A 60,948-nucleotide genomic window follows, 5' to 3' on the forward strand; every position below is an offset into this window, starting at 1 on the left:
CACCAAACGAACTCAGCTCTGATACCACTTGTTGGAGAAATCGAATAATAGCACCTGTTTAGCAATTCAGAAATAAACAAGCTACAACAAGGCCTAACAATTCTTTTTCCCTTTTGTGTAATCAAATAGGCAGCCAAAACAATTGAGCATCAAACAATCAAACAATCAAAGAAACAGAGAACAGGACACCAAGATTTTACGTGGAAAACTCAAATTAGGTAAAAACCACGGGACACTTCGGTCACTTAAATCATCCACTATATCAAATGGGTATACAATGTAGTTCAATACAAGCCTAAAGGTAATCTAACAGAATTTATCAATTGACCTCATCCTAACTTGTCATTCACATACATTATCATCATCACTAAAGATGGCTAACCAAATGGAGAAGAGATAAAGGAAATCAGAAGAAGAATTTGCTGCTGTAATGGAGGAATTGCTGATTCAATGGAGGAAGAACTGCTGGAAGAGAGAGAGAGAAAAAACCACCCAAAAACTGCTGTGTTTTTTTTTCTTAATTAAATATGCCCTAATGGGCTTTATTAATTTGTTAGACCCAGCTGCCAAATGAGCTGACCCAACATTAAGTGTGGGAGAATGTTGGAAAAAATGGAATGATCGAAGCACTCCAAACAATATTAAACAATATTAGTTCAAGCTGAAAGTCAAGCATGGCATTGCTAAAATCAAATGTTTTATTATCCTTATTCTTGCAACTATCAAGAAGAAATGAATATGCAACCGATGACACTTCTTTGAGTTTATTAGAATTTAATTTTATGTAGTTGTGTTCTATTTTCTTTTTGTTTCTTTTAAATACTTTTTACCTTCACAACAATTTTCTCATTAATGAAAAGTTTACCTTTTATTAAAAAATTATTTGAAGTGGGGCGAAAAGATTCGCTCACAAAGGATGTGACGCACTCGTCAGCCTTAGATGGACTAGACAAAGAGCGCAACTCATGGATGCGAGAGCTCAGAGGACTGTTTTTCAAGGAGAATCTTGAAGTACGGTTCTCTAACATCAGCAAATGCAAGTGGAGGTGTGTAGCCATCAATTACTCGTATCGCGTTAGCAGAGTTAGCTTGATCTGATGGTTTAGTTTTTGAAACCACTGCTTTATCTTCCTCGGAACTTCACTAGCTTCCCTATTCTCTTAGCTACTTGCCTCGGGTATTTCCACAACAACGGATAAAACTACAACGGATAGTAGCATCGGGTGTTAGGCCTGCTTCCCATTCATTTATTTTAATGGATATTTTTCGGCCGTAGGGCACATTGCTTTTATTTCTGTAATAGAGGCGTTGTAATAGGCGCGCTTGGCTAACGAATAAAAACCTTGGTCCGCTTTTTGTCTAGTTTTAGGAATCACTTACTTCAAGCGTCGAAAGGATAAACAAAGGAAAAATCAATTGAAAATAGAAATAAAGGAAAGTAATATGCGAATAACTTTCTCCTATTAAAAGGGTGTGAAAGGAAATTAAACCTTTCAATAGAATAGTAGTGAATTATTGACAACAAAATCTACCTTCAATTGTACTAATTTTAATTTCTAAGAGGATATCAAAATATGTTTTAAATGAAAGTTAACATTTTTTGTATGGCGTTGTATCACTCCCTAACTTAAGTCCTGTTCTCTTTAACAATATTGTTTATATTAGAATTGGTACTAAATACAATAAAGAAAATTAACACGGTTTTGAATTTTGATCATATATATATATATATATATGTATACATATGTTATTTATTTGAACTATTTTATCTTAAGATCTCTTTAATCTAGTACACAAAACTCCACTATAGTCTCTTCAGTTAATTTGTGTTTGTGTTGTTTCTTCCTTGGACTTAGTTTTCTCATCAACAGCTTCTTCAACCTTTGCCCGTTTGGGAGCTGCATCTTCTTCCGAACCAACTTCATCTTCAGGTTCTTCTTCCTCCTCTGCAGCTTCCTCGTTAACATTTTCTGCATCAGCAATGACCATCTGCATATCCCTATTCACCTGCAACAATGGACAACAATTATAATTTATAAGTCTAGTCCCCCAGCGATTCATCACTAATGGTTAAACAAATAAATACCTGCGGGTTTTGAAGGAATTCAGCAATGTCATTTGTACATGAGGGGCACTTCATTACGATCTTCTGAGTGCGAAGGCTACGCCCACTAGCAGTTGAACGTTCTCTGATGAACTTCTTCCCAGAAAACTTATCTTCCAAACACCCTTTGCAGAAGGTGCAAGAACAAGGAGTCATCACGGGAGAAACCATCAACTCTTTACATAAACGGCAACACAGCTCTGCAAATTACAAGTCAGCCAAACTTAGATGAATGTTAACCAAAATATTATTGCAAACACTGAGATGAATATCAAATTTCAAACCTTTCTTATCCTTATTCTTTGCCTGACCACCAGCAGTTCCTTTACCTTTACCTTTAACTTTACTTCCTTCATTAGAAGCAGATTTCTTTTGGGTAACAGGTGGAGGTTTTGTCCACTTCCATTTACCATCTTCATTCTAAGGGATATCCATAAAAGTCAATATCAAATGAAACTTAAGTAAATTAAATAAATGAATGGATGAATTTACCCACATCATAATCCCACATAGGGCTTTCTTTCCTCTCGAAAACATCTGTAGCATCTTCCAGCTCGGGTATATCAGGGAGAGCCCTCACCACATCTCCTCGTCCATCACTGAAGTGTCACAAGGCATGTGTCATTACAATTGATTCTATTTAAGGAACAAGAACAGATATGTGACTATAGATAACTAACCTTGACCATGGTGCAGGTTCGTTATCGCATCTAACAAACAAGTACCGGCAGACCTTGAAACCCTGTAATTGGAATGTAAACTTCAATTAATATAGACACACTTTCATTGAAGAAAAAAAGTCAAATCTTGTGTCTTTTAGATTCATACCTGTTTTCTCTTCTTTCGCCAGCATTTTTCAACCCTGTAGATTCCATCATATCTTAACCCCTTAATACCCTTTTCTGGATTGTTTACTGGAGCATATGAAGATCGTTTTTCTTTATGAGACCTAACCAGAAACATATCAGTGAAATTTAACATTCTGATTTCATCTTAATAAATAATACATGATATTATTAGGAAGGAATTAAGTTCTTACCTAATGACTCGAACAGGATTGTGTTTCTTGAATTCTTGATCACTTGACTGGTCCTTATTTGTCCGTTTGTTTCCAGTTAGATCTCTTCCACCGCTGTGTATAATACAGAAAGAATGTTAAAAATAAATAACAGAAAGGCATCAGCTTTGAAAGACATTAGATGTATGAGAAAGCATTAACCTTCTAGTATAAAGGAACCATTCTCCATCATCCTCATATCCACCAGAAAGCACAACAGATTGTGCTCCGTATTTGGATTGACCACTAATGCCACTGTCAGCAATATGAGGGAGATGAACACCCCATTGTCTGCATTCTAAGCGAAACTCCCAACCACGACCGACCAAAACCCATGTATTATCTATAGGATCATTCTCGGCAAGAATTGATCCAAAATGGTCTGGTGGTACTGTCACAAATATCCTCCCACTTGAAGCATTTCCTTTGTCAGCCCGTTTTGCTCTATAAGAATCCGAAGGTTCCTTTCCCATCTTTGCAAGTTTCTCCTCTTCCGACGAGGAGGTTTTGCAAACCATATATAGTGATAGAAGTTGAGTGATGGAAGTCATTGACAGTCAGTGCATGTATATATAGTGATAGAAGTAAGAAGAAGGGAAGGGTAAATATGGAAATAAATTTGAATTTGTTTTTCAATTAAACTTCAGATTGCATTTTTAATTTGTCACATTAATGATATAACTTTTTATAAAAAAAAAAAAAAAAAGATTTCTTTCTAAATAAATCACTTTGCATTTATAATGAGTTTATCTAAAAAAAGAAAAAAAATCTTAATAGAAATTAAATTTGAAATTTTTTATGTTACCATTTTTTAATTTGATATTTTTTATAAGAATCACCAAAAAAAAAAAAGTCAAGGATTACTTAAATTTGATATATTGATTTTTTTAATATTATCAAAATATATTGGCAATTTGTGATAAGATTTCTTAAATAATAATAAAAAATCTATTTGTTGACCTTATAACTGTAATATTCAAGCAATCTGATCTTCAGATTTCTGAAATAAGAAAAAAAAAATATTTGTTTCTTAATTTATTACTCATTCATATTTTATTCAAGAATTTGTTTAATTTATTTTTTAATTAAAAATAATTAGCATGAGACATCCTAATAATCAAAACTATACTAAATTAAGATATAATAAAATATATATATATATATATATATTGTTTGAAAACACTTGAAATTTAAGTAAAATAAGTTATTAAAAATGGACACAATTAGCGTGAGCCTAGAGATGGCAATGGGTACCCATATGTCCGATATCTGTGGGTACCCGATAATCGGGTTCGGGTATTTTAAATCGGATTCGGGGTCGGGGTCGGGCATGGGGAGAGGGAGAAGGTACCCGGTCGGGTAAGGGGTCGGGGATGGGGAGTGTGCGAAACCCTAACCCGATACCCGGTTATATTAATATTATTGATTTTTTTTTATTAAAGTTTAATGTGTGACTTTTCAAAAATGCTTCATCATTGTAAATGTATAATAAATATGCATCATTTAATTTGATCTTATCCACACTTCACTCCAACCATAGTCATAAATACACTACACTCAATTTTAATTATTTTATATTCCCAAAACAATATTTCTCTACATAACTTCAATTTTTATTTTAATAACAAAATATTACTCTCTCTCATAATTTTTCATATTCAATCTCTAGTTTTTTTTTCAAGGTTCATTCTACTTTTATTCCACTCTAGTTTATCTTCTTCAAGATTTACAAAAAATATGAGGTAGGTAAGTAATGGTTTTATTTTTATTTTTAATATTTTGATATTACTAATGTTAAAATTATTTATTAAAGTTGTGTTTCTTTTTTTTAACTTTATAATCTTATAAATAATTTAATCGGGTAATAGGGTACCCGTTGGGGATCGGGTACCCGACGAATCGGGGATGGGTATAGAAGTAGAGATACCCGTCGGGTTCGGATTCGGGGTCAGGTAGTGAAATAAAAATCGGGTTCGGGGATGGGTACTTTACTACCCGTCGGGTAGGGTACCCGTTGCCATCCGTGAGCCTAATTTCAGTTTATCAAAAGTGAAATCGGTTTGTTTGATTTTGGATTTGTTTAAATATTTTTAAAAATTTTGTTTTATTTGAAATTTGTTTAAGATAAATTATTAAAAATATATATTTATATTTAATAAAAATAATATAAAAATATTTTAATTGATAAATTAAGTGATTTTATCTATTAAAATTATAATAATATAAAAGAGAAATATTTTTTAAAAAAATCCAAAATCAAAATAGCTCTTAAATCAACCTCGAAATATAGCATAAAATATGTTTTCTTTAAATTGACGGACTTGTCAAAGTTAGCAACGGTCCAAGCATTCAAGTGCCCTAACCCATTTTTTTTTTATTATATTATTCTATTTTTTTCAATAAAATTATAAATATAATAGCTTAAACAAATAATTATATCTTTATAGCTATCAGAACTAGGGTTAGATATACGTTAAATTTTTATTCTCGCGGCATATTGTAATGAAAGTTTCAATAAGTCACAATTAGATCCAGTAATTTGAGTTTGGTGAACTTACAAAAAAAAAAAAAAAAAAAAAATAGAATGGGCTTACAAATATAATTACAAAATTATATATAAAATGATAAAAGTAAATTTTGTATATTTTTTAAATTAGATAAAAAAAAATTGTGAATAATTTTTTTTTAAAAATTGAAAGATAATGTCACATTTATACCGTAACAAAAGTTTTTTTCATAGGGCCCCTTATACAAGTAACATACGATAATACTTTCACATAAGTAAGTAAATAAATTTTGATTATGCTGAAATGTTAATGATAGTTGTGTGAAACTAATTATTGAAATAAAAAATAAAAAATAAAAAATAATTAATATATTTATAATTTTTAAATGTTATTTTGGTATTTTATATATATACTAGCATTTAGCCCGTACATTTGCACGAGTAATAATATAAAAAATCGTGAAAAAAATTACGGATAACATTTTAATTTTATTTTTAACCGTTTTAAGTTTATGGGTGGGTCAACCCACAATCCGACCCAAAAATCTATTTACTCAACATCATTATATATTAACTAGTTAAAAAGTTGAACTTATATTAATATTAAAACGTCTCGCGTTTATCAAATTTGATATTGAATTTAAAATATAAAGTCTTTGTAGCCTAGTTGGTTAAAGAGTTGTACTTGTTTAGTTATGTTGCAAATTTGAAACATACCTCTAGCATTTTTATTTTATTTTTAACCGTTTTAAATTTAAAACGGGTCAACCCACAATCCGACCCAAGTATCCAAATTAATCACAGCTCTCGACCCGGCAATCCGGACACTTTAAAAATTAAGCATCATTATATATATAGATTAGTTAGTTAAAAAGTTGAACTTATATTAATATTAAAACGTCCCGCGTTTATCAAATTTGGTGTTGAATTTAAAATATAAAGTCTCTGTAGCCTAGTTGGTTAAAGAGTTGTACTTGTTTTGTTAGGTTGCAAGTTCGAAACATACCTCTAGCATTTTTAATTTTATTTTTAACCGTTTTAAATTTAAAAACGGGTCAACCCACAATCTGACCCAAGTATCCAAATTAACCACAACTCTCGACCCGGCAATCCGGACACTTTAAAAATTAAGCATCATTATATATATATATATATTAGTTAGTTAAAAAGTTGAACTTATATTTTAATATTAAAACGTCCCTCGTTTATCAATTTTCGTGTTGAATTTAAAATATAAAGTCTTTGTAGCCTAGTTGGTTAAAGAGTTGTACTTGTTTTGTTAGGTTGCAAGTTCGAAACATACCTCTAGCATTTTTAATTTTAATTTTAACCATTTTAAATTTAAAAACGGGTCAACCCACAATCCGACCCAACTATCCAAATTAACCACAGCTCTTGACCCGGCAATTCGGACACTTTAAAAATTAAGCATCATTATATATATATATATTAGTTAGTTAAAAAGTTAAACTTATATTAATATTAAAACGTCTCGCGTTTATCAAATTTGGTATTGAATTTAAAATATAAAGTTTTTGTATCCAAGTTGGTTAAAGAGTTGTACTTGTTTTGTTAGGTTGCAAGTTCGAAACATACCTCTAGCATTTTTAATTTTATTTTTAACTGTTTTAAATTTAAAAACGGGTCAACCCACAATTCGACCCAAGTATCCAAATTAACCACAGCTCTCGACCCGGCAATCCGGACACTTTAAAAACTAAGCATCATTATATATATAGATTAGTTAGTTAAAAAGTTGAACTTATATTAATATTAAAACGTCCCGCGTTTATCAAATTTGGTGTTGAATTTAAAATATAAAGTATTTGTAGCCTAGTTGGTTAAAGAGTTGTACTTGTTTTGTTAGGTTGCAAGTTCGAAACATACCTCTAGCATTTTTAATTTTATTTTTAACCATTTTAAATTTAAAAACGGGTCAACCCACAATCCGACCCAACTATCCAAATTAACCACAGCTTTCGACCCGGCAATTCGGACACTTTAAAAATTAAGCATCATTATATATATATATATATATATATATTAGTTAGTTACAAAGTTAAACTTATATTAATATTAAAACGTCTCGTGTTTATCAAATATGGTATTGAATTTAAAATATAAAGTCTTTGTAGCCTAGTTGGTTAAAGAGTTGTACTTGTTTTGTTAGGTTGCAAGTTCGAAAAATATCTCTAGCATTTTTAATTTTATTTTTAACTGTTTTAAATTTAAAAACGGGTCAACTCACAATTCGACCCAAGTATCCAAATTAACCACAACTCTCGACCCGGCAATCCAGACACTTTAAAAATTAAGCATCATTATATATATAGATTAGTTAGTTAAAAAGTTGAACTTATATTAATATTAAAACGTCCCGCGTTTATCAAATTTGGTGTTGAATTTAAAATATAAAGTATTTATAGCCTAGTTGGTTAAAGAGTTGTACTTGTTTTGTTAGGTTGCAAGTTCGAAACATACCTCTAGCTTTTTTAATTTTATTTTTAACCGTTTTAAATTTAAAAACCGGTCAACCCACAATCCGACCCAAGTATCCAAATTAACCACAGCTCTCAACCCGGCAATTCGGACATTTTAAAAATTAAGCATTATTATATATATATATATATATATATATTAGTTAGTTAAAAAGTTAAACTTATATTAATATTAAAACGTCTCGCGTTTATCAAATTTGGTATTGAATTTAAAATATAATGTCTTTGTAGCCTAGTTGGTTAAAGAGTTGTACTTGTTTTGTTAGGTTGCAAGTTCGAAACATATCTCTAGCATTTTTAATTTTATTTTTAACCGTTTTAAATTTAAAAACGGGTCAACCCACAATCCGACCCAAGTATCCAAATTAACCACAGCTTTCGACCCGGCAATTCGGACACTTTAAAAATTAAGCATTATTATTATATTGATATATAGATTAGTTAGTTAAAAAGTTGAACTTATATTAATATTAAAATGTCCCGCGTTTATCATATTTGGTGTTGAATTTAAAATATAAAGTCTTTGTAGCCTAGTTGGTTAAAGAGTTGTACTTGTTTTGTTAGGTTGCAAGTTCGAAACATACCTCTAGCATTTTTAATTTTATTTTTAACCGTTTTAAATTTAAAAACGGGTCAACCCACAATCCGACCCAAGTATCCAAATTAACCACAGCTCTCGACCCGGCAATCCGGACACTTTAAAAATTAAGCATCATTATATATATATATATATTAGTTAGTTAAAAAGTTGAACTTATATTTTAATATTAAAACGTCCCGCGTTTATCAAATTTCGTGTTGAATTAATAATATAAAGTATTTGTAGCGTAGTTGTTTAAAGAGTTGTATTTGTTTTGTTAGGTTGCAAGTTCGAAACATACCTCTAGCATTTTTAATTTTATTTTTAACCGTTTTAAATTTAAAAACGGGTCAACCCACAATCCGACCCAACTATCCAAATTAACCACAGCTCTCGACCCGGCAATTCGGACACTTTAAAAATTAAGCATCATTATATATATATATATATATTAGTTAGTTAAAAAGTTGAACTTATATTAATATTAAAACGTCTCGCGTTTATCAAATTTGGTATTAAATTTAAAATATAAAGTCTTTGTAGCCTAGTTGGTTAAAGAGTTGTACTTGTTTTGTTAGGTTGCAAGTTCGAAACATATTTCTAGCATTTTTAATTTTATTTTTAACCGTTTTAAATTTAAAAACGGGTTAACCCACAATCCGACCCAAGTATCCAAATTAACCACAGCTCTCGACCCGGCAATCCGGACACTTTAAAAATTAAGCATCATTATATAGATATATAGATATCCAAATTTTGAAAATCTCATGCCTATACCGTATTTATAATTTCGATAAAAATGTCATATTTTACCATTTTTATTGATATACCGAATAAAACGATATTTTTAATATTTTGCGGTACGATATTCTCGATATACTAAAAATATTAATAATTTAAAAAAAAAAATTACAAACTTGATGCAACTCAATTATGTTTTGGATAGATTAAATTGGAATATGATAATAAAAAACAATGTTGGGCCAAAGCGTAGCCCAATGGATTCGAGACTTTAATGGGTCGTACCATTAAAGTTTTAGGACCTCAATGGGCTTTCTTTTATAGTACATGAGAAGTTATATGCTTATAGCACAACCCAAGAAGGTTTACAAACATAACCAAAACAATTAATTATAACTTTGTTTGAAAAAAAAATGAACTTATAAGTAGATGATAGCATTCTTATAGTCATGCTTTGGATTCAAAGCCATATACAAGATGTAAAGAAAAGAAAGGGTTTTTTGTCTATAAGAAAGGAAACATCTTGAATGAATCATAATTGTGCTCAAGATAGTAATTACTAACCTTTTTTCAGTCGTTTGCATGACAAATTAACCAATGATGGTGATGACCCAAGTGGCAGTCTAAGGTCCAAGTTAGTGGTATGTGGAGTCGTCACTCTAGAAGGGTTTCTTATATTCAACCATTTACCAGCTATGGCTGTACTCTTCCTTCTAGGATCATTCAAATGGTTATGGAACCCTATGCATTGAAGCTGTCCAGGTCCAAGTGGACTAACAGATACAGAGTTTTTCCTTTTCTTTTTCAGCACTTCATACATTATCTTCTCATCTTTCCCCTGATATTGATCTCCACCAACCAACTTCAAACAATCAACAAGAAAAATCAGTTTCAGATGAATGGAAAGGAAAGGAAAGGAAAGAGATACCTCCTGTTTGCCAAGAACATGATCCATGGACCCTTTTCTGGATTCTAGAAGAAACCCTAAGAACTCTTTCATTTTGACTATTTTCTCTTCTGATTTCTTTAATCTAGTAAAAGCCTCAACACTTCTCTCTTCAGCTAATCTCCTAGTCTTTCTTGATTCATTCAACTCCAGTTTTCCATCTATCATAGCTAATTCCATCTGATCCACTATAGCCAAAAGTTGAAGAATTGGTTCAGCTGCTAATTCAGCCTTCAGGCATTTGACATACTCAATCATTGGTGTACACAGATGTTTAGCTAGTTCATGAATCATGTCTTCTACACCTTCCTCTACTGAACTAAGTACTTCACCTATTCGCTTACATGCATCTTGAAGGATCTTTACAGTGACAGGAAGTGTGGAATGAGTTTGATCTGATTGACAAACTGCAGCTATAAATGTAAAGGCTTTTTGGAAGAACCTCAGGATGGAATCCCTATTATCTGCAAGAGTCTGAAGGATGTCATTCTGGCTAGAGTTAACTTGAGTTTCAATTCCTTTAAGGATATAAATTAGTCGTGTTAGCTGCAGTTTCTGTCTATTTCTAAGATCTTCTGCAATAATGGATGCTTGAGTTCCATAGCATATTTCCTGATAATATATGAACTAGGTATTTAGCTAATCTCTTCTTGAACAGATCAGGTATCAACTATCAAGCATTTGCAAATCAAGGAAGAAAGTAGAAACTAAACAAAAACGGATTCATCTAAGCATACTTGATAACTTTTCTCTTTTCCACTTGAAGCCGAATGTGATTTTACCTCCATCTCCATTTCTAGATCGTTCATCCTGCTATCCTGCCAGAAAATCAGATGATACTAAATATAATACATGTAAGGAGGTCTACGAAATACGTTCATTTTTGCACAAGTGTTATTACTTGAGAATTTGAATCATGTTTCGTCAAAATTGTGTTGAATCTTCCTTCATCCGCCATTTCCTCAGTTTTCAGACCAACTAGCTTCACCAATGGAATAGCTAGAGACGCGAATACATCCTCAGCCTGCAAAATTAAGAGAACCGCAGAGAAACTAGGTTAAAACGCTTGAAGATTGAAGAAACAAAACAAAAAACCTAATCAGAAGTAAAGAGATCTGAAACTTCGTCTCCTTGCCATGAGAACAAAACGATTGGAAGAGATATAGTTCCATTACTTCAGTCAAGCCGGTCTTGATCTGCGACTTCAGCTGATTGAATGCGTTCTGCACTTGACGGTGACGATAGATAATATGTGCCAGTTTTCGCCGGAGCTCCATTGACGACGAAGATTGCGGTTGAGAATGAGAACTTCGGTAGTTCAGGCGATTGACGATCATTGTTTTGGCGGGAAGGAAAAAGATGATCAGATTTGCAATAACCATGAAAACACTATAAATACTGTTTAGTTGTAAAGTTGTAAGGGGGTTATTACAAATTTAATTTAAGTTTAGGGGTATGCTTATCTTTTTTTGTTAGGCCTTCATGAATTAAATTATTTATTAAAATATTTTAAAATTAAATATCTTACTCATGTTATCCAAATAACATTATATAAACAAAGTTCAAATTAATTTTTAGGCAAAATTTACATGCCTCTTAATTACTTCAATCACTTGTTTTTTTTTTTACTTTTAAATTATATTTTAAAACAAATTATTACTCAAAACTTTTAAAAATTATCATCTTTTTATCAATATTTTTCATTAAACATAATAGTTTTAATTAAAAATCCCCTATTTAATAGTTAATTTTTATATCCTCAAACTGATTTATAACTTAAATTAAAAGTTTGATGGAGAATTTATTCTAAAAAAAATAATAATTTAAGAATTAAAAATAAGTCACTAGAGTAAAGTCAATGTCAATCAAATAATTTGTCCAAATTTGTATATTATTTTATCTTGTAAGTATTTAAAAGAGCTTCCAATTTTTCATTACAATATCACATCATAGCTGGCCAAGAAATTGAAAGGATAGATTTTATTTATTTATTTAATTTGTGATTGGGCTCATGTAATCCTGACCATGGGTGGACCCTGCATAGTGTTAACTTTTTTAACAAGTTGTATTTTCATTTAATTATAATTATATAATATTATAATTTAAAATAACTTTATTTGGTTTACCATCAAAATTTATTATTTAAAACAGGTAACACAACTCTCAATATCTTTAGAAGAAATTAAACTTAAAATATTGTTAATTTTATATATTTAAAAAATAATATGAGTAGACAAATATATAATTTACTCTATGTGAACTAGTAAGATACCGTTGTTAGGTTAATTTTTAATATTAAATTTATTTTGAATAATTTTTAATATTAAATTTATTTTGAATAACGATGTTATGTAAAAATTATCACGATTAAACTCTAACCGGGTTGTCAAGAATTGCTTAAAATAAAAGTACATGAACGTGTTTGTTTTATAAAATATTAAATTATAAAGTTAATATTATAAGTTATTATAATTATATATGTGTTACAAAAGTTAAAATACTTAAACAGAAATTATAAAAGTAAAATAAAAAATATGACTGTAAAAAACTAACATCACAAAAATGTCATAACTATCTAATGATTAATTATTTAAAGTCATTTACAATATTAAAAAAAAAAAAAATGACTCTTCCTTGCATTTAGGTTTATCTTATTCAGAATCTTCTGTTTCATCAATTTCCTTTCCTTTCTTACTTTCCTCTTCTTGAGTTTGATTTCCTTTTGTACCTTCACCCGAATTCTGAACATCTTTCGATTTGACATTGCTTTCTTTCTCTGCTTGTTTTTCCACAACTGTTTCATTTGTACTAGGAACATTTTGATGCTTGACTTCTCCATTCTGCATTTGTTGTTCCTGATTTGCTTTCTGGTTGGTCATTAATTTAGGGCATCTCATTATAAAATGTTTAAAGGTATTGCAGTTCACGCATCTGTACGGTCGTCATTCATAGTGTATGCCCATCTTGGTAGCATTTCCCTTTCGATCCACCACTGTAATTTCGTCGGGGAGAACGCTTCAGGGTTGAACTTCAACACTCATCCTAGAATATGTGAGATTTTTGCTTTCCTCAGTGATTTTGTCCATGTATAGAGGGTTTCCTAGAAGGCTAGCGAAATGGCTTAAGGTTTCCGCGTTGTACATGTGGAGAGAGATATTTTGCAACTTGAACCAGATTTGCACTGTTTCTTTTGGAATACTGTCATAGCTCGTATCCTCCTTCCATTTTTCGAGCTTCATGTATTCTTTCCCCACATGTGTATGTATGTCCCAACTCTAAAATTTTCTCAAGATTAGCCTCTTGATTGAATTTCAGAAAATAGATATCGTGACTGTTAGAGGTGACCTTCATTAGACCTTCTTTTCCCCATTGCTTCATGAGTTCTTTCTTGGTGGCATCAAAAGTGGCAGGTTTTTTTCCAATATAATTACCCACTATCACATGTTCCCATGATTGAACGCATTTTTCTTCCACGTCTGATGGTAGCTTGAACTTAAAGGGATTTTCGAGTTTTTCCACCTTTGCTTTGAACGCACCCAGGAAAATCTGTCCATTTTCTGGGATTTTGTTTTCACTTTCTTTTGTTAAGTTTTGATCCTGCTTTGTGTCTGGATTCTTCTTCCAGACTTGATTAACCTAACAATTTGGGTTCTTCTTCAGAGTATAAACTTTTGTCTTGGTACATTTTTTCAACTCTTTCATTATGTTGACGGACCAACTAACAATAATGTCATACTCCTCTTTTTTTAGAAGGTTCCAATATTGGAGGTAGTGCAGGTTTACCTGAATAGTGATTTCATGAGCCCTTTCTTTGTTGAGAATCATTTCTCCATTCTTAGCTTACATCAGCATCCTTAAAATTTGGTTTCTCAGCCCTTTGAGGTTTTCCCTCTCATTAAAATCAACCCTCCATTTGCTTGTTGTCTTCTCTTCAGTTTCCCCTGTTTCCCATGCTTTCTTGTTTACTGCATTATTCTGATATTTGTTTCTAACCCTGATTTCTTCCAGACCAGCACTATTTTCCTTTTGTTCCCCTATACTGTCCTTTTTTTTGGTCGCCTCTGTTTTATTTTGCTTTCCTTTTTTTCTCTATGACTTACTAGTTTTATCGGATTGATTCTGATTCCCAAATGAATCAACAACAAATTCATTTGAAAAAGTTTGTTTATTTGGGCAATCAGTATGTATTTTATTTTTGCTCTTATCTCCGTTGACATTCATCTTAACAGAATTATCGAAAGCTATAGTGAAAGAAGGCATACCTAGAGCTTTTCCAGAGTTGACATTTATGCTCTTGCTCACGAATTCAGGGGTGTCATCTTTTCCTTCTTTATCTAGAGTGTCTTTGTTTTTATGAGACGTAATGGGGTATGTACCCCTATTGCATTCCTGTTGGTTATCTGCATCCTGAACTTAATTATTTGGCTGAGTGGAGCAGGAATATGATACCCCAGGTGCCTGTTTAAGAGAATTGGTCAGGCTTAAGCCAAAGGTTGACAAAGAAGAAAGATTCCCTATTGCAGAAGCTTTCATGTTTCCTGATTCGAAGTGGCAAAAGTAGACGGATTCAAACAACAACGTTTATCGCGATGCGCGATTAGAACAGCTGAAACCCTAACGGCACTTGTGAATGATCCAACCGGGGTTTTCACGACATTATCGATCGTGCCGTTCGTGGCGATCGTGTCGTTTGTGCTGATCTTGACTTTGATTGTGCGATATTGACTGTGTCGCTCGTGCCGCAACGAATACAACGAAGCGCGATCCGTACGATTGAAACCCTAGTAGCGCTTGCGAAATAGGGGATTCTACGGCTATGTCGATCGTGCCGTTTTTGCGAACTGTGTCATTCGTGTCGATTGTGTCGTCGTTTATGTTGTGCCAACCGTGCTGATCATGTCGTCGATTGTGATGTGTCAACTGTGCCGATCGTACCGATCGTATCTCCAGAGCTTTTCTCTCACTTGAGTTTCACTTGTTGGTTATTGCTACAACTCATAGAAAATAGTAATCAAATGATTACTAAAGTAGTTAACAATTTTTAAAATAAAAAATTGATAACTATTGGTGTCATTTTCTTAATAAATCTCTCCGACACCTGAATTTTTATAAGTATAAAATAAAAACTTATTATTTAATTGTATAACATAACTTGTATGTTTATATAAATTAATATATTTATTTCGACTATTTAGTTTAGACTTATTAATTTTATTTGTAAATAAAATATCAAAATTTTGAAAAGAAATTTGATATAATTCATGAATAAAATTTCTCTTGAAACAATTTAATTATTATGTCATTTATAATTTTAAAATTATATATATATATATATAAATTCTTGTCGCAAATTGATAACCAACCTATTATCCATGCTCACAAAATCAACCTTCACATTTGGGCTGCCCTATCCTGAAGGGAAAATACTAATATATAATTCTCACATTAGTAAGTTATCCTAGTTTAATTGTAAAATAATACAAATTATCTCTTAATAATTAAAAAAAAACACTATGTTTTAGCTCAAAATGTTTTTAGTGTTAAAACTTATAATGGCCATTTATATTCATATCAATATTTAAATTATTGTGAGCGTATGACCTATGACCTTCCATTAACATTGTAACATAATTTATTGTGAGCATATGATCTAATGACATTCTATTAACATTCTAACATAATTTATATGTTCGTGTAAACAAGTGTATTTATTTTATTTTTTTAATTTAAATTTACGAGCTTTTTTTAAATAAATAAAATTTTAATTTTTTATATACTTCACTGTAACACTTTTTACTATATGAATATGTTTAAACTCCTTTTTAATTAAAATAATTGTTTATCTGTTATTGTATCAAATTTCCATTGAAGAAAATGATATAATAATTTAAAAAGTTGTTGATGTGTTGGATACATTAAGATATGCGTTTATTTTTGGGCTTATATTTAATTAGAGTTTTATATATTGTAATGAGTTTTTTAAGTCTTTATTGGGGCTTAGGAGTAGTAATTTAGTCTTTTTGGCTTTTAATATACTCTTATAAATAGAAACATTGTAACCTAAAGTTACTTGGACCATTATTTCATAGAAAATCAATAGAATGGACGACTCCCCGAGGATGTAGGCATTGTTGGCCGAACTCGTTATATCTTGTGTTCTTTATTATTTTTTACCATTTTATCTTTATATCTTCTTTTATCGTGTGTTTAGATTAGATCTTTTCTCAACAAGTGGTATCATAGAATGTTTAACCTAATTTATTTGTGAAGATATGATGGAAACCCCAACCACCCTTGAAAAAATTATTGAATATTTGTGCTTTTGTTGAAGATTGTTGGTTATTTGAGAAAACGACATTGGTTGCAGAAGATTTAGCCGCTGTGAAGATTTGAGTCGAAATATTCAATTGCTAAGGAGATGTCAACGGTCGTTAAAATATTTCTTAGTTTTGGGTGACGATGTCTTGAGAAGAAGAGAGTAGAAGACAATAAGTCTTTTGTTCTTCTTGAAGGCGCCAATGGGTGCAGGTGACGAAAGTCGTCGTGTAGGTAGCGACACCAGAATGAAGAAGATGATGTATATTATTTTGACTTATTTTAATTTGGGACATATGGTCTATTAAAATATAAAAAGGAAAAAATATATATCTCTATATGTATTCCATATAAATAGATGTTGTCAACAACTAAGACTTTTTCAACTAAGACTTTTTATTTAAGTCTCGTTTGATTTCATAAAATAGGTTTAAGACATATTTGATTCCAATTTTCACAAGTAAAACCTTGTTTGATTTTAATCAAACTCTCAAAGCTTTGTATGCTTTGATCTTGAAGTTGTATTGAGACTTGTTTGACTTGAATTTCTCAAAGATTGAGATTTGTGATTTATCTACTAAGAGATTTGATATTCGTCAATATGGAGATTAAAAATTGGAGTTGAAAAAGAAGGTGGAGTGCTTATTCGATGTTGCAGATTATGGAAGATAATTGATGCAACATGTAAATGATTTTCTGATTAAAGAGGGTGGTTTTAATATTTGTTTGCAAGAGTGTGGTTTTGATATGCGTGTTTAACGACCGGATTTGGATTTACATCAAACATTGTCAGTAGGTTTTGATTGGCAATCCTAGTAAATGTCGGTGCAAAGTTGTCAAGTGGGTTGATGTCTCAAGAGAATCAAGAATTATAATTTCTAGGGTATGAGTTGAGGGTGCACTAATCATATATATGGTTTGTTAGATTCTTTTTATGCAGGATTTGGTTAGAAGAATGTGGAGAACAAACGATACATCTTCATGCTTGTTGAAAATTAGTTGAAGGTTTTATTATAATTGATTATTGTCTTGGCATACATGAGTGATATTATTTCACTATGTTGAGGACTTTGACTTAAATAAATTCTCGGCTAAAATGAGTTTGGAGAGATTTTTCTTTGGAAAACGGTTATTGAAGAAATCAAAATTAAAAGAGAGGTAGAGAGAAAATCTAGCAACAGATTTTCGCAAACAGTCGTGTAGGGTTCATCAAACTGACGACCAGAGATTCAAACAGAGTCCGATTGCGCTGAGATTTTGTCGAGAGGGTTGGTAACTCAAAGTTTCAACGGTCGGATCAAGATTTGGACGTCTCAAAGTTTTTTTTCTGGGGCTTAAAGTGTCTGCCTAATTTTAGTTTTATTTGACTTAGTTGGGACCAAAAAAGTTTGTATCTTTTTGGTTATGGTCATATCTTATTGGAAGAGTTAATCAAGATGAAGACAGTGGTGAGATTATGTGTTTTACACTTGACAAAAACATGATCGAGTATAAAAGTTGTTATCAAAATGGTGTTTACCGATGATAACATTATCGGCATATTGACAGGGCAATCATTTAGGCCAAATTGTAAGATTGCATTGAGTTGGCGAGTGATTAAGGATTGACATAATTCCAGTTAACACACAATATGAATGAAAGACTATTAAGAGGAAAACTAGTGAAAGACACTTATAAGTTGAGGTGGAGACATCTTGAGAGCAACTTTCAAACGAACCGAGAAGAAATCATTGATTATGTTCTAATGCGAGAAGATAAATCAAACCTTGAGTGAGATTTCTAGTCATAAAAAAAAGAGCTAGATGGGAGACTCAGAAATTTGAAGGTGATGATTTTGTTACTTTTTTGTTCTATCTTAATTGTCTATACATTATGGATCATAGATTAGATGATTGAGACCTTGAATATGATTCCTAGTCATGAAAAAAGGCTAGATGAGAGGTTCAATCAATTCAAATGAAAGGATATTCGATTTTTTCAGAGAAACTATAGATGGTCATATGAAGCAATGGTGAAGATAATTGAAGAGAGATAGTGAATCTTGAAATAATATTCTTGGATTGCTAGACGTTTTTGGATTCAAGAAACTAGCAGATTGTAAGCTAACTTGTTCAAGAGAAAGTATGAAGTTCAAGTTAGTTGAGTATTCAACGTTCAAGGCAGGATGGGTGACAATTACTTTGTCAGATCTTGAGCTAGAGAAAAGAGATGTCGTGATAGCCTAATTTATTTGTTATGAAGTAGACGATAAAAGTTCGTCTTGGGTCTTCTCGCTTTCAATCGATATCTTGTTTTGAGGAAGTAGACGGTGAAAGTTTGTTTTGGGTGTCCTCAGTTTTCAATAAATATCTGATTCTGAAAAAGTAGACGATAAAAGTTCGTCTTGGGTCTATTCGGTATTTTATTTTGGTTTCAGTCGATTGTTGGACTTGAAAAATTAAGACACTCGGTTTGTGGCAAACAAAGATAAAAATTATTTTGACATAATAAAGAATTTTTAATTCTAGTTTCCGCATATGTCAACGAGTATGAACAAAGATTGTGAAGAGTTGTTGAATGTCTTTAGTCGCTGAAGTAGCGTAGTTGCCAAAATTACTTGGTATTATAAACTCTATGATTTTATCTTCTAAAGGGGCTTTTGAGTGGAAGTGGAGGTATAATGATTTATCTCGTGAATGGCTCAAGTAGTGAAGATTGATGAGTACGGGTCGTGTATTTCCTAAAAGACGTGAAATTCGTCAAGGTGGAGATTGTTGAATTTGTAATTTATTCATCACATCTCAATAAACGCGGTATTCGCCCAATGTGGAGATTGTTGGGTTTGGGGCTCATATTTAATTAGAGTTTATATATTGTAATGAGTTTTAAGCCTTTATTGGGCTTAGGAGTAGTAGTTTAGTCTTTTTGACTTTTAATGTACTCCTATAAATAGAGACATTGTAACCTATGGTTACTTGAACTATTATTCTATGGAAAATTAATAGAATGAATGACTCCCCGAGAATGTAGGCATTGTTGGTCGAACCTCGTTATATCTTGTGTTCTTTATTATTCTTTACCACTTTATCTTTAAATCTTCTTTTATCGTATATTTAGATTAGATATTTTCTCAACAACGTCAAGTATTTCAATGATGTTAGATTAAAAGATTGTGAAGAAATAATGAAGAATTACTTAATTTTGTTATTCTTTATTTTGCAGTTAAAATTTATTACTTATAAATTTGTGACAACTTAAAATCTCTCAATTTTCATTTTTTCTAAGTTTTTTAGTTTTAACAAGGATTTTATATTATTTTCTATAAACAAAAAACTCCCTTTAAATGAAAAAAAATATTATTTATTTAATATTGTGTCAAATACTCATCGTATGTAGAATTCAATTTATAATTTTATGTATGTATATATAATTTGTATGTAAATATATATATTGACCAACATAATAGCATTATTTATACTCATATAAAAATCTAAACAAAGGTAACTACTACTTTCATATAAAATATAATTAAAGTCTTAAAATCTTCTACAGAAAAACAAAATTTATATAAACTAATAACATTATATAAACACAATGTTAGAAACATCAAAGGTTCTATGGTGTAGTGGTTAGCACTCTGGACTTTGAATCCAGCGACCTGGGTTCGACTCCCGGTAGGACCTCCTTTTTATCTCTCTTCTAGCCTAGCGGCATCTCAGCCTCCCTTTGTTACTCTTTTTTTTATCCCTCTTCTAGCCTAGCGGCATCTCAGCATCCCTTTGTTATGTTGGAAACTAATGAGCATCGTGGATTGAGGCAACTAGTTTTGTGGGTCTGAAATAATGTGGTTATATCCCTATTATTTTCTAGTGGATAATTTGGCTGAAGAGAAATCATAGAACTTTCAATAATCTCAAATAATTGTTGTAGATCCTTCACAATACCATCATAATATTATATGAGGTTCGATGTGAGAAACCGACATATTTAGTTAGAGAGTTCATTGCCCTTTTGGAAGATCTCCGCACACATTAATTTTTCCTCCAAATGTGAAATATAAACACTTTTAAATAGAAAAGTCAACTTATTAACAATGTCGCCTCCCTTTGTTACTCTTTTTTTTTATCCCTCTTCTAGCCTAGCGGCATCTCAGCATCCCTTTGTTATGTTGGAAACTAATGAGCATCGTGGATTGAGGCAACTAGTTTTGTGGGTCTGAAATAATGTGGTTATATCCCTATTATTTTCTAGTGGATAATTTGGCTGAAGAGAAATCATAAAACTTTCAATAATCTCAAATAATTGTTGTAGATCCTTCACAATACCATCATAATATTATATGAGGTCCGATGAGAGAAACTGACAGATTTAGTTAGAGAGTTCAATTCCCTTTTGGAAGATCTCCGCACACATTAATTTTTCCTCCAAATGTGAAATATAAACACTTTTAAATAGAAAAGTCAACTTATTAACAATGTCTGAGATGTGTTATATTTTTCCTCCCGATGTAAACTTTTTTGTAATGGAAGGTTTTCAATTATTTAGATTTCTATTTTACCATGTTGATAAAACATAAAAATGAGAATGTCCTCAAATAGAGAAAAATAACTCCAAAAAGGTAGCCAAAAAATGAGATGTCATATGGTTATGGTAGCCGAAAAATGAGAATGTTCTAAAATATTAGAGATGTTATTTATTATGTCAGCGATTATTAAGTCTTCAGATGATATATGAAATAATTTCATTTCATCTTGAAGTGAAATGGAAAAACAATCTTCATAAGCATTGTACTCTACAAATGAACATCACATTAAAAACAAAGATAATACTTAGATAAAAAAACATACATATGTTAATGTAGATAAAAAAAATTTCCGGATGTTGTTAGGATGTCTCATACTCATGAAATTGATAATTTCGGCACATGCATCAATTATTCCACAGTCCACATGGTTTTCACTTTTCATTGAAAACATATGGCCTTTGGTCAGCGTGACTTGGTCGCTCTCGAAGTTGTTGCTATGCACGGAGAGAAAAGAGTCAACGCAAGTTTTTTAATCCTATTAGGATGTCTTCTGATTGAGGCTTTTTTTGCTACTCCAACCTCTACGGGTTGAGGTTCTATGGCAACAGTCACCACCACATCGGGTGGTGTTTTAACTCCAACATTTACGGGTTGAGAATCTATGTCAACCATCACCACTTTGGGTGGTGTTTCAACTCGAACCGTTGCCCGATTCTTAATCTTAAACTTCCTCTTAGGCTATGTTCTAAACGAGAGTGAGGCTTCTTTTACTACTCCAACCTCTACGGGTTGAGGTTTTATGGCAACAATCATCACCATTTAGGGTGGTGTTTCAAATCCAACCTCTATGAGTTGAGGATTTATGCCAACCACCACCACTTCGGGTGGTGTTGTAACTCGAATCGTCATCTCAAGTTTCTTAATCTTCTTCTTCGTTTTCTATGTTCTCTTCGGGTCATATTTTCCTACCCAAAACACCACTTTACGTGGTGATTCAACTATAAACTTACTCTTAAACTTTGTTCTGATTGAGACATCTTTTTCAACCCCAACCACCGCTTCGGGTGGTGTTTTAACTCGAACTTTTGTGAGTTGAGGATGTATGACAACCACCACCACTTTGGGTTGAGGTTCTTTTGCAGGGGATGTCTTTGTGAAATATTTGTACATGACATCTCAAATAAATTCATTTGAGTTCATAGCCTCGTACAAGACATGGATCGAGAAATTAAATAGGACAAATGAGTTCATTTTCTATTGTTGTGTTGATATTGTTAGATCTGCCAACACTTGTGTGTTGATTTTGTCATGTTTTGTGCAGATCTAACCATGTTCTTTGTAGATATATCAATAGTGTTTAATGCATTCTTAACAATGTAGGAGGTTAATATCGGTGCGACCTATGGCTCGTCATCTACAATCTGAGGCTCCTCCACCTCATCTACCACCTGATCTGACATCTCATCTACCACCATCTTAAGCTCATCCTTGTGGGTGTTTGGAAGTGAAAAGCGTCCAAAATCTCTTCCAAATCCAAATCCTCCTCGTTTGAATTCCAATTGCATCATACTTTTCAACTTATTGTCATCCTAACATGACAATATCAGAATTTGTCATTCGTAAGGTAGTTGGAGTTCAGAGTTCGTAACTCTATCCATATAGCACAATTGAAACAATAACTAATATGTTAGAACATTTACATTTGAATAAACCACTGAATTAAAGTACTAACAAAAATTATTTACAATGAGAAATTTATGCGGTCCGTGGAAATGACTATTTTCATTGATCTTCCACTTCTTGTAGGCATCAACTAAGCCATTAATTGTGAATTGTGACCAATTCAACTTTCAAATATTATTGACATTAAATATAAATTTTAGGATTTCATACACGTAGGTACAAAAATTGGGTAAGAGAAGTGCATATAATTTAATGATGATTTGGAATGTAAGTTTTGGGAATAACTTTATACATGCATTGTTGATTCTGTGAGGTCTAGAGAAAGTTGTTGACAACATAAACTACAAAATCTATCTTAAAATTATTTTTATTTGCTATGTTGTTTAGAATATTCTACGGTATTTCGGTTTTTTTAGAACCATCGCTATTTTGTTTCATTCTCCATCATCTTTTCCACTGCCTCAATTGTTCCTCATATTCGGGGTACATTGTCTCGTTTCCAAGTGACTCGACAATTTCAATCTCCCCACTATGGATGTCCAATACGCATTGAACATCCTCTTCATCTATTTTGACTTCCTCGCCATTCTATAGGATGATTGCACACCTAATGTAGTCGAATAACTTGTCGAGGTGTTGAGAGAGTTTGCCCATACATTTTGAAAGGCAAAGTGAAAGAAGCTCTCTGAAGCCTATGGCCTTCACAACCTCTTTTTGTTCATATGTCAATTGTTGAAATAAATTGAAAAGGTCCATTGACGAGTTCCTAGTCAAGAAAATGTTGTGATTAAATTTTGTTGTTTGGGGGAAGGGAGCGGAGGGTGCGGAGGGAGTTGATGGAGTTGCACACCCTTGATCATCAACTATATCACTTATGACCAGTAGTGACAAATCTGTTGTCGAGGGCCGACAGTTCTTTTTATATACTTACAAAAAATACAGATAAATGAATCACCATTAACAGATATAAAAGTGTTGAAAATTCAAGTTTTGAATATTTGGCCTCAAAAGTGATAAAAAAAAAGTGTCAAACATGACCATGTTCGGAACTAAAATATCCCGAACATTGGCAAAATGTAACACCACACTAATTCAATATATAAAAACACTGTTTGAGAATTTTCAAAAGGTATGATTTGGTGAAGAATGGAGTAAAACATATATCTAAACAATTTATTTAAGAAAAAAACACACTCTCTTCAAATTTATGTTGGTACCATTCATTTCTAGATCTATATAACTACAAATATAGATTTGGTCAGATCCAAAAATAAATTTGTAAAAAATATTCCAGATTTGAAATATCTGGAAATGGAACATTTTGTAAATGGATATATCATTATAAATAAACTTTTTGTAAGATCATGATACATATATAGATCTAGAAATAGAAATAAACAAATTATTCTTTGCCAAATCTAGAAACAGATTTATAAAAAACGCTCCAAATTTGTCCAGAATCAGAAATATAAACAAAAAATTCTCCATTCCCTCCCTCAAATTCCCTCTCCCATTCCACTCCCTCAAATGGCCATGTTTAGAATAAACCTAACTAACAAAAAGTTTTCAAACTTACCTTCTATTAGTGTTTTTGACAGACTTAGATGCAGTTGCCTCATTTTCTTGAAAAGAAACGAAGAAACATAGTATTAGTGTCATGTTAGAGTTAATGATTCAAATCATGAACATGACCATTGAAGGCTTACCATTTTCGAAGAATGAAATCGCCGAAGTGGCTGAAGTCGTCTAAGTCACCGAAGTTGAGGAGGAGGATGAAGTCAAAGAAATAGCCAAAAAAAAAGAAATATCCCAAGAAGAAATGCCAAAGTCGAAGAAATGAAGAAGATGAAAATACTGAAATATCCGAAGAAAAAACTGAGTAGGGGATTTTTAAATCATTTTAAATTATTTTTTAAAATGTCTCTCTCCTATACATAAAAATCTAAAACAAAGGTAAAAATCTTCACCCACTACTTTCATATAAATATAACTGAAATTTTACAATCTTCTAAGGAAAAACATAATTTATAAAATTGTATAAACACAGTGTTAAAAAAAACATCAAGGGTTCTATGGTGTAGTGGTTAGCACTCTGGACTTTGAATCCAGCGACCTGGGTTCGACTCCCGGTAGGACCTCTTTTTTTATCCCCTTTTCTGGCATAGCGACATCCGAGCCTCCTTGAGGTTTTAGGTTTAAACCCATCATGTGACAAGTTCTACGCCTAGTTAAGTGTGTTTGCGGGGTGTGTGTTTAACTTGTAGGGATTAGTCGCACTCCAGATGATAAACGGAACTCAATGTTCTAAAATAAGAACAACTTCAAAGACATTTTGAATGAAAATTAAATTAGTAAATTTTAATTTTTTAACAATATTTTTTGTATATCCCTCATTTTCTTTTACATTGTAAAGATGTCTAGGTATTTGAAGTCTTATTTAGAGTATTATTGGTATTCATTAGTTATACTAAGAACTATTGATGCATGTTAGGAATCTTTGATTGAGGCAGCTAGATTTGTGGGTCTGAAATAATGAGGTTATATCCTCATTATTTTATGGTGGATAATTTGGTTTGAGAGAAATTGTAAAACCTTCAACAATCTTAAACGACTGTTACGATTCACAATGCTATCATCGTAACATTATATGAAGTTCGATGTGGGAAGCCGACAGATTTAGTCAAATAGTTCATTGCCCTTTTAAAAGATCTCCGCACACATTAATTTTATAATATTTGTGTGATTTTTCTTTACAAATGTAATATTTGTGTAGTTGTCACCTGACTTTCAATTTCATAATATCAAAACATGGATATTTTTAAAAAATAATTATATATATTTTTTCTCTCTTTGAGATATTTTAGTAGGTTTCCAAATACAATATTTATTTTGATAGTATTTTAAGTTCATCCTTTTTATATATCCCATTGGTATTATGGTAATATATATATTATATATATATATATATATGATCACATATTAACATCAATTTAAAATTACAAGATAGATAAATTAATAACAAATAATATAAACATAAACATTACAATTTAAATACAGATATACAATAGAATATAAAAGTATTTTCAAATAGGATAAAAATAATTTTTTATTTTTATATAGTTCAACATATATTTTCCTAGTCCTTTTCAAAAATAAATAAATAATAATTTCCTAGTACTTTCCTACAAGGTGGACAATTATCATTTTCATAAGCATCATCGTGGCGCACGTTAGCTAAAACCCTAGCAAAATTGCGAAGCCCTCTGTTCTTCAGTCCCCCACAGTTCCCACAAGTCCAGACAGTGGCAAAATATCTTCAGATCTTTCAGATAGGGAAGAAGATATCTACAGTCGCGGCCAAAATTCAATCCAGACATCTTCATTCTGATCCTAGGATAGAGAAAATGAGCGCCGCACAAGAAGCTCACAACAGGGAGGCCTTCCGTCAATCCGTCACCAATACTCTCGAACGCCGTCTTTTCTACATTCCTTCCTTCAAGATTTACCGTGGTGTTGCTGGCTTATACGATTATGGACCACCCGGCTGCGCCGTTAAGTCCAATGTCCTTGCTTTCTGGCGTCAGGTTACCTCTCTCTCCCCTCCTTGATTGTACTCTTCTATTGAGATTGGTATATTTACTGCTACCCACTTCATTGTTAGGATGTTTTCTATTTTGCTTGTAATTTCATGTAATTGGTAGAAGTTGAATATGTTATTCCAAGTGTTTCATATGCTAATATGATATAGCTATATAAAAATCCCGTCTTGATGAGAGCTTGATTAGTGAGAGAAACTTGTCTGATGAATCATCAATTTTAGTTATTCTTCTTATTAGATAGATCTTGACATCTAATCTCATGTAATTGATTCCCTATTGCTTTGATTTTTCATTTTTAGCACTTTGTTCTGGAAGAGAGCATGTTGGAAGTGGATTGCCCATGTGTAACACCAGAGGTTGTATTGAAAGCATCTGGACATGTTGATAAGTTCACTGATCTCATGGTTAAGGATGAAAAGACTGGTACTTGCTACCGTGCAGATCACTTGCTCAAAGATTTTTGCAAGGAAAAGATTGAAAAAGATCCTAATCTATCTGAAGAGAAGGCTGCTGAGCTGAAGCATGTTCTTGCAGTCTTGGATGATCTTTCTTCTGAAGAATTGGGTGCAAAAATTAAGGGGTATGGTATTACAGCGCCTGATACTAAGAACCCTCTTTCTGATCCATATCCATTCAACTTGATGTTTCAAACTTCTATTGGACCTTCTGGTGTGAGCCGTGGGTAAGAATGTTCACTTACTATTCAATCTTCATTTTTGTCTTTCGGTTCCTGTTATTCTAACTTACTTAAGGCCTTCACCCTTTTGGTGTTCAGGTATATGCGCCCGGAAACTGCTCAGGGCATTTTTGTGAACTTTAAGGATCTTTACTATTTTAATGGAAACAAACTCCCTTTTGCTGCTGCACAGATTGGCCAAGCCTTTAGGAATGAGGTTCCAACTCTATCTCTAACCACATTTCTTTGATTTATTGTGTATCTTATTATGGTTAACTTTTTTTCTTCAAGTCAATGCAAATTGGTCTCTCAGCTTTCCGCCTTTGAATTATTTATTGGGGGATGTATAGGGAATTCATGTAAATCACTTTTGGTAGCCCTTACGTGTAAAATAGAAAATCAAATGCATAAATAGCATTATAGCTGTATTTTTTTCATAACAATGACATTATTAATATATAGAATAGTAAGATAAATATTATGGACAGACAAATTATAAGTTGACATCATTAATAATAACCTAATAATAAAAATATGATCTATCAATATATATAAGTTAATATTATAAATAAGTGGGTTAAAATGTTCTTATTGCAATTATAATATTTGGGTAGATGCTTGATGCCCGTCTCATTCCTTGTTAATCACTTTTGGGTTTTCTCCTTAACCATAACCGGAACTAGCAAAAACTGGCATTTGATTGACCGACTACAACCATACAAGTTCTAGCCTATTGATGGCTTTTCAAATTGCAGATTTCCCCTCGACAAGGTCTGCTAAGAGTACGTGAATTTACATTGGCTGAAATAGAACATTTTGTGGATCCAGAGGATAAATCTCATCCTAAGTTCCCTGAAGTTGCAAAGTTGGAATTCTTGATGTTCCCTCGGGAAGACCAAGTTTCTGGAAAGTCAGCAAGGAGATTGTGCATTGGTGAAGCGGTTACCCAGGTTAGTCACACAATGTTTAGTTTTATTTAATGAAGAAAATCCTTTTATCCAACTATTTTCCACCTCTTTCCATTCAGGGAATTGTTAACAATGAAACACTCGGGTACTTCATTGGGAGAGTCTATTTGTTTCTTACATCTCTTGGTATAGACAAGGAACGCTTGCGATTCAGACAACATCTTGCAAATGAGATGGCCCACTATGCTGCAGATTGTTGGGATGCTGAGATTGAATGCTCTTATGGCTGGATTGAATGCGTTGGTATAGCTGATAGATCTGCATATGATTTACGTGCTCACACAGTGAGTTCAATCTCTCAGTAACTAGATGAACACAAAAGAAATAACCAATACTGTTTCATTTTAATAGGATTAATTGCTAGTTTTCTTGACCGTTGTGCTGCAGGATAAAAGTGGTGTGGCCCTAGTAGCAGCTGAAAAGTTTGCAGAACCAAGAGAAGTTGAGGTACCTTGGCTGTTAGCATATCTAAATATGTGTATGTATTGTGTGGTGTATGAAAAAGCCATGTGACCTTTTTGTATTACCACTGTCAACATAGAAACTCGTTATAACACCCATAAAGAAGGAGCTGGGCCTTGCTTTCAAGGGTAATCAGAAGATGATAGTTGAAGCATTGGAGGTAAGCCATAACATAATTCCATTTTTTTTAGGATTTTACCAGTTTCTTGTTAGTTATTGTGTCATGATAGTAGTAGGATATTTGGGCTGTTTTGTTATAAAAGAGTTTCCTGTTGATCATGATCTAAAAAAATATACATTTATTATGTTTCCCCGAAATCACAGTGATGTAGAGAATAATCTAATCATTATATAAAAATAATTTGATCATGATTGAGAGAAAAAATCTATATACCAATAACGCAAAGAATTACACGAAAGAAATTGTACTATTAAATAAAGCATCACAAGTTGAACTATAACGGGGATCAAAATCCAAAAGGTAATATCTAGAATCTTGTACCAAATGAAAAAAAAAATATCACTTCCAATTTTAACTTTGGGGCAATTTTCCAGTGAAACATTAATTGTGACAAAAGCGTAGTTTCCAATAGCCTCCTTAGGATTAATATTGTAGGGATAGTACGGGAATCGGTAGTACCCACCCATGGTAGCTTAAATTGGTGGTCGGTATGGACTTGAGAGCTTTAGGTCTAATGTTCAAAACTCACTCAAGGATTCTACCTTAGCCGTCTCTAGGGTATGGTAATTGTTAGTAGTATAGGGGTAATAATATGGTAACTAGTAGAGTATTCTATTATTTGAAGGAAGGAATGAAATAGTTATTGAATCTGGATTTGTCTTTATCATGCTTTGGCCATTGTGGATGAAATAACTTTGATTTTGGTAAAATTATTTAATAATTATTGCAGGCAATGGGGGAGGAAGAAGCTTTAGAAATGAAAACGAACTTGGATTCAAAGGGAGAAGTACAATTTCGCGTTTGCACACTTGAGAAGGATGTGACCATTAAGAAGGGCATGGTGACAATCTCCAAGGAGATAAAGAAGGAACACCAAAGGGTCTTCACACCATCAGTTATTGAACCTTCCTTTGGCATTGGGAGGATTATTTACTGTCTTTACGAGCATTCCTTTTATACCAGGCCTAATAAAGGCGGAGACGAGCAATTGAATGTTTTCCGTTTCCCTCCATTAGTGGCACCCATCAAATGCACCGTCTTCCCATTGGTTCAGAATCAAGAATATGAAGGGGTCGCCCGAAGCATTGCTAAAGCTCTAACTGCTTTCGGAATCTCTTATAAGATTGATCTCACAGGTAAAATAAAGTGGATTATTTGGGTTAAATTAATTACTTATTGTCATCAAATGGGATGATCAATATTTTTTCTCATTGTGTAGGTACGACGATTGGGAAGAGGTACGCGAGGACAGACGAGCTTGGCGTGCCACTTGCGATTACAGTTGATTCGACGACAACAGTTACATTAAGGGAGAGAGACAGCAAACATCAGATTCGTGTCAGCGTCGATGAAGTGGCAACAGTTGTCAAGGAGGTGAGCGATGGAACGAGCACGTGGGCGGATGTGCTGTGGAAATACCCGACTCATTCTTCATCAACAAACGAGGAATGAAAGGAAAAAATTTAATTTAATTTTACTGAAAGTTCGTTACAGTTATACCATACCTGGGTTTGTGACTTGTTTGTTTGCTTTAAACGGTTGTTGAAAACATATTATAAGATGCACAAGTTTTTTTAATTGTAACACTAAAACTTGGCTTCACTTAGTTTTGATTATAAGATTCTGAATCAGTTTTGTTTATTTCATGGATTTGTGCTTTCAAATTAAACTGCCATAACCTAACCTTTGATGTTTTTACATTATGAAAATGATTAATATTTTTTTTCTTAAAATTATTAATGATTTATTTCATTTAGATTAGGTTATCAAACAAAATATACTTCTTAATATTTTGTATTAGAATACCGTCGTTTTAAAATGAATTAATTTTTTTATAGGTCAATTTATTTGAAAATGTCATATTATTAAAATTTGGTATAATTTATAGAATCTTACAATAGACATCAATCTATCTTATATATAATGATAGAGGTGGATAGACCTACCCAGTATCCACCAATGTCCTAGAAAATAGAACTGTTCTGTTAAGGATAGTTATGAATTCAACTCATAATTGTAATGTATATCAAAAATATAATTCAAATAATGCCAAAATAAAATCAATGTCTTGTTTAATAAAATTATTTAATAATATTTTTGTTTGGGTAAACAAAGAATTATTTTAATTCATGATTGTTGGTTGAAAATGACCAAAATACTATTTCAGACGAATAATAAAAATAGACCACTATTGTTTAGGCCCTTAGGGTTTGTAATTTTTATAAATTTGTTATTTTATTTTTAAATTTTAAAACTTATCGGATCGACGGTTTCGAGTATTCGTTTTGTCCGATCTGTATTTGGAACTCCAATAAAAATATCGGATCCATTGGATTCGAATTTTTTTGAATCGGATCGGGTCTTTCTAATCGGATTTCTTGACCACCCCTAATAAAGGATATAATAACCCTAGTAATAGATATAATAACTAACTAGTTTGTTAAAACTCTACCTTTATAATTTTGTTTACCATTTTGAACAAGTGCAATTTGCAACAATGGCATTTTTTTAACTTTAATTTAGTTTTGATTTTTTTTTTTTTTTTTTTTAAATTAGATTTCTATTGCTGCCTTTCATTATAATTTTAAAAATTATATTCTTACCTATCTTTTTTTTGTTTCAATAAATCATTATATAAAATTTAAGAATATAGTCACAAATAAGGATGACAATTTGAAATCGTCCCGCGAAAACCGAGCCGAATTGTCCCATTTACGATGATTTTTCCCTGAAAACGAACGGGAATGGGACAGGAATACCCCGACCCGCCCTGACTTCACCCCGATTCTGCCCCAAATACCATAAACATAATTAAATATATTAAATTACCAATATATTTATTTATTCACTATATTTTATAAGAATAATAAGGTTATTTCTTTATAATAATATAAAATTTTAATATATTACAATATATATTATATTAAAAAAAATCGTTTATATAATTTTATTGTATAATTTTTATTTATTCTTTTAAAAAAATTATTAACGGTGCCCCTCGGGATTCTCCGAAACCGAAAAAAAACGGGGCGGGAATGGTATTAAAAGAATTCCCGAAATTAAAACGGTGCGGGAATGATAATTGCATTCTCCGCCCCGAACCGCCCCATTGTCATCCCTAGTCACAAAATATTAATGACAAAAATAAAAAATAAAATGTGAGAACACAAATTGAATATTGTTTGATGCACAAGTTTCGAGTAACTCAACAAATAAATAAATTGCATAGTCGTGGATATAAAATAAACCTTTGTGATTATTTGAAAATTGATAAATTTAAGTGATAAAAATGATGTAAACAAAAGTTCAATGGAAGAAACGTTAAAATCTAAAAAGTTGAGAGATAAAATACGAAGTTATATAGCACAGAAAAATGGCGGATTCTTTCTTCTCCGCTAGTTCTCTCAACTGTGCCCTAAAACTGGATTCTTTCTTCAATCAATGGTGAGTATCGCAATCTCCAATCCCTTATATCTATTTCGCTCTTCGTCGATAAATGCGGATTACATAACTCCAATTTCGATCCAATCCAAAACTACTGTTGTTTACTTCAGAATTCGTGTTTAATTAATTTAGCCGCTAATTTGATGGATTATGCATAGACAAACTGTAGATTAGGTTAAACTGCTCTAGACTTGGTTTTCACCTTCATCTGAATCATGATTTGCTTCTTTGAATCGTGTATATAATTTCTCCCTATAATTTTCACCTTCATCTGAATATGTTCTTAGACCAAGGAAGAACCGTCTTCAAAGCCCTTCAAGAATGCAGGCGTTCACCAAACTTCAAAACTGTTTATCAAATTCATGGTAGGATCACTAAACTTGGTTATGGAATCTACTCCTCAATCATATCATCTCTCATATCATCATATCTATGTTGCGATCAATCCAAACTTGCCTCTCAACTTCTCAACGAGTTTCCTCATCAAAGATTTGATCTCGTCTCTTCTAATATGCTCATCTCTAATTTCATGACAATTAGGGACGTCGATACTGCAAACAGATTGTTCAACAACATGGCGATTCGCGATACAGTCTCCTGGAACTCTATGATCGGCGGTTTTGTGAAAATCGCTCGCTATAATGAAGCCATTCAAGTTTTCTTCCATATGTTGAGTTCAAATGTAAATCCTGATGGTTATACATTCGCATCCTCGATTACTGCTTGCGCTCGAATCGGAGCTCTCGATCATGGCGAGAGGATTCACGGAATTTTTATCGAGAAAAAGATTGATCTCAACCACATTCTATCGTCTGCCCTCATTGACATGTATTCAAAATGCGGAAGAATTCATGTGGCGAAAGAAGTTTTCGATAATTCATTGAAGAACGATGTATCTGTGTGGAATGCGATGATCACCGCGTATGCAACTCACGGGCTTGGTTATGAAGCAATCGGTGTTTTCTCACGTATGGAGATAGAACCTGATTCGATAACCTTTATCGGGGTTTTAACAGCTTGTAGTCATTCGGGGCTGGTCGAGGAGGGTCGTGAGTATTTCGCGACGATGAATTGCTCTTACTCGATCGAGCCGAGTATTCATCATTATGGGGCGATGGTTGATTTGTTGGGTCGAGCGGGGTTTATAGACGAGGCTTATGGGATGATTCAACGGATGCCGATGAAGCCTGATTCTGTAATTTGGCGAGCGCTTCTCAGTGCCTGCACTAATTATAAAAACACTGAACTGGGTGAAATTGCAGTATCAAAAATATCGGATCTTGACAGTGGAGATTACGTTTTGTTGGCGAATATCTATTGCGGTATAAGAAAATGGGAAGGAGCGGAGAAATTGAGGAACACAATGAAGAGGAACGGAGTAAGGAAAGTGCGAGGGAAGAGTTGGATTGAGATTGGGAGTTTTATACATCAGTTTAAAGCGGGAGATCGAATCGATAGAGATACGGAGAAAGTATTGGGAGGATTGATTAAGAGGATGAAGATGGAAGGATTTGTTGCGAGTTCGGAAATGGTGTTGATGGATGTATGCGATGAGGAAAAAGAAGAGAATTTGAATATGCATAGCGAGAAGTTGGCATTGGCGTTTGGAATAATGAAGACAAGTCCTGGAAGTGAGATTATGATTTCGAAGAATATAAGAACTTGTTTGGATTGTCATCGATGGATGAAAATGATTTCGGCTGTGTTGAATAGGACGGTTATTGTTAGGGATAGGGTTCGGTTTCATCGGTTTGAAAGTGGTGTATGTAGTTGCGGAGATTATTGGTAGTAGTTGGTTAGAAGTTAGATCCAATGTTTCTCATCCGCCCTTGATTTGGATGAGCAAGATAACTGATCATGAAATTGTCAAGTCCTCAAGGCCACAAGAAACGCTTGCTGAGCATCAAGAAGAGCTCGAACTCTCAACACTATGCCACGGTGATGTCTGCGTCGTCTCTTCCTCTGATCAGAAGTCGAGATTTGGTCGCCGCCCAGGTGCTGGCAACTGGATAATGTTTAACTTGGAAGTTGTATATATAGACCATATTATAACTTGAAGCTAGATGGAACGAAGCTTAAATTTCCTTTTTCTCTTATGTTTGATCACTGTTTTTGTTTAGCCTTGATATTATTGTACTGAAATCATTCTAGTATTTTCTACTGAATCATATAATTAACAACTTATATATGTTAATTTTACTATTTGCTCGTGCAGTTACCAATTAGTAATCTTGCATGTGTTCTTTGTTACATGTTTATTTTATAAGGACTAACTTAATTTTCTTTAATTTCTATTTTTATTTTTTTTATAAAGATTTAGAGGAATTTTCGAAAGAAGAAGGTATGGGTACAATTGTCTCAAAAAAAACTGTGTTACAGGCGTTTGACTCAATCCGACAATAGAGTTTATACGGGATGAAAAAATTTCGATGTTATTGACATTTTTATTGTCTTCTTTTTTCTCTTCTCTCATTACAAACGTATTTGCGGTCTGTTTAATAAAAATCGAAACTTTTCAATAAAAAAAACCGTTTGTTATGTTTGTTATTCAGAATATGACTAATTATATGGGTTAAACATGTAACATGCAAAACACACTCCATCTTCATTTTTTTTATTACTTGTTCTTTGGGATTTGATCCTATAAGAATGCCTGCATTACCCTAACAGAATTATATACTGGAATACCAAAACATTATATATATATATCATGCATGGAATCCTTCCATTCCATGCATGTGTTTAAATTAATTGAACCACAACCATGTTTAGCTATAATAAAGAAATGTAATAATTTAACTATTTGAGCAATGGTTTTCTTTTAAAAGAAAAAGAAATTATTTGACCAAGGGGCAAGGCTAGCTACTATTGAGTAATTAATTTAATATTTAATAACTTTGAGATAAAAGTAATATATTAGTTGATTTGGGCCGTTGAAACTTAAAAGAGATGATGAGTCTAGAAAGATAAGGATGCTAGAGAGAAAGAGAGTGTGTTGTGTTTGTGTGGGGAACACAATTTCACTTTCTCCTTCAACCACTCGATCACTCATCGTCTAAACTCCCTATCCTTCTTCTTTCTTCATTACCCCCTCTTCTAGTTCAATTCCATCACACACATACAGACAGAGATAATAATAATAATAACAATGGCCCTGAAGCTAGCGATGAGTAGTACTACTACAACAGCAGCAGCACTACCACCGCCAAGCTTAGCCACCACCGGCAATGGCGCCGGATTACGACTACAGACCGATCGATTCGCTCTAAAGTCATCTTTCTTCTCTCCTTCTCTTAATCTCTTACTCCCCACTCGCCCCCCGCCTGTAGCTACTACGGCGCCTAAATTCTCCATGCGCGTATCCTCCAAACAGGCCTACATATGCCGAGACTGCGGCTATATTTACAATGACAAAACCCCATTCGATAAACTACCCGATAATTTCTTCTGTCGAGGTCAGTCAGTCAGTCAGTTCTTTCTATCTATCTATTTATACTAATTCTGTTACTTAGAGAAATTAATTAATTAGATTAATTGAATTAATTAGTTTGTGGAGCTCCAAAGAGGAGATTCAAGCCATATACTCCAGCAGTGTCAAAGGATGCTAATTCCACCGATGTCAGGAAAGCCAGGAAAGCTGAGTTAAAGAGAGATGAATCCGTTGGGTAAATAATTATCACCACCTATTTATTCTAATCTAATCAATGTCAGATTAAAAACATTTGGCATTGGTTATTACCTCAATGATGAAAGTGATTATGTTGGCTAGACACATATTTTGTCTTGTGTAGTTTTACTACACGGATGAACCTCAATGTGGTTACTATGACCCATTTGTTTTGTTGTATTTTCGATAATAATCGATGGTTCATTAGTGTGCTACTTGTTATCTTGGATGTGGAATATTGTTAATGTATTAGGTTTAACCTCTGTCAACCTAAACAACATTAGTCCCTTTAATGTACGACATCTTGACATCATTCTTTTTCTTGTGTACAGGAAAGCATTGCCCATTGCAATTGCTGTTGGAGCTGTTGCACTAGTTGCTTTGTATTTCTACATCAACAACTCCTTCTAAACTCAAGGACTAAGCTTTCTAGCTACATCTCTATTGGATTTTTTTTGTTATGATATTGGTAAGTTTGAAATTCTTATTTCCAAAATCAGTCAGAATTAGAAATAAACCCTGATTTTTTATGAATTGGATTCTTCTATTATATATTTACATCTACTAGTCAATCAAATCTTTTATGGAAATTTTATATATGATGGTTATAAAGTTGTTGTTAACTACAAATAAGGAAGACAATGTGAAATAAAGAATATGAACTTTCATCTACCATACTGCTTATTATATATAGTTGCAGCAGCATCAGCTTTTTTTTTTTTTTTTTATAATTGGCACAACAACATGAATAACTAATGCAAGTAATAGTAATAAATAATAATATCAGTACAAAAACAACAAGATTTATAAAACAATAAATATTAGTACCTTCCTTTCCAAATATAAGTGGTTTCCATGAATCAGTTCTTCAACCGCGCTGCAGCAAATCGAAAACAATAATAAAATTACCCTTTGTAGCTACATCTTTGATATTGAACAACAAGGGCTTTACCGAAAAAGATTAAAATTATTAGTACCTTCTTCAAAAGTTGATTTCGCGCCTCTCTGCGAAAAACTTTCCAGTGACAATCTTATCAGGAAGCAAAGCGAGCCAGACACCGGTATCTGCACCTTCTTCGGGAGTGGTGTGACCTGCCCAACCAGTCATGGCAGTTCTCACCCAGCCAGGGCAGTAGCAATTGACATGAATCTTTTGGCCTTCTGGCCTTTTCCCAAGCTCATTTGCCATTAGTCTTGTATAGCAATTTACTGCAAGTTTTGAGACAGCATAGTCTGTATTTGAATGAGGCCATCCACCTGTTCTCCATGTTCCATCCTTCACTTGTTCCAAAAACGTCGCTACAGTTTTATCAATAAGTTCCTCTGATAGCGTGTCGTTGTCTTCCAATTGTTCTCTAAGAGTAGCATCTTCAATTCTCTGCAATTTTTGTTGGAGTTTTAGAAATCAAGAATATGGAAAGCTAGTAATTGCAATTTGGTACTCACATTTCGCTTGCCATTAAGTCTTCCCAACCTAGAGCTTACATTCACGATTCGAGTTCCTGCTGCAGAAGATCTCATTATTGGAAGCATAGCTTTGATCATGTTTTTGGTTCCAAAATAATTGGTGACAATGACTTGTTCAGCATTTTCAAGAGAATTCTCTTTTCCATAGCTGAAATTCACACCAGCATTATTAACCTGAAATATTTAGCCAATATTATCTTCTCGGATGTTTAATTGTTCTATTTAGTCATTCATTTCATATGTTATACAAAACAAAACTATGATGAGAAGATGTTACCAGAATATCTATACCACCATAGTTCTCTTTCACCCATTCAGTGAACTGCTGAATTGATTCATCATCATTAATGTCGAGTTGATGGAAGAACACATTAAGACCCCCTTCTTGTAAAACCTTAACTGCTTCTTCACCAACAATAACGTCCCTCGATGTTAAAAGAACAGTCACTCCGTGTGTTGCTAGCGATCGTGTAATCTCAAACCCAATTCCTCTGTTTGCACCAGTCACCACAGCAATAGTTTCTGCAGACCACCATCTAGAAAAATAATTCAAATAAGTTTCTTTCTATCATCATACAATCAAATTACAGATACATCCTTCTGTTTCCTCCCTAAACAAACTTACAAGTACATCCTTTTGTTTCCTCTATCATAACTCTCGCCTTAATCGTATCACTTGAGTACACTCTGTATGGAAACACACTAAACTTACAATAATACGATATCTTCTATATGTGAGGTGATTTATGTGAACCTCCTTTAATCGATGAGTCATAATTTTGTGTTCTTGACAATACCTAACAATTTAGCTTAGATCTCTGGACTCACTGCGAGATAGTTAGCACAATAATCTTGCCTCTGAAGATAGACAAAGCAAAAAACTACATCTACACTCATTATTGCAATGCGCACTATAAATCCATATTTCTCTCCCACAAGCTTGACATTAATACGAACAGATTTCATTCATTCGTTTCAGCAACCAGCTAGGCATGCAAGATCGCAACAACAGATGATCGGAATAGAAATTGTAAAGAAGATGAACATCGATCTCAAGTAAGTGCAATGAATTGGCTGTTTCTATGCTTGATTATTACCTCTGATGATCGGAATAAGGAATCGTGCGGAATAATGAGATCTCTTGGCGCCTTTTCTCTCTTCGCTCCTTTGTCTTCTCTTTCTTGTCTTCCAATTCCTGCTCCTGCTCCTGTTCCTGCTCCTTCTCCTTGTCGTCTAGTTCAGGCTCCATTTCTCTATCTCTCTGGATCGATCCAATCTACCTTCTCCCTTTCCCTCTCTCTCTCTTTCTCTTTCTTTTCTCTCTCTCGGGCATGAATGTTGAGAGATAACTGAAACTACGATTTTCCCGCGAAGAAGAAGAGGAAATTTGACATTAGAATAAGCCACGTAGCTAGTATTGATTATTTGACCATTAAACTTATATAGGTTGTTAATAACATCCCTTAAATAAACTTCATTGATAATTAACCTTTAATTTGTAAATGGTGGAAATAATTTTATTTTATTTTTGTTAAATTGAAAACGGTGATTTCATTTTTTAAGATTGAATTGAGAGTCTTAATTAGGGTGTAAGCAAAACCGAAAAAATTGAATCGAATTGTTAAAAAATATCGAAATAATTATAAACCGATATAACCGAATTTTGATCGGTTTATAATTTTCTATCCTGACTATGTGTTAGCGATTTAGATATTAAAATACCGACGCATAAAGTTATTTTTGATATTTTGTAAGTATATGTTTTTCTAGATTAAAGATTAATGGTAAAAAGATAAAAAGGAGGTTAATTATTTTGGTTAAGTGAATCTTGTCGTATATTATTAAATTTTATTTTATTTTTTTAAACTCATTTTAATTTAATTAATATTTTAATATATTTGTTATTTATTATTTTTCATTTTCTACTCTATTATATTATATATAATATATTTGTTATTTTTTAAAAATTAAACGGATAAATCGATCGAACCGATATTATAACCGACCAAACTAAATAGATATTTGATCGTCAACCGATAGACGAAGATTTAAAAAAACTGACACCAAATATTGGGATGAATTTTTCGGTGAAAAAACCGATTCGAACCGAACGACTTATACTTATTTATGAGATTTTTTTTATAACATTTATTCGTTACGTTTGATTTTGATGAATTCCCGCGAAACACTTTTTATATTATATTCTTAATATATATATATATATATTATAATAAAATTATATAAAATATAAAATATAAAATATAAAAAAATATAAAGGTGATTTTATACATTTAATTTTGTTTATAGTGTTTGATGTGAGATCGAGGCATGAACTCAACTATTATTTTCGTCCCAAAGACAATCATAATCCGTCCTGCGGTTTTTTATTCGAACTGTCCCATTATAAACGGTTTTTCTCCGAAATCAAACGCTGATGGGCCAAGGACGGGATGGGGATGATAGTAAAAAAAATCATCAAAATAGAATGGGTCGAACTGATCCATCTCATTGTCATCCTTAAGTCCATCCCCGATTAAATACTAGAATAAAAGTCGTTAACTGAGCAGTTTAGATTAAAATATATATATATATATATTGATAAGCTTAGCACATAAATAAATATGATTAATGTTTTAAAATATCTATTAAAGAAAAGTAAAATAAAAGAAAAAATCTGATTCTATATATGTATATATTTTTTGCAATCTATAGTTCCTTTTAATGGTGTTAATAGATGATTGTAGATGAGACTTGAAACAAATTAAATCCTTCCGGGTTTATGTACTCCTCATAGATCTCAAACTAATTCTCAATTCCTCAAATTGCTTAATTTCCACGACATGGAAAAGCAACCGCCGGTTAGCCAGCCAAGAACGGTGTCAATGGACCATGTCCTAGCCGCATTGCAAGAGACAAACGAGGAAAGAGAAACTAGGATTCGTAGCCTTTTCAATTTCTTCGACAAGGCCAACGTTGGGTATTTGGACTACGGTCAGATCGAAGAAGGGCTTTCTGGGTTACAGATTCCAGCCGAGTATAAGTACGCCAAGGACTTGATTAGTGTTTGTGATGACAATAAAGATGGGAGGGTTGATTATCATGAATTTAGAAGGTATATGGATGATAAAGAGCTCGAACTTTATCAGATTTTTCAGGATATAGATGTTGAACACAATGGCTGCATTCTTCCTGAGGAGCTATGGGATGCACTTGTTAAGTCTGGTATACTATCAATTTTCATTCTTTTGTTCTACTTTGTTTGAATGAGATAAATATGTGCACTTCATTATTAGAGGATTGAGTGGGGTGAGAAATCAAGGCCTGCATGTATCCAATTGTTAGAGAGGTATATAGGATTTTGATTATACCAATCATGGCCCCTTTGATTAAGTTTTGTTGGATAGTACAGAGTGAAAGTTAGTCTCTCATGGCTTCTACCATGGGTATTGCATTCACTTTTTGACAATCAAAATAAACAGAAATGTTAGATTCCCATCAACTCAAAGAAATCCCATCTGGTGCGGATTCCTTCTTTCTCAATTGAAGCAGAAGTGTTGAGGAAGAAGCCCTTGCAACATGAGATGTATACATTTTGGGGAATCTTCACATTACTATGGTAGTGAATGGGTGACAAGTTTTCTCTTAGGATACGCTAACTTGTGTTTTGGTATAGGAATGTTGGGTTTTGAATGTTTGGATATTGTGAAGAGATTAAGAACATTTTCGCCTTTACAACCTGAGTAGAGATATCACTTGTAGTTGAGCTTATTGGTGTTAAAAAAAAAGTTATAAATTGAAAATAATTTTGAATCAAGTAAATTGAGTTGAGAGATGCAAATGATGCTTTTCCATGTGGAGAAAATACTTTGATTCAAGTAAATTGAGTTGAGAGATGTATATGTATTCCATCTACATTGGATATTCTTGGGAAGTATTTAGATCACTGTTTTAGCTTCATTTTATAATCAGATCAACTTATTCATGTTGTTTTTGTTTGAAATCCTTTTTTCTCAGCTCCTTCCAGTTATTTGTTTAGTATGTTCTCATTATTATTCACATAGATGGCAATCACTAATTGTATTGAATTTGCACTAGACTTGATTCCTTTTCTTGTTTACGCTATGATGGATGATTCTGATTTTGAATAATCATAGGGGCCACAAAATGTGAAACAATTTCTCACATAAATATTTTAAAAGTCCCATCTTACAAGTCTTAGCAGTTCGTGTTTTGCAGGTATAGAACTTGAAGACAAAGAACTGGCAAGTTTTGTTGATCACGTTGACAAAGACAACAACGGAATTATTACTTTCGAAGAATGGAGAGATTTTCTTCTTTTCTATCCACACGAAGCAACTATAGAGAACATTTATCGCTACTGGGAGAGAGTGTCTGTTGTCGATATAGGAGAGCAGGCAGTTATTCCCGAAGGCATAAGCAAGCATGTTAACACCAGTAGATATCTGATTGCAGGGGCAGTTGCAGGAACAGCTTCTCGCACTGCAACTGCTCCTCTCGATCGCTTAAAAGTTTATATGCAAGTACAGACTTCAGAAGCTCCTGTTTCACATGCTATTAAGAACATATGGAAGGAAGGTCGTGTTTTTGCATTTTTTCGTGGGAATGGGTTAAACGTAATTAAGGTTGCTCCTGAGAGTGCAATCAAGTTCTATGCTTATGAAATGTTGAAAGAAGTTATTGTAAATGCGAAAGGGGGAGAGAAGAATGATATTGGAACATCTGGTCGCCTTATTGCTGGTGGGATGGCGGGTGCAGTCGCCCAAACTTCTATCTATCCGATGGATCTGGTGAAGACTCGATTACAAACTTGTGTTTCGGAGAGTGGAAAAGTCCCTAGCTTGGCAAAACTATCGAAAGAAATATGGGTTCAAGAAGGTGCACGAGCTTTTTATAGAGGGCTTGTGCCATCACTTCTTGGTATTATACCATATGCAGGAATTGAATTAGCTGCTTATGAGTCATTGAAAGACATGTCCAGGAGATATCTCTTAAAGGATCAAGGTATGTGATCCTAAACTCTTTGCAGTTTGGTTAGAGGTGAATTGGCATTGGCATTCTAGGGGCCAATTTTATGTACTTGTTTTAGTTCAATAAGAATTCAAATTCTAAATCTAATTCCTTATTTTAAGTCCTTAAACAAACAACATAATTTGAATTGCCCTTCTAACCAAAACACCAGAAATAAAATCAAAGAAATCTCTTACGATTTACAATTATATGATTTTCCCAAACATTTGTTTTGTTTGAGTACATACATATATAAGAAATGTTATGATTTTGTACAGAAACTGGGCCATTAGCGCAGCTTGGGTGCGGAATGACTTCTGGAGCACTTGGAGCAACATGCGTTTATCCACTTCAAGTTATTAGGACAAGGTAAAATTTGTATAGTCATAGGAAGAGGGATTTGTTGATGATTTTTCTTATTTTGATGATAATAGATTGCAAGCACAGCGAATGAACTCTGATGAAGCATACACGGGGATGTGTGATGTATTCAGAAGAACCCTAAAAAATGAAGGGATTAAAGGTTTCTACAAAGGACTGTTGCCAAATCTACTAAAGGTTGTGCCAGCAGCAAGCATAACATACCTGGTGTATGAGACTATGAAAAAGAGTTTAGGTCTCGAGTAATAATGAGGCTTAAAACAATTGACTGACACTGCTGATAGAATGAATGAATGAATTTTTTCAAAATTCTAATGTGAGATTTGATGTCACACCTTCATGGAAGGCAGGGCCTTTCTGTAATAAGAAGCATTATTATATATTATTGTTCATAATTTTACCTCAAAGGTGTTATTAAAAGATGGATCAAATCCATCTTCTTTGAGATGTATGCTTTCTCATCATCATCATCTGTCACATTGGAATAATCAGAAATTGATATATTCATGTGTATAGTGATATTTCCTTACTGTGTTCTTCAAAATTGTTTCTGCTTTTGTCTATACTTATTGTATTAGTTGAATCAGATGTAGATTGATTGATTACAAGTCTAAACAAGAAAAAGAAAAAAAGGGATAGTCTATTCTAGAACAGACTATATTTTTTCAAAAAAAATATGTTTTCAAATTACAAAAATAATATGTATTTAACCCAATGGAATTTTATAACATGGACCCATTCAGAAAAGAAAAAACTGAAACCCTAAAAATCAATAACAGATAATAGAAGTAAAAACTTAGCAGTTGGCCTTTATTAAGGGGTCATACAAGTAACAAAAAAAAAACAAATGAAAATAAAATAAAATAAATGTTCAGCTAAAAAACCAAGCAAAACTTTTCCCAAGTTAGATAAGATAAAAAAAACTACAACAGACCAAACTCATGAAAAACTTGAAATCCTTTTTTTGCTTTGAGTAAAAAAAACTTAATTTAGTGCAGAACTAGCTATGCTCCAATGTCTCTCATATGGTATCTTCTTCTTCCCTCAGCCATTGGAGTTCGGCCACTAGAAGAGCTTCTCACTCGCTCACCGCTTTCCGGCAGCAGGCTTTCTTGCCGGAGGACCAGAATCCTCATCGTCAGACTGAATATCACCATATTCCCACATTCCCAATCTTCTAGTTTTGGCTTCTGTCTGAAACTTCTCCAGCTCTTCCAAAAGAGTCTGTCTATCCTTAGGTCCCCATCTCCTCTTCTTCTCCAACCTCGCTAGCCCATCCTGCATCAAAAAGGTCAAATTAGTCAATTACCCGTTTTTCGGATCAATAATAGAATATAGTTAAAAACAACAAACAACCTTCAACATGGAAGCATTGAGGCTGATATCAGAGCCTTTCTCAGTTAGAGTAACTATGAGCACATTTCCAGTTCCCTGTCCCTTAGCTTTTCCACCAGAATTATCCCTTTCCTCAATTGTAGCCTTGAATACTTTAGGACTGGCTAAAGTGTATTCGCTGAACCGAATAGCTGCTTCTTGACCATAGTCTTCCTCTAAACTTGGAACTTTAACAAATGCAAGACTGCATAGCTGAGCAAGAGGAGCAGCCGACGATAGAGAAGGATCAAGTGGTCGGATCTGGCTGTAAGTAACAATGTCCTGATTACCATAATCAATGTAGAACACTTCAAATTTGTCTGTTGTAGACTCAACTGCTCCACGAGGTCCATTCACAACCTTCAAAATTCCAAAAGAAAAAGTTAGTTTTTTTCAGAGCCAGGTGGGTCTTTTCCTGTTCCTGTAGGAGGCTAGCAGGTTATTACCATAGCTCGGTTCCAGGAATTATCTGCAGCGAATTGGGCAAGGACTAGGTCTCCTTTCTTTGGATTAAAGACACCAATGACTGGAGCTTCTAGAAGAGTCAGTGAAGCTAGCTGTTTTTGAATAGAAGCCACTTTCTGGTCTTCAGCAATCTGGACATAGAATTTTCCACCACCCAGGACTTCCACAACAGTTATCTATCAAAGTAAAGAGATGATACACATATAACATATGTTGAATAAACGGGGAGAATATTAAAAGAAAAAAGAAAATTAAGAAAACAAAACAAATACCTCCATCTCTTCTTTCTGTCTTTTATCAGAAACTGCTCCATCTGTGGAAACTTCAAGTCCTTCGACGTAATTCTCCCATATCTATTAACCAAACATGTTGATTTTCAAAATAAGTATAAAATACAACTACTTGAGTCATTTAATTTAATTGATCAATCAAATCATCAACAAAAATATCAAATTACCCTTGGAGCTTGTTTGATTTGGGGTCATTTGAAAAAAAACACAAATCTAGGTTATGAAATCAACCCTTGTTTGATGAAAAAATGGGTTTTTTTTGGATTATTTAGCTTAAATGTCCTTTTATATTTAAAATTTATATAAAAAAATTTAACATCAGACAAGCTCTTACTTTCAATTTCTGCCTTTTAGCAGACTGTTCAGCCTGGACCAGAAGGTGAGCATCTGAAATCCTATCAAGTCCAAAGCTAGTTTGAAGCTTAGCCAATCCAGCTTCCAGAAGTGCAACAGCAATGTTAGTCTTGGACTCCCACATAGACCCCAAGAATGTTCCAGTTCTATCAACAGTTTCCACCTCAATCTGAACCGAAAAAGAGAAACTATCTAATAACAGAATGATAAAAGTAACCAAATGGAGATTGAACCCAAAATAATAGTTTTTACCTCCACTTCCCTCTGCATTATCTTTCGCCTCATAAATGCGATAGCTTCTTCAGAGAATGGCTCACCACGTCCAGGACACCTCACACCAGAAAGAGAAAGAGCAATGCTGCATGTCTCTTTTGGAATCAGAAGTTTAAAACGATGCCCACTAAGAACATATTCCACAACAGCCGGCATTCTTCTGCTCCTTTGAAGGAAGGGCAAAAGATCTTTGGTTTTCTTTGCTGATGCCTGAAAACAATATTTTTTAAGAACAAAAATATATAAGCCATTATTTTGAATAGGGTTTGGATAGGATATATTAAATTATTAACCAACCGTTGTCAAGTCGTTTATGTGCAATGCTGGAGAATCCTTGGAAGAATGGATCCCCTTTTTGCCAGAAGTAGCGCGGGATTCAGCAGCTAGAAGGGCTTCATAGTAGTTTGATCTTTCTTCAAAATCTCTATGCCTAATGACAGTACCATATCCACGGCTCACAATTAGCTCAGCAACATTAATACCCGATGGTAGCTGGCTGCCTGCAGCGGGTGTAGCTGTCGCAGTGGAATCTTCACCTTCATTCTTAACTGGAGATGTCAAGAAAACTGATCCAAAATCCATAACCCTTGAATCGGCAGCGCCAGCAGGAGCACCATCTGTTGGGCCAATCTTTCTGGAATATTCCATTGCAACATGGACCTGAAACGAAACATGTTAACATTATTCACTTAGGGGTTGTTTGTTTTGTAGAAGAAGTGATCATACATTAAGAACAAAATATCTTAAAGCAAACAAAACTTTTAATGTCCATAATAAGAAGCTGGGAGATCTTAATACCTGACGCCCAATTAAACGGGTTCGCAGAAGTTCCTTAGCTTCACGAGCATAAGGAGCAGGTTTTTCCTCTCTCCGAGGATTTCCTATTTTTGGACATCTAATACTAGAAAGATTGACTCGACGCTCTGCCGATGGACTACCGAATGGAGCAGATTCATCAACAACCACGATACAATCCCCACTTACAATTTCAACAACCTGAATTCAGCATGTATCGTTAGTAGCCAAAAAAAATAGTTACAGAAAAATATCCATCAAGAACACAATAATCACAACCTTTCCAGTGAAGTTCAGGTCATGGATTGCCTTTGAATTGGTAGCCGGAGGTTGATAATCTAACCAAATTCTCAAACGAGTTTTCTTTGCTTGGAGCTCTGCAGATTTTAGACGCCTTTTAGCTTCCTCCTCCATCATGTTTGCGCTCCATTCAACATATTTAGCCAGTCCCTGTATAATCCAGTAATATCAGTAATTACAACTTTGCATAAAACACCATCCAACAATTAGCATAAGTGAGCACATACGTTCTCAACAAGCTCCAAGGCTAAATCCTTTGCAGATTCGCCATCTGGATAATATACTGAACCAATTAAATTGCTGAATTTATCAACTCCTTCCAGAACAATTCGAACCTATAAGATGGATCCCATGATTAGATCAAAAGTCATATAATAGTAATAAATAAGACAAACAAGTGAAAACTCACATCTCTGCTCAGAACACGGAGCTCTGTAAAATGTTTAGCTTCCCTTGCAAATCGATCTGGAGCAACTTCAGTAGAGGAACCTCCTGACGTGACTGCAAGTCTCTGTGCTGATGTTAATGGACCCTGATGGTTAGAATCCCCATTTGCTTCTTCAGATACAATTGCAGCCACAGGAGCAGTTTCAGCTGCAGCTCTTCTTCCCATTGAAGGTGACTGATTTGAATGCACATGAAAAGCAGAGAGCAAAAAAGAGATAACAACCATCAGCATAGAAAAAGAATAAAAAATAAACACACCATAGATAATTAAAATATTTGGATTTCCGCACCTGAATTCCAGCAACAAACACTTGAACAAACTGAAACTCTGGGAGAAGATATACACGCAAAGTACTTCCATCACGAACTTGTTCCACAACTGCTTCCAAGGGCTTACCCTTGTTAGAATCTAGGAGAGCCCTAGCATCCAAGTTACTGGAATCACCAACAGATGATGGAGGAAGATTCCTGATGGACTTATCAGAAGCACCCGGTTCCTGTAGCATTCAAATCATGGGGAGAATTATTCACAGAAAAATTATCATTATGCGAGAACTATGATTCCTAGCGACATATTTTACACTGCTGCACAAAGTTAATCCATACTAGCAAATGTAGATATATCATATTCTAAGTTTCCATGAATTAAATATAAAATTTTGTTCCAGTAGTGTCTATTATTCTACATTTGAATGTATACTTTTCCCTAAGCAGAAAAGTCATCAGAATTAACCATTTCTTTATGCATCCAACACAATCCATACTTCACTTATGAACTATCACTGTCTTCAGTCAAAAAAAATAACTCTTTAATTCAATAGGCAAGTGAAACACATTAAGTAAGGTATTTATAGGAGAGAGAGCATGCACTTACCCTAGTCCAGATACCGAGACCCTGTTGCTTGGCCTGCTCTTCTAGGCGCTGGAGCTCTGGTAAGAAAGGGCTACCTTCTTTTGTTTGACCTCTCTGCTCCTTAACCTGAAAGCAGCAACACATTCAGTTAACAAAAGACAAAACGTATCGTAATTCTGTATCTGAATTGCATATGGGTATTAATATCTAACCGATGCCCAGCCTTCAGCAACAACTGCGGAAGCAACATTTTTATCACCGATAAAAACTGAAGCAAAATCCCTTCCAATGGATGGTACAGAGTAATCCACTTTGAAGGTAATTTCCTGTTCAAAGGAAATAGACACAAAGAAGATGTTAGATTAGTCAATGATTGCAATAAACCATAGACCGAAAAAAAGAAAAACTATATAATTTGTCTTCCCCACCTTCCCAATACACAATTTCCTTAAAAACTCTCTACTCTCCCAAGCAAACGGCTCATCAACACCACTTCTACGTGCCTGCACAAATGACCAACAACGAAAAGAGAAGAAATGTTAGAAGTATTAATAGAGAAATCAAAGATCAAGACAGATTGCTTTCACTTGCCAGCTTCGGTGCCTTAATGGAAGACAAGGTGAGAGTCCTTTCAGGAGGGATAGCATTATTAGAACTCCCCATAATCAACAAACTATCACCAGATTGAACAGCTTTTACTTTGCCTCTAATCCATCCTGAGTATGCAGCTGTTGATGCCATCTCAACAGCTAAATTATCTGAAAAAAAAGAACCAACCAACAATCAAAACTTTATCAAATTTCTTCACATAATTCCAGATCATGCAACAACCCTTTCTTCCAAAGATCCTACATAACATAAATCGATCATCTTTATCTGCTACATAATTAAGCAAGCTACATAAATCTCGCGAAACCCACATCAGCAGATAGAATTGCATGCATATCCAGTACAGAAGAAACACGATCAACTATCTAAATTCAGTTCAATCGCATAAGATCTGTTTAAACATATAGATCTGAAAGTAATACCTGATTAAAACAGCTAAAAATCAATTTTTTATCTCTAAATCAGTTAAAGCGAGAAGATACAGAATGGTATCAGCTCGATCCGATCAAGATACCCACTAGAATTATCGAAATTATATTCACAGAAAGAAGTCAGTTCAGTTCAGATCAGAATCAGATTCAGATTCTTCAGCCTTCACTTACTAACAGCAGATTACTAATACATTCATATACATATAGATTGATGAGAATAGAGAATAGAGAAAGAGAGAGAAGATGAATACCGATGATATTTTTCTCTGCAATGTGAATCAGACGGCGGATCAGAGATAGAGAGAGAGCCTAAGAACTCAATATATGTGTTATATCTCTCTCTATATATATAGATGACCTATGGGCTACATGTCTGCAAATATACGCATTTATCAATTATAGAATAGAAATAGAAAGTTGTATTCTTTTTCAAGAAAATTTTACTTTAAATAAAAACCTCAATTTTATCGAAATTTTACCCCTACACAAATTGTTACTAACCAACATCAAAATTATATTGTTTATGTTATTGTACTTAAATTCATTTTCAAATAATATTTGAGAGGAGTATGTGTTTTTTTCAATAAAGTTATAAGATGAAATTAGTAAAAATTAGTTTTATTTGGGTGTTCAAAAATAATAATAATTTTTTACTTTAATAAAAAAAAAAATCATCTTTTTCTCTATAGAAATAAAAAAATAAAATAAAAAAGTATTTTTTCTGATCAATTTGGTTTGACTGAATTGTGTAACTAAACACTTTCACAGTGCGTGTAAGAAAATGGCATTTGATAGCCAATGAAAATCTTCCACGTCACAATTATGACGTTGCTAAGAGACGCTTACTAAGCTACAGATGGATGGCAAATTGGTAATTAATATGTTGATTATTATGTGAATGTTATCTTTTATTTTTTTAACTGATCTTTAATATGATTTGAATTTTTATTTACAGTTTTATTTTATTTTGTTTATAATATTTTTTCTTTTTTATTTATTTTGGTTTAAATTGAAGAATTGAAAATTTCCAATTGACATTATCAATTCAAGCTATTAAACCGGTTTGTTACAATAATATTTCCCACTTTAATTCATTAAAATATAATAAATTTTATACATATAATGTGTATTAGAAATTTCCAAACCTTAATATAACAAATTTAACCAATTTGGTTACCTTATTTTTATTTAACACGACATTGCACAACAAATTTAACCGGTTTGGTTACCTTATTTTTATTTAACACGACATTGCACAATCAATTTTCACTTTCACAATCGAACCCGTGACATTTAATTTTTTTATATATAGTCAAGTTTGTGACTTGAGGTACCTTAGTGGATTCAATTTAAATTATTATTATATATCAATTTTGTTTAGTTGTAAAGATCTAAATAAAGTTAATTGACATTGAAACTAAGTCAAAAAAAAAAAAAAGCATAACATTACATATTGAGAATTTGAATTATCAAACAAAGCCCAAAAAGGGGTAGACCATTGACTAGAACAGTACAGCCTTACAGACAAGAGAATCCCACCATTTTAAGCATCCTAGGATTACTGCAATAAGAAGTTGAGAACATAAGACAATAGAAAGACAGGTTTCCCATTTAGAACATATCTTTAGACAAAAATTACTTTTTTAGTTTCTAGGCAAACAAAATCTTTAGTGAACTTATGGCAGTTTCACGTGCATTGCCCATTTGAATTCAATAAGGTAAAAAAAACCTCAAAAAGGTGTTCCAGATCAGACCAATCCAGAATTGGAAATTGAAAGAAACTAAATAAATGCCAACAAAACCTGAACCAATCTATTGTCGATTAAGGATGATTTGGGATAGGGTCGTTTGGACCAAGATCGTCGATTGGTGGCCTTTGCTTATGGTAATCTGTGACAGATTGATATGCCACTGCAAGAGCAAGAGCCTGCATATTGTATTAAAAATAATTAACCATTTATATAAAAGTAATTGTTATTAATTAATTAACTTAACAATGTTAGTTATAATTAATTACGATGTGATCATGATCTGGAGGAGCGAAGATGCCGGTTGGCACGACAGATCGTCTGCGAGTGTGGTGTGAAGGTGGATTAAATATCTGGGTGAATCCTGAAGGGATGATGGCAACAGGTATGCCTACTAGGTTTCCTACGCAAACCCTTTCCCAATCGGTTACATTTCCAACGAATGCATCCACGGTTAAACCCTTTTTTACCTCTCTGATGAGTTTCCCGCGCACTCTTTGAGCCTGTAAATAATTATTTTGTACGTGAAAATGTATTTAAAATTACTAATTTCTTCAAAGTAGTAGTCTTAGTTATTTCTAAAACTGATAGACTGGATATGTATAAGATTAAATTTAAACCTACCTGGATGTAATCCACTGCAGATATCATTCGAGCACGACCCAACTCAGTGGGCCATTGGTCTTGAGCTTCGTAATCGTTGTCTTGTCCAGAACGCTGCCATTCATCGAAGTGGACTAGCATGTCTACATCCATGGTGAAATTCAAGATTCCTTGCACATTCTTCACAGTGTAATTTAGTTTGAATGGGACCATATTGACGCCCAGTGACCGAAGCACGTGGACTACCTGGATTTTAAGGATAAATTTTAATGTCTGCCTTGTTTGACGTGGGTTATCTAAAATTAATTTCAAATAATCCACTATCCAATATTCAACAATTTACTCATCGATCAAATCAATCATTGAAATCATCAACCATGTACCCTCAATTTAGAAAAACAATAATAATAATAAATCAATATATATTTATATAATTTATACCCTCAACGTATTTTTACCTAAGGAGGCTCCAATCATCGGCATCAAACAAGGTTATATGGAAATAACAACATGGTTATTCAAATAACCCTAGATTAAACATGGTCTTAGGCTTGGTGTATGTGAGTCAAAGAAAAGAACATCGCAGTTTTTGGAAAGTTCTATTTTGTCACAATCACATTTGAAAAAAGTGAAAATTATTTTTGACATTTCTTTATGAAAAGTGCGAGTGATTTAGATGAAACTTTGTTAAGTGAAAACTGTATGAAAAAAGAAATTTATATCAATTTTTTGCCAAATGGATTTTATTTTTTGCCACTTTGAGAAAATTATATACCAAAGGCTCGAATCATTACCTCCTCCTCCGCATCATCGAGATATCCAACTGTAAGCTTAGTGACATCAACCTCAAAAGGATTAGATAACGGAATGTCTCTTGACGAGAGATCCTCCGGGTCTTTTCCTCTAATAGCATCCAGAACAATCGCGCAGTCTGAAGCACTCCTACAGAAAGGACCAAGTTTATCCTGTTTAAAGAAATGTCACAAATGAATGTAATGAATTCTCCACCCCAAAAGAAAAAAAGTTAACACAAAAACATGAAGCAAGTCAAAAAAGGAAAAGTAGGATACCCTACCAAACTTTCTGATATACTCATTACACCAGTTCTGCCCACAGTACCAAATGTTGGACGGAACGCACTCACACCACAACGAGATGCAGGGTAGGTTATGGAACCCGCCGTTTCAGAACCAATAGCAAACGGAACCATACCTTCATTGGCAAAATATTAAAACAAATCATTGATTTTCCATTCAGATTTAGATAAATATACTTTTATGTCAAATCAAAACAATAGAGACAGCAATAACTTTTCTTAAGCAAGCTTCCATTTGCTATGATCGACTGAAATTTATACCAGCTGAAGTGCAGGCAGCAGGACCTGCTGATGACCCTGTGGTAAATTCTTCAATATTCCATGGGTTTCTCGTTCTTCCACCAAACCAGATGTCATCATAGGCCAATGAACCAGTCACAAGCTTTGCAACAAGAACTGCACCAGCGGACTTCAGCCTGCATATCATGCAAGTTCAAATATTTAAAGAAACTGAACTTCATTGCCAATATGCATTTCTATTTGATTACTCTCTTCAAGCAGGAAAAATACTAGCACCTCTTGTATACCCACGCCTCAGTATCCAATACTTGATTTTTGAAGGATTTTGAGCCCCACGTCGTCTTGTATTCCGGTACAGCTATTATGTCCTTCAACCCATAAGGAATCCCGTGAAGAGGACCTGTAAATGAGAACCATATTGAAGAGAAAACTAAAATATGGCAACTCCCTCTTCTTTCTGAAACGAGAAAATCCAGAAATTTCTATTTTTCTGTAATAAAACACTAGATACATTCAAGGGCCAATTTATCTGCTTACTCTTCTGAAAGATGTTGAAATTTTATTTGAAAAAAGGGTTAACTTTGTATTAAAAGAGAGACAGAACCCGAGAGTGAATTCATTTACAGTCAAAGGAACATAAAAATGGAAAGATAATAACAAAGTGGAAATGTTAGATTCCGATCACATCAAAATAATCCTATCGTGTGCAAATTTCTCCTTTTATTGATTGAAGCAAACATGTGGAGGAAGTAGCGATAATATGTTAGTTAATTCCTAATTGTGCCTAAATGAGATGAGGTTTTACCCAAATCCACTCCTTTGGAGAGTAGCTCATCGGCTTCTTTTGCTTGCTTGTACGCCAATTCTTCTGTAAAAGTCACCACAGCTTCAAGAACTGGATTGTACCTATAGATTGGTTACGGTCATCTCTAGCATAGGCACACAAACGTACTAAAAGACTACAGAAATCTGTTCATTATTTACCGCTTTAATCTCCTCAAGAAAATTTCTGTCAGCTCCCTGGAAGTAATTTTCTTCGTCCTAATAAGTTGCCCAAGTTCAAGAATCTAATGAACGTACAAATTTTATTCGTGATCATTAAATGACAAATAATTAAGACTCATGGAAATGATAAGCATTCAACTCACACTCATGAAGACTATATCTTCTTCACTATTTGGCCTCTGGACACCATGAGCAAGAGGATAAGTGAACCTGACAGCCGCATTTTTTGAGTTATTACTGCTCCAATGAGCGTTAAAAACCAGAGGAGACGGATTGTGCAACCCTCCGTTCTCAGAAGCAACTAACTTCCTACTGGTTCTGGTAATTGGTTTGTTGAGTTCTTTCACGCCTTTCACAATCTCCAGAATCTAAAGAAATTAAACTACCACAAATTTACTACTGAAAACTATCTCAAGTCAAAATAAGATCAAACCATAGGTTTCTTATACCTTCGAATCATTGAAGAAGCTAGCATCAAGTAAACTGAATGCACATTTACAAAGCCGTGGTGTTTTTTTATGGGAAAAAGTGCTAACTGGGAGCTCCAACTTCCCACTGTCCTGATCATTTCACCCAAGAAGATTGTCAATGCCTAAACAGTAGCAAAACCACATATGAGTTAACTCTACACTGCAGTGAAGTTTGGCAAACGCAATTACCTGCAAGAAAGCATATGGGAATGAACCCGAATAATGGCAGGCATCATTTGCAACATTTTCCTATATGTACTCATCTGAGTTGCAATTATGTTAGGGCAATAATAGTCGAATATTTTTTTTTAAGTCTGCCACTTAGGAAAACAAAATCCAAATCGTAAGGGACTCAGATACAAAATTGAGGAATATGACGCAGGGACACAAAAATGAGAGTGGTATGGAAGGAAAGTAAAACAAGAGAAGTTCGCCACAAAAACTTTTGCTAATCGTCTATGATGCCATATTTTGCAATTCAATAATTATATCATTCATTTCCTATTCTTCCTATTCTTCTGAATTTGTTTCATTCTTCCCGACTGTAACATCTTCCAGAAGATAAGCTAAATATCCTGCTCTTTATTGACACACCAGCAGCTTGATTTTATTTCATTATATTGTACTAGCTAGCATTTAGACAGACTTGATAAGTGCTTCATTAAGTATTTTCAGTAAACATTTGTTGGCGTTTGGCTCCAGTACTACTAAACAAGCCAAGTTCAACACTATAAACCTCTTTTCAAGCTGAATATATTCTATTCTAGGTCTTTCATCAAAACCTAAGAGTGCTCTCAACTTTTTCTAAGTCGTCATTATTTTAGCAAGCTAATCTAAATCAATTATGAGCTTAATTTCAAGAGAGGAAGAACTCCATCAAATCGAACTTTACACTCCTTAATACGAGAAAAACATTGATTCTAGTGACCGGCAGCCAGTTCTACTTCATTCAACACTAGAATACTCTTTTCAAGCTGATTAAAGACTATTGAAGGTCTTTCATCAAAACCTAAGAGTACTCTCAACTTCATATTTACGTCATTATTTTAGCAAACTAATCTAAATCACTTATATAACAGAAGATGGAAACCTATGAGCTTAATTTCAAGAGAACAAGAGCTCCATCAATTCGAGCTTTACACTCCTTAATACGAGAGAAAAACATTGATTACAGTGATCGGAAGCCAGTTCTACTTCATTTAACACAACTGATTTCCAAACTTAGGTTAAAACATTCAACGTGAACATTGATTTTCAGCTAGATTATGCATTAATAGTGTATAAATGCGCAGAGAAAGAGTGAGTACCGTATTTCCACTTCCGGAGTCGCCAGTTTCGCATGCGGAACAAGTAAGAGCATAAACAATGACGATAATCGCTGCAGAGAGTAGATGTGTCCGACGGAGGTTACTTGGACAAGTGTAGGCGTCCATCGTTGGACACGATCAAGGTGAAATTGGTGGGAAAAGCGAAATCCAGAAATGTATTTTACTTCTCCTGCATCAGAGATTTCAGGGGGAATGTGAAGTTGATTTTCGATTGCTGGAGCCTAGATGAAAACAGAGAGAATCGAGTAGAACTGAAATCTGCTATGGCAATAAATCAATGAGTTTAATACAAATGTAGTAAGCTAATCCTAACGGTCCATTTAATTAAAACAGGTCAAATTGTAAAATTTGGAAAGGATTGAAATTTATGGTTTTTCTTTCAAATCTCACCTTATTTAGGGTTTTTATGGGTTAAAGTAAAAAAAAAAAAAATGTTAATTCATTCTTTTTGTAATATTTATATCACTTGTTTAAATAGATTTTAATCACTAATTTTCGTAAACAAGTTAAATTAGTTTAACAATAAAGAACCTAAAAATGACTGAAAAAAATGACCCCCAATAAAAGTAGGAGGGATTCCTGTTACGGAATTTTCTTGTTCCCTTCACAAGAAGGGGTTGGAGAATCAGTTGTTTGAAGTATGTCCCAAAGGCTGGGTCTTTAAAATCAGTGTATTTTAAAAATAAAAAATATATGTGGATCTCACATAAATTTTTAAAATACACTAATTTTGAAGAATTGTCCAGTATTTATGACATAATTCGAAACAAACAACTGATATGAAAACAAAAGAATTCGAATCCATTTCATTGACAATTTTGTTATTAGTAAATAGTAAGTATTTGAATAGAAGGTAGTAAGTAGTAACACTTTAAATTAAATAGAAGAGAACAAAAATAAAAATAAAATAATCAATTTGACAATTTGGTCCAAATAAATAAAATATTAATTTATTTATAAACAAGTTCTCACTTATTTTTTTTTTCAAAAATAAAAAAATAATCAGATCGTTGACCCTAATCGCGGCGGCATCGCCCCGTCTCTCGCCGTCTGCTTCTCTTTTCTCCATTGACGGTTTGCGATGGTTGAAAAAGCAGAGGATTGGGGATGAATCCAGCGACGATCGATTCTACGTTAGATCAGGCGGAGCAAATCCAGTTGACAAAAAGATATATATATAGAGAGAGAGAGAGAGCAAGCATCGTTTAATTATTGTAAGACTCTGAAGAACTTAGAGAGAGCAAATCCTTACTGTGATTATCTCAGTGTTCGCCGGAAAATGTCTCCGTCGTTCGTCTTCTCCGTCGCCTCCAATCCTCTCAAATTCTCTTTCTATTGTTGTGACTCCTCAAAGCAGGAAAATGCTAGTTTTATCGCCGGCTTTTAACAGTTCCATTTTTCTTTGCTTAAAAACAGAAATTAAAAAAATATATATATATTGTCCTACTTTTTTAAGTTTAAACAAAACAAAAAAAAAAAAAATATTATTATTATATATATTGGTGTGTTTGGGTTGAATTCACAAAATCATATATAAACGATTAAAATAATAATGATATTGAATGAGCGAAAAATCTAATAGTCTCGTATAGTTAAATATAAATAATATTACTAACATAGTCATGTCATGATTTAAAATTTATGCGACTAAAATTGATAATAGGAATACAGTTTTTGTAACTCATTTTATTGTAAGTTCGTTTATTTTTATCGCAATGATTCATCGAATGTCATCAGGTAATAATACGCAATGTCATCATGAAAGAGATACTAAATTCTTATAATAAAAAAATGACTGTGTTTGTTTTGATTCAATAAAATAATGAAAATTATAAATTATTGACTTAAAGAAATATATAAAAAAAAATTTCTTCCTTTATATAAAAAAAAATTTCTTCCTTTATGAATTTATCATTAAAAAAGTGATTGAATTTCAAATTTCACCATTTATATATATATATATATATAAAAGTGATTGAATTTCAAATTTCACCATTTATATATATATATATATGAGAAAGTATAAAAACATAAATGAGTATAACATTACCAATGTTAATAAAGACGAAAAAAACAGCTCTAACATTTATAAAAATTTGGTACGAGAATAAATTTCAATCTAAAATAGACTACAATCTTTCATTTTAATCTTAGAAATGATAAGAATTTAGTGAAATAATGAATTTTGATTTTTTTAATTAAGGCAGATCAATAGTGTTTGGGGTTAGTAAATTAAAGTATTAATATTTTTTAATTAAAAATAAATTATATAATATTTAGTGGATTACTAGGATATTTTATTATTATAAAATAAATTAAATAAACTGTCATGTTATTGGTGTGGACTATTTATTTATATAAAAAAAAATCTTGTATGTGACCCTACCCTCCCCTAGAATTAATTTTTTTTTTTTTTTTTTAAGAACTTTCTTTCAAGAATTACCATTTCTTTCAAGAATTACCATGGATCTTCTTTACTATGCTCTTAACGAGAAATAATGTAATTTGATTTGTAATTCCACAGAGCCTTAAACGGAAAATTTTAGAAATGACCCAAATAATAGACCTAAATGTGCGGAAAGTGTGAGAATATAAATTAAATAGCGCTGGTAACCCTCTTTTTTGTAAATGATAATTATATACTTGCGTAACGCAACCGAAATCCTATAAAATCATAATTTTTTTTTTTCATTTTTGATTCATTTTCTCTCTCATCTCGGTCTTCTCCGCCGTAAACCTTAATGGCGGAGAAGACTTTCTCTTCTTTTTATCGGCGAAGAACAAATCGAAGAGCCATCATTCCACTATATTCAATGGCGTAGAGCGGCAAAAAACTTCCAACGGCGAACTGCGGCTCCAAAGGCGAACGACGACGGCCAAAAATAAAATTTCCACTATATTCGTTTATATTTTGTGTTGATTTCGTTTACATATGATTGATTGTTTGTGTTTATTTCATTTATAGAACGTCATTGATTCGCTCTGATTCGTTGAATGCAGTTTGGTTGATTGGTTGATTTGTATATGACTGTTGATGGGCTCTTAGGTTGGTTGCCTCACGCGGTTGTATTGCGTCACGCGGATGCGTCAAGGAAACTATCTCCTCTAAGGACAGATGCGGCGGCCTTCTTCCAATTGCCGCGAACCATCGCTCATCCTCTGATGATCAGTTGTCGTCGGTGGTATGCCAGTCCCTGGCTTACGCCAACACTTTGTTTTTACGGTCGGCCTAGTTCAGGTGATTGTGGAAGATAACGAGCCAAAGGAGAAACTGTTGAATCGATTCACGAGGGAGGTCATGAGGGCCGGCATCATCCAGGAATGCAAACACAGAAGGTTCTTTGAGAATAAGCCGGATGAAGTTAAACGCAGGACCCGCGACGCCGCCAAGCGCAATCGCCGAAGGTGGTTGGTGGTTTCGTTCGCCTCTTTTCTCTAACTAACTAACTAACTGAATCTACACTATATATGATAGCTTTTTCTAGAATTCATAGCCTGGGGTTAGAGATAGCCAAACTAGAGATAGAAATCCTTAACTTAGTCATTCTCAACTTCTATAATCTTCTTTTTTTCATATGATTAATTAATTACTCTGAATTTGATGGACAAATATGCATACATAGTTAGTTGGTTCCTCATTAAGATCCAAATCTTCTTTGTTTTGTTTGTTTGCAATTGCAATTGCAATAGAAATGCTCTCCATTTTGCTTAAACCTTGGTTTATCAATTGACACCAACAATTGTTAGTCCTTGAAATGGAATACAAAAAATCACTTTATTATAGTATTGTCTTGAGTGTGTAATGAGCTCTAAAATGGGTTTGTATGTAGAATTCTATTTAGAAATTAAAAGTATTTATTAGAGTTGTTTAGAACACTACTACTTTTAATGAATTTCATTTTGTGATTTGCCCTTTTTGAAACCCTTCTCTCTTTTTCATATCAGATTGATGTTGGTGCACACATCTATCTATTGGAGGATATTTTAATGATTGATATGCAAATGGTCATTTAAATGAATGATGTTTCTTACTTAATAATTGTGCAGACGAACGATGTTTAGGGGTCCAGCAGCACAGGAAAGATAAGAAGGCATCAACGGTACCACCCCGAAAGCCCAGAAAGATACAAGAGATGATGATAACTGGGAAGTTCCTGAAAACCTTCCCCAGACACTGTTGTTATGTATGTAAGAATGTATGTATGAGCCTAAAAGGCTATCCATTTTATCCATGTAATTTTGGCTTTGGCTTGTAGATGAATTATGGAAAGAGTGATTAGAGTTTTATTGGAGATAAGTATGCCAAATTAATTCAAGCAATGTTCTTGTTTCTTCAAATGCTGATTATTATTAATAAAAAGTTTTTGAGTTATATATCAACCTATAGTTAAAAAATTAAGGGCAAATTACCTGAGCGGCCCTCGAACTATCTTGATCGCTCACTTTTGGCCCTCAAACTAATTTTTGAAACAAATCGCCCCTTCAACTTTTATAAAGGTCACCAGTGGCCCTTCCGTCAACTTTTTAGTTAAACATAACGGTTTAAGTTTAAAATATTATTTTTTTATATATTATCTTTAATTTTATATTTTATATTTTATATTTATATATATAATTATTAAATCGCTTATATATAATATTATATATATATATTATTATTAATTTTTATATAATTATTAAATTTTTTATATAATAAATAAATAATATATATATATTATTTATTTTTATCTATATATATATATAATTTATATATATTATCTTTAACTAATTTTTATATAATATATATTTTAAAAAATAATTTAAGTGTTAAAAGTGTTTGAGTAGTTAGAAGGTTATAATTACTTTTAATAAATTATTTTTAATATATATAAAACAAAGTTTAAAAATAAATTATATGGATTATCCCTAATCATTAATTATATATATACATTATATATATATATAGATAAAAATAAATAATATATATTATTTATTTATTATATAAAAGATTTAATAATGGCATAAAATTTAATAATAATATATATATATATATAATATTATATATAAGCAATTTAATAATTATATATATAAATATAAAATATAAGATTAAAGATAATATATAAAAAAATAATATTTTAAACTTAAACCGTTAGGTTTAACCAAAAAGTTGACGGAAGGGCCACTGGTGACCTTTATAAAAGTTGAAGGGGCGATTTGTTTCAAAAATTAATTTGAGGGCCAAAAGTGAGCGATTGAGATAGTTTGAGGGCCTCCCAAGTAATTTGCCCAAAAATTAAACAATCTTTATTTGCAAAAGAAAATTAATTCAACTAAAAGAAATACTAATAAATAAAAAAGAGTGTTATATTTTACTATCTATCAGGAAGAAGCTAGCAATTCAGATTGATTAGCAAAGCCAAAAGATGATGTCTTCCTGCTTCTCGCCTTGACCGTACTTTTCTTTTCATTTTCGAAGCTCGT

At 33.2% G+C, this 60,948-nt stretch overlaps 9 protein-coding genes, 1 long non-coding RNA gene and 2 other non-coding genes across 12 annotated transcripts; 7 read left to right on the forward strand and 5 right to left on the reverse strand.

The window, feature by feature from the left end:
* Positions 1-1,815: 1,815 nt before the first annotated feature.
* On the reverse strand, positions 1,816-3,712 carry LOC124913391 (E3 ubiquitin-protein ligase ORTHRUS 2-like). The gene is made up of 8 exons (XM_047453975.1): positions 3,324-3,712; positions 3,144-3,236; positions 2,933-3,053; positions 2,785-2,846; positions 2,601-2,703; positions 2,389-2,524; positions 2,087-2,304; positions 1,816-2,007 (listed from the first exon to the last, which is right to left on the reverse strand). Exons 1-8 carry the CDS (start codon positions 3,710-3,712, stop codon positions 1,816-1,818), a joined length of 1,314 nt encoding a protein of 437 aa, XP_047309931.1.
* Positions 3,713-10,045: 6,333 nt separating this feature from the next.
* On the reverse strand, positions 10,046-11,769 carry LOC124913398. The gene is made up of 5 exons (XM_047453983.1): positions 11,608-11,769; positions 11,334-11,456; positions 11,170-11,250; positions 10,415-11,044; positions 10,046-10,348 (listed from the first exon to the last, which is right to left on the reverse strand). The coding sequence occupies exons 1-5, from the start codon at positions 11,767-11,769 to the stop codon at positions 10,046-10,048; spliced, it is 1,299 nt and encodes a 432-aa protein (XP_047309939.1).
* An 8,568-nt stretch (positions 11,770-20,337) lies between these two features.
* TRNAQ-UUG lies at positions 20,338-20,409 on the forward strand. Its single transcript has one exon. It is a non-coding gene; the product is annotated as a tRNA-Gln (tRNA).
* Positions 20,410-25,000: 4,591 nt separating this feature from the next.
* TRNAQ-UUG lies at positions 25,001-25,072 on the forward strand. Its single transcript has one exon. It is a non-coding gene; the product is annotated as a tRNA-Gln (tRNA).
* A 1,099-nt stretch (positions 25,073-26,171) lies between these two features.
* Positions 26,172-30,464, forward strand: LOC124920451 (glycine--tRNA ligase, mitochondrial 1-like). The gene is made up of 9 exons (XM_047460943.1): positions 26,172-26,518; positions 26,833-27,215; positions 27,309-27,426; positions 27,965-28,159; positions 28,237-28,461; positions 28,565-28,624; positions 28,719-28,799; positions 29,551-29,956; positions 30,040-30,464. The coding sequence occupies exons 1-9, from the start codon at positions 26,339-26,341 to the stop codon at positions 30,270-30,272; spliced, it is 1,881 nt and encodes a 626-aa protein (XP_047316899.1). The 5' UTR covers positions 26,172-26,338; the 3' UTR covers positions 30,273-30,464.
* Positions 30,465-32,216: 1,752 nt separating this feature from the next.
* On the forward strand, positions 32,217-34,444 carry LOC124918660 (pentatricopeptide repeat-containing protein At5g50990). Its single transcript, XM_047458700.1, has one exon. The coding sequence runs from the start codon at positions 32,542-32,544 to the stop codon at positions 34,051-34,053; it is 1,512 nt and encodes a 503-aa protein (XP_047314656.1). The 5' UTR covers positions 32,217-32,541; the 3' UTR covers positions 34,054-34,444.
* Positions 34,445-35,305: 861 nt separating this feature from the next.
* Positions 35,306-36,478, forward strand: LOC124920453. Its single transcript, XM_047460945.1, has 3 exons — positions 35,306-35,719; positions 35,812-35,929; positions 36,264-36,478. The coding sequence occupies exons 1-3, from the start codon at positions 35,413-35,415 to the stop codon at positions 36,340-36,342; spliced, it is 504 nt and encodes a 167-aa protein (XP_047316901.1). The 5' UTR covers positions 35,306-35,412; the 3' UTR covers positions 36,343-36,478.
* A 435-nt stretch (positions 36,479-36,913) lies between these two features.
* On the reverse strand, positions 36,914-38,717 carry LOC124920452 (carbonyl reductase [NADPH] 1-like). The gene is made up of 4 exons (XM_047460944.1): positions 38,496-38,717; positions 37,676-37,934; positions 37,378-37,572; positions 36,914-37,309 (listed from the first exon to the last, which is right to left on the reverse strand). Exons 1-4 carry the CDS (start codon positions 38,645-38,647, stop codon positions 36,914-36,916), a joined length of 1,002 nt encoding a protein of 333 aa, XP_047316900.1. The 5' UTR covers positions 38,648-38,717.
* Positions 38,718-40,133: 1,416 nt separating this feature from the next.
* On the forward strand, positions 40,134-43,258 carry LOC124918661 (calcium-dependent mitochondrial ATP-magnesium/phosphate carrier protein 3-like). Its single transcript, XM_047458701.1, has 4 exons — positions 40,134-40,620; positions 41,635-42,420; positions 42,705-42,795; positions 42,861-43,258. The coding sequence occupies exons 1-4, from the start codon at positions 40,239-40,241 to the stop codon at positions 43,051-43,053; spliced, it is 1,452 nt and encodes a 483-aa protein (XP_047314657.1). The 5' UTR covers positions 40,134-40,238; the 3' UTR covers positions 43,054-43,258.
* A 332-nt stretch (positions 43,259-43,590) lies between these two features.
* On the reverse strand, positions 43,591-49,366 carry LOC124920454 (ribonuclease TUDOR 1). Its single transcript, XM_047460946.1, has 17 exons — positions 49,250-49,366; positions 48,550-48,716; positions 48,387-48,461; positions 48,171-48,284; positions 47,980-48,084; positions 47,396-47,602; positions 47,068-47,280; positions 46,886-46,993; positions 46,638-46,808; positions 46,362-46,559; positions 45,861-46,223; positions 45,543-45,773; positions 45,271-45,459; positions 44,919-44,999; positions 44,628-44,822; positions 44,164-44,541; positions 43,591-44,085 (listed from the first exon to the last, which is right to left on the reverse strand). Exons 2-17 carry the CDS (start codon positions 48,697-48,699, stop codon positions 43,894-43,896), a joined length of 2,970 nt encoding a protein of 989 aa, XP_047316902.1. The 5' UTR covers positions 48,700-48,716; positions 49,250-49,366; the 3' UTR covers positions 43,591-43,893.
* A 971-nt stretch (positions 49,367-50,337) lies between these two features.
* Positions 50,338-55,700, reverse strand: LOC124920455 (glutamyl-tRNA(Gln) amidotransferase subunit A). The gene is given in 13 exon segments (XM_047460947.1): positions 50,338-50,925; positions 51,016-51,249; positions 51,371-51,595; positions 52,144-52,351; positions 52,387-52,561; positions 52,707-52,861; positions 52,962-53,085; positions 53,491-53,591; positions 53,670-53,752; positions 53,834-54,058; positions 54,140-54,245; positions 54,350-54,423; positions 55,468-55,700. Coding segments are annotated over 13 exon segments (1,941 nt in total). The 5' UTR covers positions 55,594-55,700; the 3' UTR covers positions 50,338-50,820.
* Positions 55,701-58,729: 3,029 nt separating this feature from the next.
* LOC124918662 lies at positions 58,730-59,826 on the forward strand. The gene is made up of 2 exons (XR_007097503.1): positions 58,730-58,893; positions 59,536-59,826. It is a non-coding gene; the product is annotated as an uncharacterized LOC124918662 (long non-coding RNA).
* Positions 59,827-60,948: the final 1,122 nt, after the last annotated feature.

This window comes from Impatiens glandulifera, chromosome 1 (assembly GCF_907164915.1).
Source record: "Impatiens glandulifera chromosome 1, dImpGla2.1, whole genome shotgun sequence".
Classification (NCBI taxonomy): domain Eukaryota; kingdom Viridiplantae; phylum Streptophyta; class Magnoliopsida; order Ericales; family Balsaminaceae; genus Impatiens; species Impatiens glandulifera.

Excerpts from the sequence above, each read along its gene's own strand:
- LOC124913391 (XM_047453975.1), bottom strand. The coding sequence starts at position 3,712 with ATGACTTCCATCACTCAACTTCTATCACTATATATGGTTTGCAAAACC. Across the intron at positions 3,237-3,323 it reads TGGTTCCTTTATACTAGAAG|CGGTGGAAGAGATCTAACTG; the intron begins GTTAATGCTTTC and ends TATTATACACAG. Across the intron at positions 3,054-3,143 it reads AATCCTGTTCGAGTCATTAG|GTCTCATAAAGAAAAACGAT; the intron begins GTAAGAACTTAA and ends GTTTCTGGTTAG.
- LOC124913398 (XM_047453983.1), bottom strand. The coding sequence starts at position 11,769 with ATGATCGTCAATCGCCTGAACTACCGAAGTTCTCATTCTCAACCGCAA. Across the intron at positions 11,045-11,169 it reads GAAAAGAGAAAAGTTATCAA|GAAATATGCTATGGAACTCA; the intron begins GTATGCTTAGAT and ends ATATATTATCAG. Across the intron at positions 10,349-10,414 it reads ATGTTCTTGGCAAACAGGAG|TTGGTTGGTGGAGATCAATA; the intron begins GTATCTCTTTCC and ends GATTGTTTGAAG.
- LOC124920451 (XM_047460943.1), top strand. The coding sequence starts at position 26,339 with ATGAGCGCCGCACAAGAAGCTCACAACAGGGAGGCCTTCCGTCAATCC. Across the intron at positions 27,427-27,964 it reads GCCAAGCCTTTAGGAATGAG|ATTTCCCCTCGACAAGGTCT; the intron begins GTTCCAACTCTA and ends TTCAAATTGCAG. Across the intron at positions 28,625-28,718 it reads CAGAACCAAGAGAAGTTGAG|AAACTCGTTATAACACCCAT; the intron begins GTACCTTGGCTG and ends CTGTCAACATAG.
- LOC124918660 (XM_047458700.1), top strand. The coding sequence starts at position 32,542 with ATGTTCTTAGACCAAGGAAGAACCGTCTTCAAAGCCCTTCAAGAATGC.
- LOC124920453 (XM_047460945.1), top strand. The coding sequence starts at position 35,413 with ATGGCCCTGAAGCTAGCGATGAGTAGTACTACTACAACAGCAGCAGCA. Across the intron at positions 35,720-35,811 it reads CGATAATTTCTTCTGTCGAG|TTTGTGGAGCTCCAAAGAGG; the intron begins GTCAGTCAGTCA and ends TGAATTAATTAG. Across the intron at positions 35,930-36,263 it reads AAGAGAGATGAATCCGTTGG|GAAAGCATTGCCCATTGCAA; the intron begins GTAAATAATTAT and ends TCTTGTGTACAG.
- LOC124920452 (XM_047460944.1), bottom strand. The coding sequence starts at position 38,647 with ATGGAGCCTGAACTAGACGACAAGGAGAAGGAGCAGGAACAGGAGCAG. Across the intron at positions 37,573-37,675 it reads ATGGTGGTATAGATATTCTG|GTTAATAATGCTGGTGTGAA; the intron begins GTAACATCTTCT and ends TAAATATTTCAG. Across the intron at positions 37,310-37,377 it reads GACTTAATGGCAAGCGAAAT|AGAATTGAAGATGCTACTCT; the intron begins GTGAGTACCAAA and ends CAAAAATTGCAG.
- LOC124918661 (XM_047458701.1), top strand. The coding sequence starts at position 40,239 with ATGGAAAAGCAACCGCCGGTTAGCCAGCCAAGAACGGTGTCAATGGAC. Across the intron at positions 40,621-41,634 it reads GGATGCACTTGTTAAGTCTG|GTATAGAACTTGAAGACAAA; the intron begins GTATACTATCAA and ends CGTGTTTTGCAG. Across the intron at positions 42,421-42,704 it reads ATATCTCTTAAAGGATCAAG|AAACTGGGCCATTAGCGCAG; the intron begins GTATGTGATCCT and ends GATTTTGTACAG.
- LOC124920454 (XM_047460946.1), bottom strand. The coding sequence starts at position 48,699 with ATGGCATCAACAGCTGCATACTCAGGATGGATTAGAGGCAAAGTAAAA. Across the intron at positions 46,809-46,885 it reads CCTTGGAGCTTGTTGAGAAC|GGACTGGCTAAATATGTTGA; the intron begins GTATGTGCTCAC and ends TGGATTATACAG. Across the intron at positions 44,823-44,918 it reads GACAGAAAGAAGAGATGGAG|ATAACTGTTGTGGAAGTCCT; the intron begins GTATTTGTTTTG and ends TTACTTTGATAG.